This window comes from Mesitornis unicolor, unplaced genomic scaffold (genome assembly GCF_000695765.1).
Source record: "Mesitornis unicolor isolate BGI_N332 unplaced genomic scaffold, ASM69576v1 scaffold8450, whole genome shotgun sequence".
NCBI lineage: Eukaryota > Metazoa > Chordata > Aves > Mesitornithiformes > Mesitornithidae > Mesitornis > Mesitornis unicolor.
Window position 1 is genome coordinate 133764 of NW_010156240.1, and position 61273 is coordinate 195036.

The 61273-nt window shown below is 47.2% G+C and overlaps 2 protein-coding genes across 2 annotated transcripts in view; both read right to left on the bottom strand.

Annotated features, from left to right (window-relative positions):
• Window positions 1-6667, bottom strand: part of LOC104541151 (sodium- and chloride-dependent GABA transporter 1-like) — a 23481-nt gene extending 16814 nt beyond the window's left edge. The window contains exons 1-3 of the mRNA XM_010185166.1: window positions 6427-6667; window positions 1179-1310; window positions 378-478 (exon numbers count right to left, since the gene is read on the bottom strand). Of these exons, the coding sequence (XP_010183468.1) occupies window positions 378-478; window positions 1179-1310; window positions 6427-6667 (474 nt within the window). The remainder of the gene's footprint in view (window positions 1-377; window positions 479-1178; window positions 1311-6426) is intronic.
• A 23179-nt stretch (window positions 6668-29846) lies between these two features.
• SLC6A12 (solute carrier family 6 (neurotransmitter transporter), member 12) lies at window positions 29847-59484 on the bottom strand. The gene is made up of 14 exons (XM_010184763.1): window positions 59292-59484; window positions 55502-55636; window positions 54007-54147; window positions 52338-52425; window positions 50826-50958; window positions 47985-48119; window positions 46033-46136; window positions 44377-44501; window positions 43975-44087; window positions 42761-42898; window positions 41649-41751; window positions 34530-34630; window positions 33280-33450; window positions 29847-29990 (listed from the first exon to the last, which is right to left on the bottom strand). Exons 1-14 carry the CDS (start codon window positions 59482-59484, stop codon window positions 29847-29849), a joined length of 1824 nt encoding a protein of 607 aa, XP_010183065.1.
• Window positions 59485-61273: the final 1789 nt, after the last annotated feature.

Below are 61273 nucleotides of genomic sequence, written 5' to 3' on the forward strand. Positions count from 1 at the left end.
CCAGCGGAAAAAAATCCCCGGGATTTTATTTTTCAAGAGAAGCATAAATGAGGACTAAATAAGGTCAGGAGTAAGTGTTTAAGAACATGTTGTGACAAAACCTGTTGTGGAAATGTGCAGCTCTTAGATTCACACAGCTCTAGAAATATGAACCACCCTCTCCATCATCAGTACTCATCAGCATTACATGACTGCCTGCCTCCAGGGCTGATGGACCATTTTGGGAAGGGTCCAGCAGGGTGCTGACAGAGGCTCTTTGCCCAAAACACAAGCAGCTAGTGCAAGTTTTGTGGCATAAACTACTCACCCACCATAAGGCAGGGAGTAAAGACCCATGGTCCAGCCAATGCCATGCTGTAGCCATGTCTGTGACTCACCGTGGTGAAAGAGTTGAAGAGATAGTAGAGAGACCAGGCGATGATGACGATGTAGTAGATATTCAGCCAGAAGGAAAGAACCACAGCTGCCAGTCCCACTCCTGCAAGCAAAGGCAGAGAGCAGCATCCATCCAGGTCTCTGTACCCAACTGAGCTCACAGGCACCACCAGAAGTTTTGTGGCAGAGCCAGAAAAAGTGAATCAGCTCATCAACACAGCAGTGTTGCAGTTGCACTGTGAGCTGGTCAGCAAGGAAGGCTCATTCCCTCACATCTCCAACCCACCCATCTCCACTGGGTGAGCAGTGCTACCTTTCTGCATGCTACAGGCACTTTAGGGACAATGCTCCATAAAAACAAACAGGATCAGGTCACTTCCCTGGCAGAATCGCTCTTCCCCTCATCCAAGGCATTTCTAAATCACCACTGGTTTACAGAATGCAGTTACTCCAGATATGGCAACAGGTTTACGTCCCCTATCAACAGCTTTCCCATGCAATTAAATTAAGCTTGCATATGAAGGCTTGGGGCAGGTCTTCTGCAACCAGAGCCCCTCCATCACAGTCCTTGCCGCTCATAAAGTGCCTTGTCACCATGCAAGAATGCTTGAACAGAGCACAGCGATGTTAGTCACTGCAGACATCAGGGTCAAGGACAACTTGATAAAGATAGGGGGAAAAATCTCCCCTCACCTGCCATCCCATCCCAGTCCCCAAGGCTTTTTTGATTTGCTGCCCAAATCATTAAAGGGTTTTTGCCTGTAGTTATTCGCCATCACCTTCACAAACTTACAGTACAGTACCTTTAAACATGGGTGCTAATTTCCAGACTCCCAGTCCACCGACAGAGGTATACTGGCCCAGAGCAGTTTCCAGCAGGAAGAGAGGAATCCCAGCAAACACCAGTGTCAGGAAGTAGGGGATGAGGAAGGCCCCTGAAAGAAGGAGCAACGTTATTAGACAGTGCCCCCTTTTACCAAGAAGCAAATGCCTCCAGCTGCGGTTTCTCGCTCCACAATGCCCACGTGATGAGGATCAGACTTGCTTGAAGCCAACAATTTGCAACTGGAGTTGGAGTCAGTGTCTCCCATTGAGATCACCACTGACTTCTTATTTATTCCCATCACTATGGATATATATGTATCGTATATACTGGCATCAGTAGCTATGGGATGCCAGTCTCACTTAGTTGTTAGATATTTAGACAATGCTAAACCCAACCTGACAATGAAGCCAAAAGCCCGGACACTAACATTGGTAACTTGTTCTTGCTGATGTTTCCTGCCTTAACCTGCAGCAGCTCCCAATTCTTCACCCTGAGGGAAAAGGGCACAGGAATATCTAGCATTGATCACTACTTTCTTTGTTCATAGCTATTTCAGACTTAAAGGAGTCTGTAGCTAAGTCTGTATTTGCTCTTGTAACAGTCCTCCTCATCCTTCCCTCAGGTTTTGCCCTTAAAATTACTGGTGAAAACATTATTCCTCTCTATGGACCCTATAGAAATCATCTCATCACTAGAAATGATGTGGTACAGCCATTCAGTACTGATATTACTTGCAGCCAGTTATTAGAAGAGCAAATACGATAGGACAGCCTCGCCATGTGATTTGAAGGCTGTACATATTCAGGTCATCCATGACTTCTAGGACTTGGGACAAAGCTCATTTCCCAGCTTCCTCATGCATGCCATCGTCCCCAAGGAGGACAAAATCTTGCAGAAGATGATGGCTGGAGAGAGAGAAGGGGACATTCAGTTTGCTTGGAAGCAGCTGGCTGTGTCTGGGATGGCACTGGTTTCTGCACTAGCTGGAGGGCTGAGCTGTCAGCCTGAGTCGTCTTCTCCGGAGATTAGCCGGAAAGCAAACACAGAGCCAGTGAGCAAAACCGCTCGGGAAAGCTGCAGCCCAGCTTGCACCTGGCAGAGCCAGGCTCCGGCAGCTGCTCTCCAAGGGCAGGGAAGCAGCAAGGAGCAGCCAGGGACGCTGGCTCTAGGGGCACCCAGCTGGGGACGCCTGCCTGCCAAGCGGGGAGCTAAGCCCAGCTGGGAGAGGCGGGCGCCAGCACCCGGCTTGGGAGTCGGCAGGAGGCAGCATGCAAGAGGAGCTGGCAGCGGGTGGCGGGGAGATAACACGCTCTGGGCCAGCAGCTCGATGACCATGAGCCTAAATCGCAAGCTGGCGTGGAAGCGCAGGCTCTCGGCTTCACCAGCAGCCTGGCATGGAGGAGCCAACAGCTTTGAGCATCACTGCAGGAGGAGCGATTCCCACTGGACAGGTCCAGCCTCTCAGGAGCCCTGCGGGAAACCAAGGCCCACTCCAAGGACACAGATGCTACCTTGCTACCTTCGTGCTTCATTGTAGAATTTGGAGACTCAGCTTAACTGCAGTTATAGTACCTGGCTCACTTCTGTGCAAGCAGCTGATTAAATTTGGCCATAGCCCTGTGTTTTTCATCTACTGCAGGCCAGAAAGGTTTGTAGGTGAAAGATTTTATTAGACTACTGAGAAAAAAACCAGACATTTATCCTGCCCTGACAAAAATCCTCTAGAATAGGGAAAAAGCTACAAACCAGACTGCAGCCTTGAAGTGAAGGCTGTTGGCAATGACACTGCCACTCTGGAGGGTCAGGTCCTCAAGCTGGCACAGATAACATCCCCGGGTGCTGTACAGCCAGAGATGAAATCAGTCTGGAAATTTGTACCTAAAATTTGCATTCCTGTGCCTAAATCCTTGACACAGAGAGAAAGGGGTACTCTTTAATCTCTGACCCTGGATGGACTGTTGAAAGGTCCTGTTCAGTTCCTGGGCCTGCTACAAATGACTGTATATGATCTTAGCAGATTTCAAATCCATCTCAAAGTGCATAGGTCAAAGGGGTGATGGCGCTGGTCCTGCCCTGCCTGCTCCCTGCCGTGGAGGTAGGGCAAGATCCGAGGTAGGAAAAGATCCCACAACACCGAGCACTCACTGTGCAGCCCCAAATCTGCCTGCAGTCCCCAGCTGCTAATGCCATAAAGCAAGGAAAAATAATTAATCCTTAAAAACCAGCGAACACTGCCCACATATCAAAAGTTGAGCATTACAAGCTGTTACATGCCATTGCTTGGAGTCTCAACATGTAAATGAGAAATGCATGGCGCTTATTTAAAGAAACATTCTTCTCTCAAGTTATTCAAGCTCAGGATCTCACAGACAATTTTTAGTTCCTACTGAGCCACATTTAGAGTCAATTTAGAGTCCAGTAAAATCCTGTTGACATCAGAAGGACTGCATGAGGTTAGAAAATCAGTGTAGAGGCTGGAGCATTAGTCATAGCTGGGCACATTCAGCTGCATGCAGAGCCAGCAGGGAGCCCAGGCATCACTTTGGGTAAAGCCTGCTCCTCGCAGTGGATGGGCCTTGCGCTGAGCTGCCATACCCTGGGTGAATATCCCCTAATTATGTGCCCGATTACAATGCCGAGCAAATCAGCCGTGAGGTGATCCAATGTGACAGTGGTAAGTGAGACGACAATATTTCCATTCAGTTCAATTTGCCTGTGCGTAATGGAAGCAGCCCACACGACCACGCTCTGAGCAGTGCACATGCAGGGACGCTAAAATTAGAGTCCCACCCACAGTCTGCTCCGCTCCCAAGGCGGCTCCGTCGGGGCAAAGTCAAGACGGTGCCCACCCGATTGCGAATCAGATGCTGCGTGCCCCTTCCTCGCTGCTCTGCATCGGCTCCCGGTGACGCTTTCGTGCGTCAGCTCTCCTGCCTGTCTCCGGCATCAGCAGCCTCCACTTGCTGCTCATTATTGCCAACTGCGGGAAGAGTCGTGCCAGCAAACAGCCAGAGCGGGTAGGGGTGCGAGGAACGAGCAACACAGACTTCCACAAACCACATGAACCAACAGGCCAGGAAGGACGTCTGAGAGGGGGCAGGCACCAATTCCCGCGTTTCATCCACCCAATGGTTTTGCTTGCACACAGCTAATCTCTCTGTGTGTCTGAAGCTGCAGGGGCAAAGATCATCATTGCTAACACTAATAATAGCACTCTGCACCTCCACAGCACCCTCTGGCCTAGGATCTTAGCTGACTTTATAAATAGAATTGATTTTACCTTCAAAACACCCCTCATCTAATTCTATTGCCATCCCCACCTTTACGTGCGAGGAGATGGAGCCACAGGCAGTGCGGATCCTGTGTGTTGAGACTGCACAGCAATCGCAGGGCAGAGATTGGGTTAAAAACCAGTGCTGTGACTTAGCTACAGGGCTAATGTCGTACGAGGAGGGGTAACACGGTCAGGTGTTGGAGCATGGCTAGGTAAAAATGTCAGACCCACGCTGTGGCTCCAGCAATGGTGACACAGGCTCCTGTAGGTGGACTTGGCTGTTTCCCATACACCTCATATGGCTCAGCCACACACTCACACCTCTGCATGAAATGACACACTGATACAGAAATCTTCTTGTCCACATGGATAACTGCCTAGTCTCCCACTGGGAGTTGCCCCACGTGCTTCAGAGTAAGGGCCAAGATCCCCCTAAATGCTGTGGAGCGACATGGACAGACTGCTGCAGGGAGCTCAACCCCTCCCCTCTTTCCCAGGGTAGGAGGAGCAGGGTATCCTACACCACCTACAGCACAGACAGCAGAAGTGGGCTGGCGATATGGGGAGGTCACAAGAGCCAGAGACAAAGCAGGTTTTGAAAAGGAAATTCAAGGCAAAAGGAAAAGAAAAAAGGTGTGGAGAAAAAGTGTGAGAAGAGACCCTCAGAGCAGCATGAAGGAACATGGCCGTGGGAACAGGGACTCTGGGCAGTGAAGAGATAAGAAGGGAGAAAAGAGCAACATGGGCAGACTAGCAGGGGATACTAAAATTATATATACAGCCTTAATGGTGAGGTGAAGGGGTTTGGATTGTGCAGAAAGTCCGAGAAATTATTCAAGGAGGTGAGTAGCACTCCAGTGGGAAGTGAGGGTTATTTTAGTAGCAGGCACAAACAACGGGAGAGCTGGGCATGGGGGGGAGAAGAAAGAGCCTCTGCTCTACTGACACCAAAGCAGCACATACTCCCCTCCACAAAAGCATGTCCCTGCCTAGCCTGAAGAAATAGTACGTTTCATCATTTTAGAGGAGAGCTGAGGCACAAGGGTGTATTTTCTGACTTGATCCAAGAAACGCAGAAAGTCTGTAACTGGGCAGGGAGCTGATCTCCCAGATCTCTTGATTTCTAGTCCTGCTCTGTTTCCTCATCTGCCATTCTCTAGCCTTGCAATGGTTTGGCAAAGTCTCAGCTGAGGACTGATAAGGAAATTATGTAGTGAGACAATGTTAAAAAGAGTAAAAAAAGCTGGTGTTAGCTATCCACAGAGGAGGACACTGCTACCAGCTGCATCACGGTTACTCTAAGTCCTTCACGGGCTGCTGCCTTCTCTCATGGTCTCTGTTTTCCAAACATCAGGACAGAGATGCTAACTGTGACCCTTCTCACAGTACAGCAGTAAGTCAAACCTCATTTGCTTTCATAGATGTGTGCCCATGTGCGTGAGCATGCTTGTATATGTATATATGTCTACAAGGTCCTGCTATGGCCCATGCAAAGCTTCTGAGCAAAACTTCTTAGACATGTGACCCAAAAACAGATACAAGACTGTTACCCCTTGAAAACACACTAGACTGAGGAGAAGCCCACCATTAGCAGTTATAAACTGATTTCCCTGGGAAGCTCCCAGCAACCCAGCTGGGTGCCTATGTGCATAGCTCTCCTTGTAAATAAATGAGGTCCCCAGACATTTGTTATAGCCCTGCAAATCTGGGCTGCAGAAGCTTGATGTGATTCTTCTTGTATTTCTTTGGGCTTGCTTCTTCCCAACCTGCACTTGCTAGGAAAGCCCATGGACTGTGGGAACTGGTCTACCCTATAGCTTGATAACTCACACTATAAGGGAGAGCTCTCAAGCAGGGGACCAGCTGCTTGCCCAGACCCACACCAAACCAAAGCCTGTTCAGAGGACAAGGCTGCTCAGGGATGAGTGCAGGTGCTGTGCATTTCTCTTACCTCCTCCATTCTTGCCGCAGAGATATGGGAAGCGCCAGACATTGCCCAGCCCAATGGCATAGCCCACGCAGGATAGCAAGAAATCAAATCTGCCCTTCCAGGAGCCTCTGTCTGGGATCTCCTTCTTCTTCTTCTTGGTGTTCACGGCCTCAGGGGAGATGGGCTCCGGTTCCTCCAGGGCTGCCTCCTTTACCTCAGAAGGAGAGCTCAGCTCCACAGAGGTGTTGTCCATCTTGCCCATCGTGACTCAGATGTACAGCCGCTCTGCTCAGGGGCTGTGAGAGCAGGAAGGGCAGCCTCCACCGTGACCGAGCACAGATACAATGGGAAGCACTGGACAAAGCTCCTGATGGAGAAGTAGAGAAAGAAGTTATCCTGTGTTAACATAGGGGGCTTAGGGGAAGAACTTACTACGGTGGACTGGTGCACATCAGGGCAGCCTCTCTATGCCTCCCTGCTTTCCTCATAGATATAAAGGAGGATAATTTTACCTTACTCCGCAGCTGTGGTCCTGAGTACCTATGGTCACACAGACCGCTAACAACAGACTCAGGCCTGGTTGTTACCAGCACAGAGCAAACCTCTCACCTTGCATCTTATCTCCTCCTCATCCCAACATCTGCTCTGCAAAAAAAGCTCCAGGACCAGTATGCTTGCAGGGAAGTCACAGCCTGTGGCTAACTCACCACAGAGCAGTCCAGGCTGAGAAATATATCTAGCATGTCCAAGCGATGGTGGAGAATGGCATAATGGAGGTGCCGCATCCCCCAGGTCCAGAGAGCATCAGCCATGAAGCCATCTGAGATCTGAGGTACCCATGCATGCCTGTGATAGTATAGTTTTTCAATGGTATTCCTGCTACAGGCATGCCCTCACATGGCAATCCTGTGCCCTAATGCCCTGTCATGGTAGCAACGTGGCCATGATCACAGCTATACACCTGTAGTGCCTGGTGAAGATATGGCTGATCTGTTCAGCACCTCCTCATACACCACACTGCATGAGATGTTGTAATCACCAGGTGATGTTCAGCAGATGCTCATTAGTGACTATAGGCAGCCTGTGAACCACTGAAATCCCACTAAGTCCTGACTCCAAAGTCCTGGGGATTAATTGGATAAGTCTGACTGAAAATTTAATGAATATTTCCACTGATTTTAGGCCCTAATATGTATATAATCAGCATACCAAAGCAATTCAGAAAGAAAGAGAGAAACTACGTCATTATAGCGGTGTCTAAACCAATATTGCACTCATGTCTTGAAAACTGCACTGTCATGTGCAGTTCTCCCTTACTCTTACAAAAGCTACTGCAAAGTCAGAAAAAGGCATGGAGGGGAGCCAAAAGGATGCTCAAAAGTGTGTAACATCTTCCATGTGAGGAAAGGCTAAATGAACTAGGATGCATTGTCCTGTGGAAGAGGTAACTGATAGGGGCCTATAAGCATATCAGTGAATACAAGTATTCATCATTTCTGACACAAGAACCATGGAAGATTTAAATCAAGACAGCAGACAGTAGGTACAAAAAGAACAAAATCTGATACTCAACAAAAGGCACAGCTATGCAGCTAGAATCCCCTCTCCAGAACATGCTGAACATGCTAAGAGTTTACATGACCTCAAAAAGCAAATTAAGAGGAAAAATAATGGAAGGAAAATCCACCAGGTGCTACCACTGCTGTTCAGGAAATCCCTGAACTGAAAGTTGTTGGAGGTTGAGGGCCTCTTCCAGGGAAGTATCACTCCCTACTTTTCCTGATTTTATCCTCTGCCCACAACATCTGCCATCAGCCAGTGCAGAAGACAGGGTTCCAGGCTGGTATGGCCTTGGTTCTCCACACCAGTTCTCAGCCCATTTTATACAGAGCTTCTGCCAGGGGCAGAAGGGGTGACCAGTGCTACAACCTTGCAGATAAGTCTGTTGACAAAAACATTCCCACATGCACATATTTGGAAAAAAAATAAAATGTAAACATCAGGTGGATATACCAGGATATACTTCAAAGCAATGCTCTGAAGAGGTGGCAGGCTCTAGCAGTTAAAGCTGGCCTTGCTTGAGATGCTTACACTTGGCACTCTTGTCTCCTAAGCAACCAGTACCCATTTACCCCATGGGATGCCTGGGGACTTGTTAACTAGTGTTTCTAAAGTGTCCTGAACAGAGATGGTCTCCCAAGACCAAGCTCAACAGCAGCATTGTCTCTTGCTTACTACAATTGTCAGCCTGTGATTACAGCAGATGGATTTCCTTTCCCCACAGAATTTGTCACTGGGGTTAGAAAAACTGTGTCAGCTGTGAAGGGAATGGATGAACCAGAAAATAACTGTGATTCATTCTGGTATGTCAGTGGAGAAGCCAGAGATGTCTTTGCTGCACAATGGAGCTGTAAATGGAGCCCTCTGAGCTATGGGGCCAGCTCCAAGCCTTGCAGCTCCTCTAGCCCAAGGATGGTTGCAGGTAAGCCCAGAAGTAAGTGGCAGCATGACAAAGCCTTCTAGGGAGAAGGGACTGTTTTGCATAGCCCATGAGGCAGACAGCAGAAGAAAGCGTTGCTGGATACCCAAAGCAAAGGCTTTGGTTAATAGATCTCTTTCTGTCGAACACCTTGTGATAGCACTGTCACACCAGCTCCTGGCTCCTCAGTAAGGCAGAGAGCAAAAAGATTATACAGAACATGTAGGAGGAAAGTAAAATAAAGACAATTTATAAATCAAAACAGAAGAAATAGCACCAAAACCCCTGGGAAGAATTCAAAGCTGGGCTAAGTCAGGATAATTAGCTATGCCTGGAGACATAACAAATTAGGCTCAGCAGAAGCCATTTCAACTCACTTCCTTTTTTCTGAGGCAAAAAACAGTAGGTAAGCTGGTATCTTTAAAAAAGTATGTATATATCCCTATACTTGCTGCCATAGTTCTGGAGTAATACTACAGCTAGATGATCACACCACATATTACATGTACTTGGGATAGGATGGTAGAGGAAGAGCAGACCATACTGGCAAGTTCCTCTTACCTGAGAAGTGAGGTCCTTCATCTCCAACTAAGAAGGAATAAAATAGATTTACAGAGGTTTCTCCACAGTCAAGAAATAGAAAAACAGTCAAGAGGACCCACTGAAAGTTCATCCCACCTACTGTCCAGTCTCTTACAGTGATGGATGATAAGGGCAGAAGGGCTCACGCATGTCCTGCAGCGCAGCCATGCCACGTCCTTCCCCAGACACACAGCTCTGACCAGGAAAAATACAGGCATTGGTTGCTCCAGGCAAAGTGCTTGACTCCTATATTTAGACATCAGCTCACACGCTGATGGGGCTGCTAGGACAAAATGCAGCAGCCCTTCCACTTATTCACATGAGTCTCCTCCAGCACGAGCGCAGGGGTCTGCCCTGTGCTGACAGCCTAGAGAGAGAAGAGTCAGCTCAGCAGCTCTCTGTCATGTCATATTATTTGTTCTGAAAAGCACACGGTGCTTTGGGCACAGCAAAACGCCTGAAGGATTCAAAATAATAATCAATAAGAGCAGAGCTACAAGCTGGAGGTGGGCTTTGCTTCGCAAAGACTTGAAAACAAGGTCAAAGAGTTTAAACATGACACTATAGCAGGTTTCTCATTTGGCTTCTTCTAAATGCATCATATTCTGAAGCCAAGACTTTCAAAACAATCACTAAAAGCTAGGCTCAAAATTCACTGACAGTCAAGTACTGATCCGAGTTTCACCAAGTTAAGCAGAAGTCCTGGTCTTCTGCTGCTCAAGTCAATAAGAACAATTGCATGGTCCCCAGCGGGTGCAGAGCCAGGCTGAAGCACATTCTGGAAAACAGTCCTTCCTCTCCTCCTTTTGAGGATTTTCTCTTCAAATGAGAAAGTACCCCTGACAAAGTATTACCTCCACTTGAAACGCTGCCACCTTAAACTGCTAACAATGTTGACCTTTTTGCTTTCCCTTGCTTCAGTGTGAAATATTAACAGCCTCCTCAAATTTGACAGAAACCAAAAATTTCAAGAGCACAAAATTGCCTGAAATGAAACAGCAAAATTACCTGTGGAAATGGACGTAAGAAATACTTTCACACCATCCCACCTCTTATTTGTCAATGCTGTAACAGCCACACAAATCACTTCTGACCCATGCAGGTAGAGCCACAATTAGTTTAATTACACGGCGCAGGCTGTTGTTCAGTCAATTAGACTTTTCCTTCCATCCACACCATTTTAATGACAGCCAAGTAGCCTCAAGGCTCTTGCATCTTGTTTAGAGCTGTGACCGGCTGATTGGGGCACAGCAGACTCTCGGCTGATTTTCTGCTTGCTGCAGCAGCAGCATATGCTTGAGCTGCATCGGTGAAAGCCGGAGGGGCTGGAAAAAAAAACCCACCCTGGGAGCCTGAGGATGCTGGTGGAACCCATGGGGCTGGAGCATCGCTGTCCTACCCAGATGGGTCAGGTGGACAGAGACATTTGTGTCTCACAGCCCTCTCCACATGCTGCCCAAGAGGCAGACACCACAGCCACTCAACCTTTCGTCTCCCTTCCCCTGAAGAGAGGCGATTGCTTGGTTACAGGAGGAATCATCACTTATAAAGGGACATGAGAAGAAAATAAATCCACTCCCCTGGGTGACAGAGCTGCCAGGTGGCCCTCCACCTCCACTCCCCTTTTCCACTCTGCTGCATGAGATTTGGGTTGTTGATATCTGTCTCTGGTCTGTGGTTGTCCAACCTGCCTCTGCCAGCAGCCCCAGGCAACCCACATTGCTCCCAGTGACATGGCAAGGGTCTGGCACCACACCACAACCCTACTCACATGAGCAGAGGGGGCAAGGGCAGCATGGGGCTTGTTTTGTAAACCATTAAACAGGACTTCAAGATGAGCAGCCTGATCTAGTGGGAGGTGTCCATGCTCACTGGGGGGAGGTTGGAACTAGATGATCTTTGGGAGGTCTCTTCCAACCCAAACTATTCTGTGATTTTGTGAGGCCATAGTACATCTTGCAGCTCTCAGCCACAGTCCTGGGAGGGTTGTGGGAGTCCATCATGGCCCTGAATAAAAAAACAGGTGAAGAACAGCTGAGGTGCTGGTGCAGACAGCAGCCTCCTGCCTGATCGCTTTGCTAAGTGGCACTTTGATTTTTGCATTATGATGCCCACTTGAATCTCCTCCAGCTTCTCATCCTGCAGGAAGTGGAGTCAGATCCTGCTCCTGGACACAGACAGTGCTTCGCTCATGACTGCTGCTCTTACCTTGGCTGTGGCTGCCTCACATTGCCCCTAAGAAAAGCAGCGGTTTTGTGCCTTTTTTGAATTATGCAAATGCTCTTGTTTAGAGCTCATCCTGGCAGCTGAGAAGCTTCCCCAGGGAGCAGAGCACCAGCAGGGCTCTTACTCAGCTCCCGCAGCCCACCCAGACCTAGCCCAAGCAACCACAGCAGTGTGAGGATTGAGACTGGGCCATATCCCACTCCCCTCATGGCAGCCTCCAAGCAAAACAGCAGGCAGCTCCCTGAGCCCCTGCCAGCCTCGAGATTGGAGAAGAAGACAGACAAGTGGCTTAAAGGCATCCCTGCCTCCATCCTCCTCGGTGAAACGACTGCATTAAAAAGATTAAAGGCCTATTTCTGCCCATTTTAAATGTGCTGATAAAATTAAGAAGCGTTTTCCTTTTCTTATATAGTGCAAGCTGGCATGCTGGGATTCACAATCCTGGTAGTTTATGCAGTTTTGCTACATTATTCTTTTGCCCTGCCTGAAGCAATGCAGACATTTTTAGCCCAGCTTTCTTGTACAAAGACCCATCTGTCTATTCTCAACCCCAGTTACTTTTTGATCTTGCAACCAATACTTGGAAAAAGGAGCACAGCCCTCAAGGACATCCAGTTCCTTGAGAAGTAGGAAATGGAGAGAGGGAATGAAGAGGCTGAAGTTAGTGCCTCTCACAAGGAAGGGCTGTGGGGTGACCCTGGGAGGTCCCTGTTGGGCATCAAGCCCCAGCAAGCCAGGAAGGAGAGAGGCAGCTCCTAGGAGAGCAGCTTGGAGAGGTGGGGACAGTCAGGAGCACTGAAAATGGAATGGTGTGAGGGACTAGAGAGGCAGTGAACACTGTCATAAGGGACCTGTCATGAGAGGTGGAGGGGCAAAGAACATTTTGAAGAGAAAAGCAGGTACCATTAGTTCTGCTGGGCAGAAAAACCCCCAACTCACTCTTTCTCTTCTAGCACAGAAGCTGATGTTTTGCAGATATTTACTCCACTTCTTTGTATGCCCAGGAGTAACATTCATTGCCCTCCTCTGCCTGTCATGCTTCTTGCTAAGGGGTAATCCCTTTCCAGGGAGGCTGATGGAAAAAAACCTTCTCGTGACTTCAGCAAAAACATTGCTGGGATAAAAGTGCCTAAAAAGACCACAGTGGGCATTTCCAGCTTAAATTTGTCACTTGCCTTATACCTCCCGTTTCCTTTGACTACAGCCCAGTGTGGTGCCCAGACACTACCACCATGGTGCAGGCAGGAATCTTTTCTGGTTCCCACTCCTCCCTTCACTCTTTTCCGCAGAAAGGCTGCAGTGTCACAGCTCAGCGGATGCAGTACTACCCTACCAAAACTGCACCTCTGAGCTAAGATTTTAGCTCAAACTCTCAGCTGCAGCAACATCCTCAGTGGGACCATGGCTTTCACAGGAGTACGTTTCCCCATCTTGCCAGGAGTCATAAGTACTGTGCAAAAGGCAAGGCTGTGCTAGGTGTGAAGTGGGGGAAATAATAGCTTCATATACGTAGAGCTGGATTTGATGCACCTCCAGAGACATTGCAAATAATGTCCGTGCTTATTTGCTGTATTGGGATTGATACATTTTGGGGTTCTTAGTTTGGGGTTTTTTAAATGAAGTTATTGAGCAAAGAAAATTGGATTAAATTGATCTTGCGATGAAATGTGATGACCTTCACCTGAGAAAGCCACCTTGGACTTTGTTGCCACAATTTAACAACAAAAGAAGTGAATAAAGAAAAAAAAAATGGACGAGGAAAGAGCAGAAACAAGTTTGAGAATTATCCAGAAACTGCCCTGAAGTGTCCTGCATGGTAGTGGAGTGATGTCTCCTCACCTTGCATGACAGAGGAGCAAAGGACTGGCCACTGCATGTCCCCTGTTGTTGGGAAGCTCACAGCTGGGGACATTACCCATCCACAGGGCACAGAGGAGTCCAGCCCACTCCACACTGGCCAGCACCAGATGCTCTTGGAGTAAGCTGAGCGGGTAAAAGCCCTGTACTGCCTCAAAAACCTCTGTTACTGCATTCAGCAGCACAAAGGAGAAGACAGGGAGATGGAGGAGACAAAACACACTGACCCCTGCTCCTTCTGGGCACAGTCACAGCATCTACCAAGCGCTGCAGCAAGTCACCAAGTGCTCATCCAAAATGTGGCACCTGTGTGACTGCCTGGCACCACTCTGGCACACGTATTCAGCTCTGAGAAAGGCCAGAGCCTCACCATGCAGAGGACAACATTGTTTTCATGCTGCAGCACAGCCAAGCCAGAGAGGAAATCTATGCCCCACTTTCAGATGCCAAACTCCTTGTTCTTCTCCGTTAAAATGGGAGAGATAATCATGCCCAGAGCCCTGAGGCTGCTGTGGGGCTCCACTTGTTCATATGCTTTTTTGGGGTGGAAAATAGAGAAAGGCAGATCCAGCTACCTCCACAGGAACCATGCACAATCATCATTAGCTGTCAGCCCCTTGGCTGAGGTTTTCCTTGAAATAGCCTAGAAAATGTCCTCATTACCCAGTAAGGGCATCATCCCCCGCCATCTAGGATCAGCCTTCAGCTAGCTGGGCATTATTAACTCTACTACTTGATCACTCAGAGCTTTCTTCTCCTCTCCCTACCTCTTGTGCTAAGCGCCATACAGCGGTGCAGGATGAGGAACTCTTCACCCTGGAGCTTGCGATATCAGGAGATACGGCAGGTGAAGGAAAGGCTGTTGTCCCCATGCCTTGGCTAGAGACCCAAGCCACAGCTCACACAGCCAACCCATACCAGGGTGCAGACCCTGACTCTCTGGGGCCAGGAATAGCCCTTACTGCACAAGCATCTCCACAGGGGCCAGACACAGCCCTCAGTTGTTGTACATCTGGCAAATAGGACTTAGCACCATGGGGAGGTCCACCCTTGGTGTAAGAACAGGAGTTGTTTGTTCTTTGTGCCCTTTAAGTTTTTCCAGAAGAAAACACATTTGCAGCTGCATGTCTTCAGCCTGAGTTTTGTTCTCTTCAGCACAGAACCCCAAACTGCTGCAAAGCTTCTCTTGGAGGAATGAGAATTGAAATTAAATGCACCAGAGGTTTCCACTAGACATTGGCAGAAGGTGACCAGCAAACTGAGACGCCTTTGGTAGCCAGGCTGCAGCTGTTTTTTTCTTCAAGCGGTACTCACAGGAAGTGAGCAGCAGGGAGAAGGTAGGAGGGGAGGAAGGGGGTGGATGAGTTTAGCTAGTTCTCCAGTGACACAGGAGGAATGGGGAGGCTTCGCCAAGGGAGTGAGGGACCTTCTTCAGAGTCAGAGTTTCTTGGAGATAGATAGGATGGAGGGCACATACATAAGCCGCTAAAGCACCCTGGCAGTTGTACAGGCAGGGAAGCCCAGCTCCACTGTCAGAGAACACCAGTTTGCAGGACTTCTGCAAAGGGGTGCCAAGAGCCTGAAATGCTGTGTTTCAGGCTGATCCTTGGGATTGCAGCACACAAGGTTGGAAAGGGCTGCCCCACCCCAGCCAGGGGCAGCTGTACCAGTCTCTCTCTTACAGATGTCACCTAGCCCATTCCCAGAGTTGCTCCCATGGGAGACCCTCTCCAGGGAAACTTGCCAAGGCTTTCACCCAAGTGCTGCTACAGTGTTTTTACTGAGACATCATTTAAGCTCACATCTCCCTCCAGCTCAAAGGCATTGTGATCATCTTTCCACTTTTCAGGCCCTCAGTAACATTTCTGGGTGCCAGGACCACCATCCTTCCCCTCACCCTGCCTGGCAGTGCTGGTTCCCCCGGATTGGAGCACCACTGCAGCAGAAACACCCTCACCAGCCCAGGCGTTTGCCGGGGTGAGGGGGTTTTGAAGTGGAGGGTGGTTGCTGCAGCTGCCCATTAACACAAAAGGGAATCTATTTGGCTCTATATGCTGGTGACAGGTGGGAAGGACACTGCCTTCCCAGAAACTGGCATCTTTCTTGACCAAGAGGACATTGCAATGGCAGTGGCAACGGCAACTGGCAGAAGAAATTTAAGCATAGTAGTGGTGCAGCTGACAGTAAAGCATAGACAACATCTGCTCCTGCTTTGGGCAGCATGACTGCTTCACACTGCCCCAGTTGAGTGCTAGACAGGCAGGTCTGTCCCCATTTCTCACCTCTCCAGTACCTTTTGGGAGGCAGAAACTGTCTTTGTCCTTGGGATGCTGAGCCCCTCAGCCCCACACCCAACACAGCATGGAGGAATAAGAGCTCAGCACCTGCAGTGGTCCTTCCCTTTCTCCAGCAATGCTCATGCAGGCAGGTGGCTTTTCCCCACCACCACTGCAACACTCCCTTCTCCAACCCCAATGCTCACATCCTCAGTACTAGACACCACTGTCCCAGTAGGTGTACCTACCTCACGGTGCTGTCTGGTTGGTTGCAGATCCTTGGGGTGCGCAGAGCTACTCACGGAGACACCAGCCCAGGGAGGCACATACTGGCCCGCTCCTGAACACAGAAGGGAGCTATGAGCCCCTCTTGCCGCAGGGCCCCTCTTGCCCTCCCTTACCCCACGCAGCTCCTCATTGCCTGTATTGATGAGTCCTTAATGAGCTTTGAGCTCATGTCCAGTCAAATCAACACCCTGCATGTCGCAGGCGTGGGGCGGGGGGAGGTACCCAGAGCCACTGGAAAAACACAAGTCACTGGGGGATAAAGGGCTCCAAGGGCATGGGCAGGAGGGGGGCAGGAGCACAGGCAAAGACCCTAGTGTCAAAAATGGGTGAGGCAGCAGGTGAGTGGGTTGCATGGTGTTGGTTGTTCCCATGTTGCTGCAGCAGTTCCTGCAGGGGTGGCTGCAGCAGCACATCAGAGGCCATGCTAAAGGCACTGTGCACACCCCCTGCCCTCTGTGTTTGCAGTCAGACGTCTCCTCCGCAAGTGGGGCTGGCTGCAGCCACATGGATGATGAAGAGGTATGGCACGCCGAGCGTGGTGAGGAGGTTGGGTCTCTCTCTGTGAGCATCTCCTGCTTCCACACTGCCCTGCACAAAACAGCCCTTGTGCAAGGCCAGGATTGCAACAGCACTACCATGTAAAGGGGGAACAGGGCAGGCAGGGGTCAGGAGAAATTGTCCCAAAGGACACCCTGGTGTCACCAGTCAGGTGTATGACTGGCTGTGAGTCAGGCTTTTGGGATGGATGGGAAGTCAGGGGAAGAGGGATACTTCTCATTTGAAGTGTCAGGTACTAGCCACCATCTAAGGCAAAGAGCCACATGAGAATGACCAGTTGCTTGGCAGGTAAATACTGTCATTTGCTTTTAAAGGGGTTGTGCGGAGCTTTTATTTCCCTTTTCTTTTTCTTTCTGGGGTCCAAGACAACTTGCATCCACTGGGAGCACAGAGAAGCCTCCCTCAAAGGCAGCGTGTGGGAGCTGCTGGCTCTGCAAGTGTCACCTCATGAGCAGCAGCATTTTCAGAGGCAAAGGGGAAGGAACCCAAGGGAATATAGATACTCTCCTAAGCAAGTACAATTCTGCTCAGAGATCAACGGCAAAAATGACACCTTCTCACTTATCAACTTCTCCGTGTGTGAGAGAGAGGAGCTGGGTGTGCTTAAACTAGTGACAAAAAGACACTTAATGGCTTTCAGCACTGTGGATTCAATGCCACCAGTGACTTGGATTCCCCCTGTACCCTCCAGCCCATACACAAGGAGTTGCTTCACCTCAGCCATGACTCCACACCAGCTCTCCAGGTGTTCAGATGGCCTGAGCAAACCCCAGAAATCCCATGGGTTTTGTTCCTTGTTAGCAAAACTTACCTTCTATAAAGGTTCCTCCATGTCTCCTTAGACCAGGTAATCACACCCATAGCCCATCACAGCTAAACCTAACACAGCTCATCTGCCAGAGCCCTTAATCTGTACAGATGTGAGAGAAAAAAGCTCTGCCTTACATCTATGCTGAGGTTGCTGTTCGTGGTCCCATCTATGGCTGTGCAAGTGGACTGATTAAAGGTCACATTTCAGGCTAAGTGGGCACTAGAGGAACATGAAGACCCCCACCGGGTTATTATGGCCATCAGGCAAAGGAGAAAGACAATGGTGCCAGGAAGGCTGGCAAGGCTGATGAGAGGGAGGATGGAGAGAGAAAATTATTTTTGCCGGGTAAACCCAGGACAGTTTGAGAGCTGAGTAGGAGGATCGTGCAAGACTGGAGGCATCCTGACAAAAAGGCTTCCTCTCTGAGCTGGAGCAAATGCCATGAGTGGGAATCCCTTCAGAAAATGAGCTGTGGGGTCTGAGAGAGCACCGTGATCCCTCTCTGCCAGGAAGCCTGGGTTGCCTGCACCACTCTGTGAGCTTGAGTACCTCTTATTTAGCAGACAGTAAAGTTAAGAGAGAGGTAAACTATACCTGTCTCAGAAATCTTTCCCTTAGGCACTTGTCTGGGATAAAAATCAGCCATTTAAAATGTTGTGCTGCCCTCACTCCCTAGCAAACCCACCCCATACCACCAAAGTGAGCTCAGCCTGCCCTGGCCAGACCTGCATGGGCAGGGAGGATGCAGTGCAGAACAGGGAAATCTTTATTGCCCATCATGACAATGGAGCTTTGCTGAAATTGCTGCTGGCTGAGCCCTGCAGGAGTGAGATCAAGTCCCTGCCTGGTGAGCCAAGGCTTGCAGTGTTTCGGAGAGCTTCTTCACAGCTCTTGGTGAAAGCGGGACTGGTGGAGTTGTGCTACCCCCATCTCCTGGAGAATGCATGGGCACAGCCCTGGATGTGCTAGACCATTCAGGAGGCTCAGCAATCCCTCATCTACTGGGTTACTTTGCGACTGCCATGGGACCCAAGCCAAGAAAGGACTTTTTGAATGTAATGCTGTGTTACCAGGTCAGATGTGCTTTGATCAAACAAACCAAATTAGAGCAGGTACCTGCAGATGGTAGTTTCAGAGGGGAGCCAGCACCAAAGCCCCTGCCCTCCTTTTGTCAAAAGGAATTAAAATCCAGCTACAGAGATCTCATAACTCACCGCTTCCTGAGCACACCATGCCTGGCATTAGCCTGTCCATCACTGTTCCTTTTTGGTCTTCAATCTCTTCTCAAGCCCCATTGCTGATGTGACACCTCTTAAAATAAAAAGACAGAGAGAGGTGGTGGAGGTTCACTTGCAGGGCAGGTGCAGATCTCAGGCCTGAGGGAACCTGTTTGCTATGTGTGTTTTTGCAGCTTCCCACACAGTCCTGGCTGAGGAACACCTGAAAACCACAATGAGACAACTGGAAACACCAGGTGCCATAGGCAAAGGCATTCATGCCTTTCACTGGAAGCACAGCAACCCATCTCCATGCCTCATGCACTGCTGGCCTGGGGAGAAAACAGGCCAGACAGCAGCCGCTTCCACTGAAAGGGTAAAAACTGAATTTGAAAGCAACAGGTGTTTTCTGTAAAACATTTGTTGTGTGAGTTAGAGGCAGAAGCAGGCAGTGAGTATCAAAGGCACTAGGGAGAAAGAATTTCAGCATCAATCTGAGCAATGCCAGAAGAAAGGAAAGTGGGACCAAAGAAAGAAGAGAGGACATGGATATTTCATACTTGGCTAGAACTAGAAGCAGACTCATAAGCCCAAATGAATTTGGGACCTTGCCTTAGAAGAGAAGCAGAATCTGTTTGGAAGGATGGGATTTGGAGCTGTTCTCTTGGTTGTTGTCCATAAACATTCATGAGACTAAATTTTGATTCACCAGCATGTTCCCAGAAAATGGGAGCTTGGCAGATACTCAAATACTCACTGGCTTGAGCATTTGCATTTTAAGCGTTTGGGCTGTCACCTCCAAAGCTTTTGGTTGCTTGGGAAGTATCCAGCCAAAGAGCCCAACCCCACCATATAATCTGGGTGAGTAAACACAAGTGCAAAGAGTGTTTTCTGAATAACAGCTATTAGATGTCATGATAGAAGTAAAAGCAGGCAAATAATCAGGCTAGCCATCTCTTGGTTTAAAATTCATTTGCAAAAATCATTAGCACAATCATTGTAAAATAAGCAGAAGTATAATCACTCAAAGATAATTTGCAAAGAGGAAGAGTGTTGCACTCACTGAGAAGGGCAGTTACTAGCTGTGAGGCTGCCTGGCTCTGACTAAGCTCTCCAAGTCCACCACCTCCAAAGGAAGCCAAAAAGGCCAGCATGGTGTATCTGGCAGGCTTTGCTTCTTTCAGCCCAGTCTAAGCCATAGCCTTCTCTGCAACCTCAGCAATACTGCCAACCTACACTGAGGGCTCCCCTCCTTCCTCCTTGAGCAGGCTCAGAGCTCAGGTCTGCTCTGATTCCTTCCACGTAAGCCATCGTGCCCAAAATGGGCATCAGTAAGGCACAGATTGGAAAATGTGTTAGACTAGGGTAGGTAAGGCAGGACAATTTCCGTTCTCAATCCTCCCAGTTTCCACCCATGAGTGGATACAGGAGTCCCAACCCAGGTGTCCTGTTGAAAACTCCCCTGGGTGGGGTCGGTTTGTCAGCGGTGGCTGGACTGTTAATACCTGGTAATGTAATCACCTCCCAGCCTCACCAACCTCTTCTCCCCAGGAAAGCTCCCCAAACCTGGGCACTTCCTAATCTTGGGCACCTTCTGCAATTGCTTCCAGCCAAGGTGGGATGAGCCAGCCCTACGACATAGAGAGAGGTCTTGTCCCATGCACTTATAGCTCTCCACAGGCTGCCAGTCATGCTCCCATGCCATGCAGCTTCTTTGAAATATCCTTCCCCAGGAAGCCTGTCCAATACTTTCCACAGCTAGCACTTTTATTTGCAATTGCCTTCATCCACTGGTCTTAAATCTACATTTGTGCCACTTGTCCCTGCAGCTGCTAGGAACCTTTGGGAGCAATTTCATCTGGAGATCACTTGTTTCAAAGACTGGGCATTTTTAAATCACTTCTACTGCCAACAGTGCAAACAAAGCAGAATATGGTGGAGGAACAAATAAATGTAAAAGAAATATAGTAAGAACAAAACTGAAAATAAGTAGGAGAAAAGAAAAGGAATTTCTACCCTGGAGGAGATTAAAGGCGACCTACAAAAGAAAAAGACTGAGTTAGAGCACTTTTGTTCAGGGCTCAACTATTCATTTATTTCCCCTGGAATACTCTGAAGACAGGGAGAACTAGTGAGATAATGTCACTGGAGATACTGGCAGTAAGACTTCATCAGCTGTGAAACAGCCAAGTTCTGTTAAGCTCAGTGTTTTTCTGTTGTTTGTCCTGTGCACTTCACCTTAACTCATGTGGTTGAGAAACACCTGGGAGAAAAGCTTCCTCTGCTAAAAATTTACCAGCACTGAGCTTTCAGTCATCAAGTGAAACCTGAAGGACCAAAGGTCCTTCAGCACAAAATGAAGAAGATCAAACTGACAAGTCCTAAGATGTGTTATGGGAGGAGGGGGGCTATTAGGTGGAAGAGAAAGAAAAGGCCACTAAAATAAAATCCATGCATTCAAAAGGTCACAATGGCATCTTCCCTACTCTTTCTTTCAGTGAAGTACCTTCACCTCCAGTTTGTTTGGGTGGAGTACTTCTAGGTGCATGACCAATTTTTCCATTTGATTGAAATAAATAGGGCTGTATACTTGGAAATTTCTAAGAGGAGAGAAACACGCTGCTTCACAGGGGGTCGCATGCCTGTGGCATTTGTGAACAGCTGAAGTACAGTGAGAGGTCAAGCTGCTGCACCATTGCAGTGTCTTCTTCCGTGGCTGCAGCAAAGCTGATGGCGTGCTTTGTGGATGGCTCGTACCTGTGGGTAGCCCAGCCCACCCGTCCAATCGTGCTGATAGCTACAGCATGTCACCATGACACAGGTTCAGTTTCCTGCCGGACAAAGCCAGACCTGAGTTGCCCTTCCAAAGTGTGAGGTTTAATTATCACTGCTTGCTTCCAGCAGCTGCCAGAAAGCTCTCGAGCCGATTGCTGGTTAGACTGTAAGCACTGGCAAGGGTACGGCACCTGCCTGTAAGCTTCCAGCTTTCTCCAGAGATGCTCTGAAGGCTGGAGACCCCACAACACAAGCATGCCTGGGATCTTGGTGACTCAGAGACCCTGGTGTTCCTGGGGGGCCCCAGAGGGCCCAGGAGGCCAGGCACCAGTGGTGCCCACGCTGGCTTTTGGGAGTGGACTCTGAACACAGCAGAGTCTCCCATTGCCCCCATCTTCCCAGCTATGTCCCCTTCAACAGAGGTATCTGATTGAAACTGGGGTCTCCAGTGACCTTGTGATGTGCACCTCCTGGCCAGCACACCAACAAGGGGCATGAGGCTCCAGGAACCAGAAGCAGGAGCTGTCAGGGACACTAGCTGTGGGATTTCTGCAGGAAGAAGGACTTCTGACAGGTCTTGTGTAACACCAGGGTTACTGCTGGATCTACCCACTGCAGGGAGACCTCTCAGGTCTTGTCTATGTATAAGCAGCCAGTGTTGCCCGTCTAAATCAAAACCAGTTAGGCTAAACAAAACCACTTTGCAAGCATGATTATTGCAGTTTAAAGACCATTTGGATGATAGAAGGACACAGACACACTGATGAAAGTGTGCCTGTGTCTGCAAGTTGTTTTGACAACTGCTGTTAAAAAAACCTGAGTATTCTTCTATCAGTGAAACTGCTCTCATGAGGCACTGGGATGATTTAGCTCTGTTGCTTCTAATCCATCCAAAGCAGTGTGAAAAGTAACACTGGGTTCAACTTAGCTCAAACTTGATCCTGATAGACTTTAATATAAATTAAAATTAGTATGAATGGGACATAAATAGAAGCACTCGCACATACTTTGGAAGATTTAACTGAAATCACATACTGCGTTAAACCATCCTAACTTTAAAGTAAATGTGCCCTTAGGTATAGTTACCTCATTGGTATGGCTCTGCCAGAAGAGTGGCTGATTTTTTCCCTTTTTATTAAGAGGCTTATGCTGATAAAAGCTCTGAGGTTATATCAGCATAAGTACAATTATACTGATAGAGCTTATGCCACTCCCCAGTACTACTATGTGGCAGTGCTCTCCTACAGGGAGAATAAGTCTTATTGCATGGCTGTGTTTGACCTCAAAAGCAGAGGCATGTGGGGAAAAACGTAAGTGCAGGGGAAAAAGAAGACAGATGTGGGTATGAGATGTAAGCCATGGCAAATTAACAAGAAAGGTAGTATAACCACTGCCCACCAGAGGTGCTCCATCATGTTAAGTACATGGGAGACAAGAGGAGAAGGAAGAGCAAAGGGCCAGCTTCTCTGTGAAGTGCCATGCAGGTGCAGTCTCATTTATCACCACGGAGGAAGGGACAGTGCCTGCACCATGAGGGAAAACGTCTCCAGCCTGCAGCCCTGCTGCTGCTTGCCCATGTGATGCACACAACCAAAACAAGACCTTGTTGGCAGCAGTTGCATTTCATCCCTGGGGAATTTGCTTCCATCAATAGAATTGGACGGTGGGAAATTGTTTTGCTGTCGTTCGATGGGTCCTACGTCAGCCCATTCCAGGGACTTTGGCCAGAACAACCCAAAGGTGCTGCTGACACCTCTGTCCAGGGTCAGTAAAACACCCTTCCCTTCCTTCCAGAAAGGGAAGAAATTTTGAAAAGTTCTGCCAAGATTACAAATCCCCCCTACTTATAGTCAAGGGCCAGAGGCTCACAAACTCAAAATGCCAGCAGCAATGTATTTACTCACCAGTCTCTGTCACAACATGGACATTGATGGTGTGATGAAGATACAAAAAATACCAAAACATAATTCTCCCTCAGCTGCTCTGACACACATTAACCCACGTGGAGACGTGCAACATCTCAGATCAGTATCTCTAACTTTCCGAAAGGGACCGACTCCTTTTCGACCTTCTCCTCTTCCCCACAGGAGTTTGAGGACCAAGCAGCAAAGAATTTGCTCCTCTGACCATAGGCTGTGACAGCTGCTTGTTGAGACCTCCCCCAGCAGTGACCACACAGGTCAGCACTCTCTGCCCTTAATAAAGCCCAACTGCAACTGCTTGGAGTACAGGGAAGCAGAAAAGCAAGACTGAGCTCGGCCACCCCAAAACACTGTGGAAATGCCAACCCTGTCTTGAATCATAAAAGAGGCTGGAGGTCTTGTTGAACATTGCATTATGTAAAATTTTAGGTACCAAGCAACTTTTAAAAGCTGGATCTCTTAGCTGCTGGCTAGGACAGGTAATACATTAAAAAAAAAATTCCTAGCCTTTTCCCATCTTGCCACTGTAAAATCAGTATGTTCTGAAAGCATTTAAATTCTCCACCCACAGGCTCTGAAAAAAAACTAAATGTGCCTGACCAGCACCACTTACTCATGTGGAGACACACAGTCCCATGCCTGGGCTTCCTGACAAGAAGGTTTATGAGACAGGACAACAGTAGCTTCCCCAGGCTTCAGTTTTACTCAGCCTGTACTTTATGCTTTAGCTAAGGTGCAGGTATAAAGCTGAGCCCTAGGAAAGCAGCTGAGGACAGAAGAGCCTGATGCTGGGAACAGGACAGATATCTCCCCACTTCAAAGCTAGAGAAATCTGTGCATGGGTGGGGGGGGGATCTCACGTAGCATGACACAGCAATGACTCCTTCTCCAAGATGCCGGAAAGTGACAGATTGCTTTTTATTTTGGGGATGAGGTTTTTCTTCCATGAGAAAAAGAAGCTCGTTACACCTCCTGATGAAATATAAGGTCAACCAGACTGCCTGTAATCACTCATCCTTCTTCAGAGACCCCTATCTAACGCCATGGCACAACAAAAGCATCTCAATAAAGCATATTTCAGAAAAGTCTAGTAGCCACCGGAAAATAACAAATGAGCATGAGCATATCTCTGGTCCAGAGCATACATTCTAGACAACTAACAGGGTAAAGCTCCCTGTCCTGGCTACAACCCAGGCTGGGCAGGGAACTGTTCTACGTCCCATAAAAAAAAACCAAAGGAGAAAAATATCAAGAGACCATTTCACAGCGTGGTCTTGACATGTCACCAAATGGAAGACAGGACATAGTTGCCCATGACTGGCTCTGCACAGCCTTTGAAAGAATTTGTCCATGGGAATCCCTCTCCTTTCCACATAGCTTTCCAAGCACAGGCTTGACAAACCAGAACAGACAGCTCCAAAAATACATGTCCTTCTTTGCAGAGACAGTCGTGGGTCAGGGATTCAAAACAAAGCCAGGATCGTGCTCCAAGAGCAGCCAAGTGGGCAGAGCTTATTCTGGGTTTGAAAAGAAAACGAAGCAAACTGAACTCCCCACCACTCCACCTCCCACTTCCCATGCACTGATAGACATGTTTCCTCTCTTCCCTTGGCCCCAGCAAGAGATTTGGAAATGAAGTCTTCAGGTTTAATGCCCCAGCCCTTCTCTGCAGCCCTGCAGAGGAAACTGGATAGCAGCATATACACATCTCAGCTTCTCAGGTCTTAAATTTTAATCCTTACTTTTTGAAAGCTTATGTTATATTACCTTATCCTTTGATGAACATTCCTATTCTCTTGCCCTAGAGTCAAACCTGACTTAGCTAATTAGTAAGAGATGACTGCATGGAAGAGCAAAGAACAGTAAGACAAAGTGATGCTCTCTATACTGTCATGACTGCAGACCGAGTCTTTCCTGACCCTGGTTTGCTATGCAGCCAAGTCACCTGGCTACTGTCTCTACCTGGGTAAGATCCACCTCCCTTCAAGACTGGGAAAGCACCACACCAAATCCCACCAGGGAAACAAAAGCTCAGCAAAGTCCCCAAATGCAAGCACAAACCACACAGTCACTGCGGAGCACCCCTAACTCACACAATGCAAATGTGACCCAAGATCTGAGAAACCAGTCTCCCCTGCTTTTCTAATGGTTTTCACAAACACAAATGCCCCGTTTTCTCCAGCTCAGTCCCTACTGCCTTTCATCCTCTCTTGGCCCTTGGCAAGTGCAATACATGGACAGAATCAAGGGATAATCAAGAGCTTTGCTCAGGACAGAGCTGTGGCTCCAATCCTTGGTAGCTAAGCCCTTCTCTAGGGGTAGAGCTGCCCATGATAGCATGGGCATAGATTCTCTCCACCAAAAACAGCTGAGGGCTGGAGGGAGAGCACAGCTGCATCTCCTGCTCATTAGGAGCTACAGCAGATCACTGTCCTTTGCTTGAGGGCTACCTGGGGCAGGAGAAGGTTTGAGAGCCAAGCTCCAACCAAGATGAAATGCCACTGCAATTCCCCTTCCCCCCCAAAAAAAAAAACTATGTTGAGGGTTGGAGTAATGAAAATTGAAGATATCCTGATAATGAGAAGAAAGACATATTACTTCATGCTGTACAAAGGTAGAAGTGCAAGAATTGCTATAAAGAGTCCTCCAGAGCCTGGTGCACCCACAAGGGTGATGGAAAAGGGTCCCTAGCTGGCTGCAGCCCCAGGGCCATGTGAGCAGCACCACAGTATCTCCCTACCTGACCAAGTGCAGGGGGTAGCAGTCCAGCCAGACCAGGAATCAGCTTCATCCAGATGAGAATCTAAGGGCAGAGGCTGAAGGACGACATCTTTCTCTTTGGGGAAAAGGAACTTGCCAGAAGGGCATGGGAAGGGGCTTGTATGATGCACAAAGGGATGGACACAGCCTCACTGGCTGGGAGAGTGGATGAGCTTTGTGGGGAGCGTGGCAAGCAAGTAACTCTTAGCAACTTGTTTGGTTTGTATGACATTTGTTTTTTCTTTCTTTCTTCAAATTTTGTCCAGTACAATTTTTCAACCACCATTTCCTTCTCCTTTTTTTTTTTTTCCATTTGCCACTGTCAAAGTAAGAAGGGAGAGAAGGCTGAAGGGGAAGGAATAGAAAAAATGGGAAGGAAAATAGAAAGGAAATAGAGAATGAAGGAAGAAGAAAAATACATGACCTTTTGGGTTGATTTATTTTTTAACAAACTATTTTCATGGCTTTTCTTTCCAGAAAGAAGGGTGAAAATGGCCTTTTTAATGAAAAAAAAACCAAACCAAACCAAAACAAAACAAAAACAACAAAACAAAACAAAACAAAACAAAAAACAACTGAAAACCCAGAAGTGGTAGTTAGGTGCTTGATGGATGTCTGTCCTTTCTTCTATATGTGGTGTTTTTCCTCTAACCAGGAGGAGCAGCACAGTACAGCCACCTCATAACTTCCTTTGGACTTCAGCTTCAGATGCATTATGTATTTACATGATGGTGGTGCACAGAAAGGGAGCAGCTTCCCATCAGAATCAGAAGTCTCCAGAAGTACCCTCTTCCAGGGGCTGATGGAGACCTGTCAGATCTGTCATATGCAGGCAGCAATGCCCAAAACATTTATATATGTTTAGCAAACCCTTCCTTGGTCTCTCACCATACTTGCATACCGGGGGTCTCACAGCAAAAGCCAGCTATTGGTGCCATTTTCCCCTGTTCCTGGTGTACTTGTGCCACTGAGCTTTCCCTTAAACTTTCTGAGACTCTGTCAATCTCATCCAAAGTGTCTGGATGAAGTTCCTGATCCTGGGAATTTTGTAATTGTTTTCAATGGGGACATCAATACTTCCTCTAATTTTATATTGAATAAAATACGCTGCTTCCCAGCAGAGATGGGATCTGCTCTTGGATGATACGTAAGCAACAGAGGAACTATTTCATGCAGTATTTATTTTCAATAACACAGCCCCATATTTATGCTCAAAATTGAAAAGTTATTTATTTCTATCTAGGATTTTTGCAGCATTATCAGACTACCTCAAAAGAAGGAGTAAACGCACCTCTACAACTTCTCTGACAGCACGACACTGCCTTACATCTTAAAGGCATGGCAACAGGAGTAAAGAGGTTAAATGTCCTACCAAGAGTCGTGCTAATGCCTAAGACTGAACCTGGTTGGCAAGTTCCTGTCCTTTAACTTTCTGTTGCTCAAAGAAGAGAAATTAGGTTTCCTTGTCATAGCAAATACCACCATTTTGATCACAGGTACTGTCAAGGCAGCTGAAGCCCACGCCTGAAACCAAACTTTTTGTACATGGCCCTGCAGCAGCTCCAAGCATGGGGAGGCAGCCACAGAGTGAGCAGGACACTTGTCACCAGTGATTCCTCCAGCTGATCGGGCTGTGCCACCTTGGCACTGCTGCTCCTTGGTGGCAGCCACTGGCTTTTGCTCTGGCTGCATGTGGAGAGGGGCTGCAGGGAGCTGCTCCCCCCCACCAAATCGTGAGCAGCATTGCTGGGAGGGAGAGGAAAAAACACCGAAGTATACTTACTCACCTCTGGATGTTAAGCTCTTCGCACGACTATTGCTGCAATGTGACATTTAGCTTTTCAAAAAATAGAAAATAAAATCAATGGTATCTTATGTGGTGCTGCAGTCCTTTGCAGGAAGCAAGAATGAGGTTTGCCAGGTATCTCTACTTTTTACAGCAAATCGTCTCCAATCAAACAATAATGCCTCAGAGAGGTACAAATGTTGATACTTGACTTTCAGAGTTCATTTCACCAACAGGTTTTAGGTTTTAGTTTTTAAAGGAAAGGAAATTAAATGGGGAAAAGATTGCCCTATGCTAATTCACCAGTTAAACTCACAGGAAACTGCAAAAGATAAGGTTCCCATAGCAATTGGAATAGGTACCGCATTGCACAGATGAGGCCCGATTTTCCCGCTTACTTTCAGCACTGGTGGTTTATCTCCACACAGCACAGGGAAAAGCAATTACTTGGAACGAGGAACAAGGGAAAGGAGCCTGTGGCATCTCTGATTCTTTTTAATGGCCATTTTCTGGCATGGTTTGACGCACCAGCATTGCCACACAGCCACACACTGGCACATGTACCCTCGACCATGTGTGGGGATCCTGCCACTGGCATTTCCTGTGGTCTTAAATGTGAAATTCTGGTCAGCATTCAAGCAGGTTTTGGCAGGGAGTTTTACAGCCCCAGCCTCCATAGGACAGAGCTGTGTGGCATCACACCAAACACTGCATCCGAGCACAACCCCTCCTAGCCATGGCCTCACATTCATGACTACCCTGGCAACAAGAGACCTTTAATTTGACACAATCTGCTTCCAATAAACCCATCTTACCTATTAATTATTGTTTTATTTTGCCTGAGCTTATGATTATTGTGCCTGATTATGTATTTCTTATCCCCTGAGCAGTCATCTGCAGCAAAGCTGAGGGAGCGCAGTCCTTCTCCTGCCCTCACCCCAAAGCTACTCTGCAGCATAGGATCAGGCCCATCAACTCCTTCATTAATTCCTCTACAAAATGCCCCAGCAGTGCAGTTAAATTTGTGAGCATGTGGTCCCCAGGGTCTCATTTCTCCCTGCAGTGCTGCAGCTCATTTTTTTTATCAACTCTTCTGCGACTTTTCCTGCACTCCATGAGTTTTCTGAAAGAATTGTCAAATATTCAGCCATTTCACTCTTGGATGCACTTTCACTGGGCTGTGTAGTTTTGACCAGGAACGAGTCCCCTAGATAATTATTCCTCACCCCCTTTCCTTGAGAGTGCCTTGAGATCCATCATCAATAACTCTGATTACATCAAGCACCCCATCACTCTCCTCCCTTTCAGTGACAACTGAAGACATAGCTACTAACACCGTCGCCTTCTTTTACCGTTGCCTATGAAATGTTCCTGGCTCCCTCTCCCTCATACGTAGGTGACCTAGCAATGCACTCCCCTTTGTCATCCTCCAGCTTCTTATGTACTTCTGAACCAACTTACTTATTCTCTGAGCTAATGCCCCATCGGTTTGTGCCTTTGCATCCCGAACATTGCTCCTGCACACTGTTATTCTCTGCTTTCTCACCACTGTGGTTTTCTTTCCTCCTCCCAACAAGATGACTTTATTTTTTTTTCCTTTTCTTTTTTTTTTTTTTGTTAATACACTGTTTGTCTCTTCCCCACCAATGTCAGTACTGGAGCACACTTCTAACAGAAGCATCTTACTCTCTCCCCAGCTGCTGACAGTGAAAGTTGTCCCCAGGTTGTCAAAAGAAATGCTGTCCCCGGTGGGCACAACCAGCTGGCTGGAAAGGGAAGAATGTACCAGATGCTTCTGTCTCAGACGTGAAGGAGATAAGAGAAGAGCCCAGGAGATAAAAGAAGCCACTTCGGGAAGGAGAGAGCAAATCAGTCCAGGATATGGAGGAGAAGTCCTTGGTGCCTTAGAAGTGGGTTTCTCTCTCTATGATGCTGAGCACCTCCTGGACTTGGAGGGAACATCCGTTGTACTTCAGTTCAGACAAACTCGCCACGTGCTTCTTCGGCTGCGGCAGGTCCTCCGCTGGGGAAATCAGCTGTGCTAGCCGCTGCGGAGAGGAGGTCTCTGTTAATTAAGCTGATAAACAAAGTGACACCCAATAGTGATCCACAACTATTGCTGGGGGCAAAGGCATCTAGAGAGCTAGTGCTCCCAGCTCTCTGCTCCTCTCCCTCCAAATGGCTGTGAAAGGGAGAGGAAGGAGAGCAGGCTCGCTTTAACTGCTCTGTGATGATTACTCCATCTCTGGGCTCAAATCTGGGCTCTGGACAGCATACAGGGCTCCTCACAGGCATGTTTCTAGAAGGAAAAATGCTAGTGATTAGCCCCACAGATATTTTCTGTGGCCAAGGAAAAAACACTCTAGAACCCTTTCTTTTCTCCTATACTAAGTGGCTGTGCTTCCCATTGACTTTGGTGGGAGCTGTGGAGCCTTCCAAATGGTCAGACCATCAGCAAAAGTGCTGAGCATCTCCTGCTATGGTCCAAAACAGGGTGGCAGGTGATAACTACCTCAGGGGCACTTCTCTGGTAAAGCAGTCCCTCCGCAGAGTGTTTTTTGCCCCAAATCCATCCCAGCTCCCCTCTCACAGCCAGGCAGACTGCCACAGCCAGACAGACCCTTAGCTCTCCCTGACCCCTGCAACGCAGGGTTGCTGCAGGTTGCTTCACACATACATAAGCTACTGTTGTCTCAGCTTTGGGGCAATTTATCCTTAAAAAAAGTGCAAAGATCTTGGAGCTTTTTTTGGCAAAATGTGCTGGCCCACAGAGACAGCTACTGTGAATTTCTGGTCTTTCTCATCCACTGTTTGGAGCTCTTCTGGTATCACAACCTTTTATGAGCACCTAGACTCCTTCCAAAGCCAAGTAACATGCAGTGTCCTGTAGCTACCTGCTCAGCTCCATGGTCCAGTGTATGACTTCCCTGCTAAATACCAGCTTTCACAGTTACCAACTTATTCCATCACAAGCTGTTCAGGCCAGTGTTACCTGCTCTTCCCTTGCAGAGACCATCACAAGCAGAGAAAGCAATTCATCCATGACTTGTTGGATTCATTTCAGTGCTTCCACTCCTTGTGAAGTGCCTGCCAGAATCCCAGATTTTGCTCATTTATTCAAAACTATTTGCCCCATGATTTCTGAAATCGGCCTTGGCCTACAGCTGCTCTGTGAGCAGTTCATCATGGGTTTTCAGTCTTTGGAGCTTGAGCTGTCTTAATCAGACACATTAGGAAACAACATTTGTGTTTCTTGGTCAGTCAAGTGTAACAAGAGGAATCATTTTGTTGCAGTGACTGATCACAATTACCAATTACAAACTTGCTTTCAGTGAAAGGTTTGCAATATTCAGTTGAAAGGCACTGTTCCTGGAAGCTTCTGTCTCAGGAAATTAATTCACTACATTTCTGGGTGTGACTGGAAAAAAGGAACAGGTATATTTTGGGAAAACCTGTTTTCAAAACAGGTGCAACTATTCCAGAAGGTATCTTGTGGTTGGCTTTGATTCTCCTCTGAACCAATCCAAATTCAGCAGCCAATACCTTCCTGCATGCCTAAACCACATCCTTTGGAGTTTCTTCATACTAATATAACTGAGAAGTCCCTGGAAATTACAACTAATGTCATTTAAACCAGGGCAAATAGAAAAACCTTCCGTCTGAAATTGGCCTAATCAATTCCTTGGATGTGCTGTAAAATAAGCATTAACACTACTCTCAGCAGCATTTCAGTCCAAGGGCTCAAAGCACTTTGCAACAGGTGAGAAATGTTACCTTTTTAGCAGGCTGGACATGTGGGTAATTACTTCACTAACAGCTCCAAGTCCTCATTTAGAGATATGAAAACTCTGAGCTGCAGGAAGTCTGATATGTTGTCAGTCACCCAGTCAAACTCTGCAAACTGGCCATGGGAAAAGATAGATTCATTACCACTAAATGACCCAGAGCACAGGAGAGGGCTTTAAGAAGTAGGACTCGAGGTCTGAACTTGGAGTAGACCATATCACAGCCACCTTGGCACAGGATACACCTGCTGTTCCTCATATTGTGAGTTGCACAGCTCCCAGCTCCCTCCCAACCTTGTCAACTCTTTATGGCCACCAACAACAACCAGGAGGCCCAAGGGCCAAAGGCAGCCAAACAGGAACTATTTCATAGCATCATAGTTCTCCTTCACCTTCCTGCCTGCGTGGGTTATGACTCTCTCACTGTTTCACTGAAGACTTTCATCACTATCATTCCTATCTAAGCATTGCACTGTGTCTTCTCCTGCATCTGAAATGGGCATTAGTCAGCTCTGCCACAACTCTTGTCACTCCTCCTTAAATCATATTTCCCAATGAGTAAATAAGAGCCCCTGTGGGCACAGATTCATGTTCCCTGAGGCAATGGAGCCAACAAGAACGCCCTGCACCCAGCCCGTCCCTAGCTGTGTTGGCAGGGCAGGTTCCTCCTCCCCAAGACTCCACAATGGGACTGTCACACCTAAACTACAGCCACAGGGAATGTCCCATCCTCTGTTCACCTGCTCACTCCCCCAGCCAGCTGCAGATGAGCCTACAGTCAGTGAGGATGATGAGGGATCAGAAGAGAAATTGTGCAGAAATTTCTATGCACTGTACATCACTCAGGTCTTTCTTCACGGGTCAAGTGGGGTGACATCTCCTAGACATAGTTTGTCCTAGGACAAGGACAAAGTGTCTACAGTGAAAGAGAAAAGGCTTGGGCATGGCACAGGGTAGACTTTACAGCTCTGTAAGCATCTCCTCTTTAATAACCATGGGTAATTTCTTTAAAGAAAATAACATGGTCCTGACCCAGGACTAAAAGGGGAGCAGGAGCAAGGGACAAGAAGTAAAGGCAAAAAAGGTCCTGGTTTTGCACCCGGTTTGCACTGGCATCAGTTGGGAAGAGAAGAGGAGACAAAGGTGATGGCATGCTGTCTTTACTTACATGACCAGCAGGACCTTTTAAAACCATAAACCAAACCAGTTAATCTGTGGCCTCAGGTAGCTCACACTGAGGGGTTCCTCTACCATCCAGCAGAGCCAACATTAGAGATGCTGTGCATATGTCTACATATTGCACTGAGCTTGGTAATGCAACATCTCATGGAAGACTCTGGGCATTTGATGATCACCTTGGGAACTGTACTGAGAACCTCCAAGGCCTCCAAATTGCCAAAAAAAGCTACAGGGTATTCTGGGGAAGGGCCACCCTCACCCCCCCTTGTCTTCTCAGAGGAGAAATGTGCCATGTGCATCTTCTCTGGGGCCCTTCCCATGAGCTGTCTGGGGGAAGAAGCAGCAACTCAATCAGTGACCACAGTCCCAGTACCTGCTTCAGCGTTCCTTTGGTTTTCAGGAGGATGAAGATGGCGTAGAGAGGAATGCAGACCATGGAGGAGAGTGCCATCATCCAGCCCAGCACGTATCCCCAGGGAGGGTACACGTAGGAATTGTTGTATTTCAAGGGTGTGTACTTGATCAGGGAAAACAGGAAGACGGCCTGAGGAGCACAAAACCCAGACATAGCCAGAGCAAAGGGAGCAGCCAAGCCTGGCAGCCTGGCCACACTGCAAGCACTGGCTGGGTGACAGTGGGTGTACTGTCTTGCATGAGCTAGCATGGACCTTGCTAGCTGCAGCGAGCCAGAGCTTGGTGTATGTTGACTGCACAACAGAGTTATCTCAGAGCCAGGTGCAGGTTTCTTCACTGTGTAAAGCCTTCGGGCTTCCTAAAAGTTCAATCTAAGCAAAGTTGGCAGCATCTTTGAGGGTCCAGCATCATTGAAAGAGCAATTTATTCATATCAAAGTCAGAAATTGTTGTTGTCCCTGGAAGAAGCCTTTCAGAAGTACCAAATGGACACAGATTTACCCCTCTTGGAGCTCTCTAGCCACAGAGCTCTCAGATTATTTGGGCTGGATCAGGCTTGTTTTGAAAATTTCTGATATTCAAGTCCTGCTGGAACCCAAGGACAAAGGACTATAAATCTTTTGTAAGCTGTTGCTATAGATCCCATCTGTGTTCTCACTGAGGTCAAAGAAAACAACTGTCAACACCAGATGTAGGAGTAGGGTTTGGCTCAGAAATCGTGTGAAAGTCAGTGCAGCAAGACTGGACATAAACCCAAAATGGGCAAGAACTTGCCTGACATAGGATGCATTTTCTTTAAACATGCTTGTTACAGAAGTTTTAAAAGAGACTTAATAGCATAGAAAGCAAATGGTTGTGAAAAGGTATTTCTAAGCCATAGGAGGTCACAGGAACACAGGCTGAAGCAAGTATTTCAAAACAGGATAATTCTCACTGGTCATCTATTCAGAAGTAATTTGACCAAGATTCTTCAGATTTTGAGGATACATTTCCCTTTGCCTTCACAGTAAACAAGTGGCTTTTCAGGCTCAATTAATTTTCCAGGCAAAAGATAAGCTTTCACAAAGGAAATAAATTGCCGCCACAGCAATTCAAACTGTTTTCAAACAGTTTGAAAAAATTACAGCAGCACCTTGAAGATGAATCAACCTTTTCAACTGAGAACCCAGGGACCCAGAATAATATGCCATGTTGTCGTAATTGCACTTACCAAGCACAGACCTGGGGTGAACACCAGCCAGCATATCTTGATCAAGGGCCATGGCCGGAAACCAATCATGTCCTCAATGTTGTCGTAGAATCGGTTGGCACCTTGGCCACCAGCCAGCACAGAGGCAAAGACAGAGGTCAGATTACTGTTGTTTCCTTGAACCACTATTCACATCAGAGCCCAACTTTCTTTATCCTCAGTGTTTACTCCTGGCAAAAACACAGCTATCCTAATAGTATAACAGCTGGAAATGGGCTTTTGTGACATTGAAAAGGCTCATCTGTGACTAAATACAGATGGAAGTTTTTAACTTCATGCCTTAGGTTATCAGAAAGCCTAACACAGAAACAATGCCCAGTCCCTCAGACTGCAATTCAAATTCTGGTGGAAACCACATTTTCCATCTGTAAGTGCTGCTGCACTGTCCAATGGGAGCTGTCTTGTGGGTGCCTGACCTCCTTCTTGCCCTCTCACTACTTTAACTTACTAGGTTTTGTTGTTCACAGTATGTGGGACCCACACAGTACACCAGAGTGGAATATACCTCTGAAAAGCATCTGAAAGTCCTGCCACTGGCCAGACCCTAACCATTGACTCTTCCCAGCCCGTAGCACAAAGAGGAAATGTATGCAATGGTATATAGAAGAGATGACATAATGCAGATGGATTTCAGCAGACCTTGTAATAAGCTCTAGGATGTCTTCAAGGATCAAGCAGCTAATATTGGCCAGAAAGAGATGTAAAATGAAGAAGAATAAAAAAGTCATTCGTAAGAAGTCCTAACATCATCTTTATTAGAGCTAACCAGAGGTACCATACCAGACTGCCTCAAGTAATACATGGCAACAATATTAGAAAAAAAAAATTGAGCTAGCCTGTCCAGAAAAAGGGTTACCAGTTAAGCACCACTAGGATGAAACAATACCATATTTGTCTTACTGAAATTTTATCATAGTGCTTAGTTGATAAAGGGCTCTGGCTTTCAGGGTACTCATCCAGCTGTGAACTCAGGGTCATGCCACAGTTCCCACCTGTAAGTGTGATGAGAACTTGCTTCTTTGTGTCTTAACACCAGAATGCTGGGCTGGGCTAAATATATGCCTAGATGACTGGCCACCCTTGGGAGTGTTTGGAGTTTGGTGGGGTTTATTTTGGTTTTGATTTTCTATGTCTTAGAATTAAGTTCTGTTATGTTTCTTTTAAATATATGAATTATACAAAAGCACATTATGTGTGCTTTTCCATTTTGTAATTCTTTGCATTATTTTCTATATCCCATGCCTAATATTTACAAGAAAGCTCTTTTATACACAGCTTTTTGAAGTGTTTAGGCTGGGGGGGCCAGATTCTTTGAACACCTCATGGTTCCCGTCTTGAGTTGGCAAGTTAACAAGTAGCCTCAGGCAAAGACAACAAGCAGTGACATATCAAGGAACATGCAGATTTGTGTGAGAGCTCAGCCTACACCAAAGAACAGAACCCTAAAAACTCCGCACTGTAAATATCATGAGGCTTCAGATAGCATTTCTGAAAATATACTGGGAATGAAAGGGAGATGGTAGAATTTTTTTTTTCCAAAAAGCCAAAATCTTCCACATAGTGGAAAAAAAAGGAGAGAGAGATAAATTATGTGAGTTGCAGTTTAGAATATGAGCATAGCGCAGTCTCTCATACCACACAGTGTTTCCACAGAAACACCATGATGTCAAACACATGACAGATAAATTCATTCGTAATACAACTTTGTGAAAGACAGAGTTTCACTGCAAATTTGGATCTAGAATCTAGTGGAAGAGACACAGCAATTAAAGAAATATAAAGATGTCAAACAAAAGGAAGGACACAGCAGATATCCATCCTCCACCAAGAAAACAGACCAAAACTTACTTTGGTAGTTATGGTGTGCCTCCACCTGTCCTTATCCCTATTCCCTGTAGTACAATCAGCAGGTCCTGCATTTCCAGAGCCATTGTGGCAGTCAGTAGGTGATGTGGTGGAACACAATGGGACCTGACATGAACATCCTCAGAGAGTATATGAACAGGAGGCTTTACTTGCTCTACATTTCTCAGGCAGATGAAAAACTAATAAAGCTTAAGAAGCCATCAGTTCAATCACTCAACATTGGCTTTTTGAGCAAATTAGAAGCTGGAGGATGTGTGCAGTCCCCCTTCCTTCCTAGCACATTAGAAAGATTAGATAAAGCTTCTGCAGAGAAAGCCATAAAGTTCTCCTCAAAGAAATTTTTGTTGGAATTAATAAAGATGTTTGCTGTTATCCCCAGTATCCCAAGACAAGGAAGATGATACGCAGGCACAGACAGTTATATGTGCACGCTAGTACACGGTTGGGTGAAGAATGGATTAAGAGCAGTGCTGAGGAGAAGGACATAGGGGTGTTGGTTGATGAAAAGCTCAACATGAGCGGGCAGTGTGCGCTTGCAGCCCAGAACGCAAATCATATCCTGGGCTGCATCAAAAGAAGTGTGGCCAGCAGGGCAAGGGAGGTGATTCTCCTTTTTTAATCTACTTTGCTCTCATGAGACTCTACCTGGAGTACTTCATTGAGCTCTGGGGACTCCAGCATAAGAAGGACATAAACCGGTTGGAGTGAGTCCAGAGAAGGACCACAAAGATGAACAGAGGGCTGGAGGACCTCTCTTACCAGCCTGGAGAAGAGAAGGCTCCAGGGAGACCTTATAGCAGCTTTCCAGTACCTGAAAGGGGCCTAAAAATAGCTGGAGAAGGACTTTTTACAAAGGCAAGTAGTGATAGGATGAGAGGGAATGGCCTCAAACTGAAAGAAGATAGATTTAAATTATACATTAGGAAGAAATTCTTTGAGAGTAGTGAGAGACTGGCACAGGTTGCCCAAGGAAGCTGTGGATGCCCCCTCCCTGGAAGTGTTCAAGGCCAGCTTGGACAGGGGTTTGGACAACCTGGTCTGGTGGGAGGTGTCCCTGCCCCTGGCAGAGGGGTTGGACCAGATGATATTTAAGGTCCCTTCCAATCCAAACCATGTTACGGTTCTTCGATAGTACCACTTTTCTTGTGCTGACCAGTCCTGTATACTTTCAAAGATGTTGCATACTCTTCTGACAAATCACTTAATTTTGTTACATAAATTAATGGGAATAATTTGAACCCAACTACAGATTTGCTTACATCCTTATGTCTTGTCCTTATGGACCCCTTCTCATTTTATGTAGTGTGTAACAACTGCAAACTGAAAGAGACAAAGATTATTTTTCCCCCACAATATCCACAGTGAGTTTCTCAGATCTGCTAGTTTGGCATCTATTAAAAAGCCTATCCTTTCAAATAATTTCTTCCAAGCTGCATTTATTTGCATTCACCTATACTGAATTTAATCCATGAGATTTCAATAGGTGACGACCCTGGCTTTATGCCATAGTGCTGAGTTTGTATCTGCTCCCTTCCTGTCCCAAACCTGCAGCGTCAACACCTGCACCAAATCTGTGCAAAATGCCAGTTGTGGCACTGCAACAACTGCACACCCTTTGGGTACCAGGTGCACAGAGCAGGCCCCTTACAGTCCATAAATAAGTAAGATTGCCTGTAGCTGGTGCTTGAGAAAGGATAAAGCCCAGGCAGCCAGGATCCAGGCAGAAGGAAGCTTCCTCTTCTGGTAGCCACACCACATGTGAGCAAGAGAGCGAGAGAAAGATTTATACCAGCACAACACAGATTCACCCTCAGGCCACTCACAGGTGTCAGCTGGCATTAGTTTGCTTTAGCTTTGTAAACAGTCCTAATGGTTTCAGCCCCAGCTTTCCTGCAGTGATGGAGGCACTCGTTTTCTCCTGGAACAGCTAATCCTGCTGTGACTGCCTGGAAAATATCCTCCCTGCAGCACGTTTTGGTAGCATCATATTGCGAATTCCAACACTCAAAACCCATGCCTGCTTATATGAGGGCTGCCTATCTCAAAGTGAAGGTGGAGAGAGGAGAAGGGGAAAAACAAACAAACAAAAAACCCCCCAAAAAACCCCAACTCTGCAGCACTCCCGTCTAGGGAATATGATCAGCAGGTCCAATGCTGGTCAATCTCTTCACAGGCAGAGAGCAGTACACGAGGAAATCCTCAGATCTTTGTGAGAGCAGCTGCCTGGCAGCAGAGAGAAGCTGCCAAGTGGTGGGTGGTTGGCGTACGTGCTGGGAGAGGGGAAACTCAGAACGCATATTTGTGTTAGCAAAAATGCTGTAATTCTTCACAGTGGAAGCAAGAGGTTCAGCCCTGCCAATTCTGAAGCTGAGGGGAAAAAAAGTTACTTGGTATCAGGCACCTTTTTTTCCACTAAGATGCCTCACCTTGGTCCTCTGACTACATTTCAGACCAGAATCAGCACAATAGATGCAAAGCAGACCATCAAGAGGGTAAAATCCCACTGTGTGAAGTGGGGCAAATGAACCCATGGTGGTGAGGGAAAGGGCCATTTCTCAGTCCCCGGTTGCTCCATCCCCCTTCCATGCTGCTGGGGCAGCATCACTTCTGTTGCTGCTCATTGTTTGCCACTCTTCTACTTCATGGATCATCAGAAAAGGCATGTGGCCTGTGTGACCATAAAAATGGCAAGGGTATGCTATACGTTAAAGCATAATTCAGTTTAATGTAATGGAGGAGCATGGTGAGGACGAAGTCCTGATACAGATGGATGGGAATCGCCATTTCCTTGTAAATCCCACAGGGACTGGGTAAAAGGTGACTCTAAAATAAAATCTGGCCAGGGTCTGGTATTGCAAGATTTCAGGTGAGCTTCTTTTGCAGGACATCTCTCTAGAATAAATCTCTCTTATGGATCTGAAAAGAGAAGGTTCCAGGGGGACCTTATAGTGACCTTTGAATACCTGAAAGGTGCCTATAAGAAACCTGGAGAAGGGCTGTTCACTAGGACATGTAGCAATAGAAGGAGGGATAGTGGTTTTAAACTAGGTAAGGGTAAATTTAGGTTGGATGTTAGGAAGAAGTTCTTCAGTATGAGAGTGATAGCTCACTGGAACAGGTTGCCCAGAAAGGTGGTGGAGGCCCCATCCCTGGAGATATTCAAGTTCAGGCTTGATGGGGCTCTGAGCAATCTGATCTAGTAACATTGTCCCTGCTCACTGCAGAGAGGTTGTAGTAGATGATTTTTAAAGGTCCTTTCCAAACCAATACATTCTATGATTCTATGATCTGCTCCTCTTACATTCCCCAGAGGTCAAGCCCAAGGAGCTGAACCTGTTACCATTTCAGTAAGAAAGGGGTCCATCCAGACTAGCAACTGACTCCTGCTGTACATAAAACATTTGGAGAAACTGAAAACCCCTTCGTCAGCAGCAGTGCTACAGCAAATGCAACCTCTATAGCACTGTGAGCACCAGAGGGAGCACACAGGGACTGACTGTTCACTATCTGTTCTAAAATAAGAAAAAGGTGACACTAAATGATATTAGCAGGTGGCAGATTCAAAACAAGGAAAGACAGTGGCCCTTCACACAACACCTGACAAAGCCATGGAGCACTTTGCTGCAGCATTTTTTGGACAATAAATGTTAACTTGAGTCAACAGAAGTTAACAGAAGATAAATAAATAGATTCTACTTCTGGCTCTGGAAATGCCTGGGCAACAAGCTAAGTATTGCATCTGGCTCCAGGACCCCCAGCACAAGAAAGACGTGGACCTGTTACAGTGGGTCCAGAGAAGGGCCATCAAAATGATCAAAGGTCTGGAACACCTCCCCTATGAGGACTGGCTGAGAGAGTTGGGGTTGTTCAGTCTAGAGAAGAGAAGGCTCCAGGGAGACCTTGTTGCAACATTTCAATATATAAAGGGGGTTTGTAAGACACAGAGAGGCTTTTTACTAGGGCTTGCAGTGACAGGACAAGGGGTAACAGTTTTAAACTGAAAGAGAGTAGAGTAGATTTAGTTGGATATAAGGAAGAGTTTTTTTACTATGAGGGTGCTGAGACACTGGAACAGGCTGCCTAGAGAACTTGTGGATGTACTATAGTTGCAAGTGTTCAAGATCAGGTTGGATGGGACTTTGAGCAACCCGATCTACTGAAAGATGTCCCTGCCCATGGCAGGGGGGTGTGGACTACATGACGTTTAAAGGTCCCTTCCAACCAAAACAATTCTATGCTTCTGTAATAAGTTGTTAGAAGCTGGGAGAACATTCACAGAAAGTATAATTGCTAACTTTTCTTCTGTTATACTCCTTCCTGAATATCCACTTCTGGCCATTGCAAGAGACAACATGATGGTCATGCCTGCAATCTTTTCCTTAGGTTAGGATGGCCATGCTACTTGGTGTAGCTAGAAGATAGAAGATGCGTGATTGTGGGATGTTGAGGGTCTGGTCTAAGGTGGCATCTGCTAGAGCTTCGCACAATCCTTACAAGTACTGAGCTCCTGTAGCTCCATGAAGCTAGGAGAAGAGAGCAGCTGCTCTGCATCACACACAACTAGATCCTTTGCCCAAAAACCACCAGCCTTTTGTGAGCATCAGGGAGATTAACTGCATCCTGTGTGCTCAGGCACCATTCAGCATGGAAGAGATCTCCCATAAGATAACACATGATGCTCTTACTGCACAGACTGACAAACAGTTGGTTTCCTTCTGATAGTTTTTGGAGCTGTTTCACCCAGCTCCTAAGTAGTTGCGTTACAAACTTCACCGAGAGCCAAAGCAGTCTCCCTTGTTTCGATTACGAAATGGCCATGCAAACAGGAAGCATAAATCATCACAGAAGTAAGACACAAGTCTGCAGCCCAGCACTTTGTGTTAAATTCACTGAGAGGACCAAACTAAAGACACAATGTAAGCAGAAAGGAACAGAAGCCAAAGAACAGCAGTCACTCTTCCATAGCTGATTTTCTAATTCAAAGGGCAGATGGGAAGAGCAGCAAAGTAGTTCAACATAAGGAAGGTTCAGAGAGAGAAAAACCATTCATACTCTAAATGTGGAGGAATTAAACATTTCAAGGATACACAATGGAAACCAGACAAGAAAGAGGCATTTCTTTGCCCCCTAAGGATCTATTCTGTCCACTCCCACCTCTCAACCCCCCATCCTTGCCTTGAGAAAGAGCAACACAGGTTTTTGTTCTCCACTTACCATACACCCATCCTACAGAGATTACTTCAAAAATGGCCAGGAAGAGCAAGCATGTTCCACTGGCAGCATAGTAGTCAAAGAGCTGGAAGATGTACATGCCACCCTGTTGAAGAGGTAGAGAAGAGAGGGTCATGGCAGGACTGCTCCATATGAGGGGAAAAAGGACTGAGGCAAGCAGAATAGCAGCATAAACACTGCACCTAGAGCAAATAAGAGATGGAGAAGAGCCTTCTCCTGGGGCTGTCTCCACTCTGTCCCAAAAAGCCAATGCCCATTTTATGATACTGCTGGACTAGACTGGTTTCTGTGTCCATAGGAACAGGAGGTGTGTGGCTCCTCTGATGCCTCTGCCTTCAAGCTGAGCCCTGCATAGTTGCTATCAGCTAATTCTACAGGTCAGTGGATGACTCATCTCTCATAATCTCATATGTTTTCTCAAAGAGAAAGCTCCTCCAATACAAGTCAACCAGGTGCTTTCCAACAGTGCTGAAGGGCTGTAGACACTGCACACAGAGGCAACACAGAGGAGTGCTAAGACCCTTGCTCAAGTGTGTGGTATGCACGCACAGCAAGGCACACCACTGTGCAGGAAGAGGTGCTTGGCTATTAGCTGCAGAGCAGACAAACACCACAGCCCTGCATAGTATAGCAGCTACATAGCATCGCACCAACACAGCTCTGCTTCTTCTGGTCCTGAGGATCACAGGCTCACCACTGCCTCAGGCAGGGTTACGGCACAGCCATTACCCCCAGTCTCCCCTCCTGCTGTTCTGTTTCTTGTGGAAAGCAGTCAGCAAATGATTGCTGCCCTTAGAAGAGCTCCTGCTTGTGCAGCTCAGCTTGTTTTAGCCACCAGACCTGGAATTTGCACAAAGCTGTGTGTCAGGCTGGGCTGCAGGACCGTCTCTCTGGAAAGCTCAGTTATGCAGTGAGTACACTGGCATCACACAGGGTAAAATCAGCACCGGCTGTGAGAGGCATCAGCTAATGCGTTAGAAATGAAGGATAATTAACAGCATCAAAGACGAGCTTGTTGTCTCTACCCACTCCTACAGAGCAGTCTAGCAGGGTTTCTGGTGCTTGACTGTATACCCCAGCTACTTCTTCCTTACCTCAGTGACCAGCAATAAACCAAGCAGGTAGCATACAACTGCAAGGGCCAGGATCAACAGTTCCCGACGTCCCTTCTTCCGAAACACTCCTGGGAACATGTCAATGAGAGCTGTCACCATGCTTTCCACACAGACGAACTGCAGAAGAAGACAGGTCAGAAAAATCAGTGTCTCCCCTTCCCTAAGCACACACTCCCTCTCACTGTCCTTTTTTCCTTTTCCTTATTTTTTGTTTTCTTGTTTTGTCTGTCTTGCTTCCACCAAGGGCCAGATGTGACTGCTAGGGACCTAAACACAGCTTAGTGTATTGGTGAGGTCTCATCTGGAGCTGCAAACCAAAGGGGATAAAAGTACAGCAACATGTTAGGGGGATGAACTTTGAGATGTGCAAGAAATTGCCTAAAACCCAATAGAACATGCTGCTGCACAGCAGGAGCAACCAAGGGATGGGGAGACAAGGGGCAGATTGCACCTCAGGCCAGGCAAGAAAGCACCTGAGATGGCATAAGGAATCCTTGTGACAGAGGGGAGCTCCCCCTGCTACCATGAATCTAAAGGGAGCCAAGTCACTTTAGATTTAGGTTTGATATTTGGAAGAAATTCTTTACTGTGAGAGTAAATGAGACACTGGCACAGGTTGCCCAGGGAAGCTGTGGATGCCCCCTCCCTGGAAGTGTTCAAGGCCAGGTTGGACAGGGCTTTGAGCAGCCTGATTTGGTCAGAGGTGTCCCTGCCCATGGCAGGGAGGTTGGACCAGATGATCTTTAAGGTTCCTTCCAACCCAAACTATTCTATGATTCTATGATGACTGTGAGGGCACAGCTCAGCTCTAACATCAGGCACACCTCTCATATAGTCCGACTGACTGCAAAATATGCTATGACTGCATGGGACATCCCAGTAGAGTGGGCAGCCAGGGGTCCCACAGTTGAATTGCTGACTTTTGGAGCTGACCATGGGGCAGGATGCCTGCTTATCATCGTGGCTTTTGGTCCTGCAGTGTACTTCACCTATGGGGTACGTAAGAGAACATCAGCCACTGCTGGGACAGGCCAGTCAACATGAAGCAAAGCTGTAAGCGAGTTGAGGCAGGAAAGGACCTTTGAGGTATCACCAAAACACATAACTACCTTATCCTTTTCCATGGCCTTGTGGCATGCTGAGGGTGGGGACAGGCATCTGGACATTAGATGAGGAGGGGGTGTTTGCTGTACCTGGCTGTCCAGTCCCAAGAAGATCAGCATGAGGAAGAAGAGGCAGGACCAGAGCTGAGACACAGGCATCATTGTTACTGCTGTCGGGTATGCTATGAATGCCAGGCCAGGACCTGCCAACAGACCACAGGGTGACCACACGTGCTCCCCATGCCACCGCCTGCCACCACCGCACTGCAGCACAGAGTGAGCTCACATACTGCTCCAAAGCTCATCTCGCCACGGCTCTCTGCCCACACAGAGCTGAAAGCTGTGTCAGGAGCACTGGTTCTGCAGACCTCACTGCAGAAACCCATAGTGATAGAGGATGTAGGTAACATCATGGACTGCACTTCAGAAAAGTACCCACCCCTTCAGGCTTTCTGTTTTGCCTTAGCTCTGAAATCTCCCAGAAAAACCTACCTGATTCGGCCACTTCTGAAATGGGCACACCCTGCTCCCGAGCCATGAAGCCCAGCACAGAGAAAATGGCAAAGCCAGCAACTAAACTGGTGGCACTGTTCAGGAAGCAGAGCATGATGCAGTCCCTGCAGGGGGGAGAGCAGAGAGAGATGGGTGATTCCTGCAGGAATCATGCTTGTACCAAACTGCCCCAGTCAGACAACATGGACCAAGGAACACCAGTGATGGTCTTGAACTCCCTCAGCAATGAAAAGCTCATAACACAGCCAAAAATCAGCCTACCTATCTTGTACCCCACTGGTTAATAGCTATAGGACTATAAGTGGCACAAAGAGACATAGGACACCACCAGCGACTTGTGAATAGGATGCCACAATGGTATACATAGGGACATGGCAACAAAAAAACTGACAGGCTTCAAGAGAATAAGAAAAATAACAGAGAAAATTAGGAAAATAGCAAATTAGAGAAGGAAAGAGGTTACAAAAGTAAACATAGTCAAGAAAGAAGAGCATCTGAAAGCACAAACATGTACAGGCTCAGCAGGTCTGGTAAAACAAGGACTAATGCGTTATCAAAAATCCTCACCTGACAAGAGCTGTGTCTACACTGTCTTTATTACCTATGCTCAGGTGAAGACTGGAATATGCTATGCCACTTGTCCTGAAATATTTGTGCACTTGCTTCCTGCAAAAATGGGGCACCGGTCTGAGCTGGTTGGGCTGGAAACCCCACACCCCTGAGATCCCATCTGGGCGGCTGTCAGAGCTGACCCACAGCATCAGCTGCTATGGGGCAGTGAGAATACTCAGCACATTCGGGCCACCCAGAGCTAAGCTGCCAGTCCAAGACACTTCAGGCGTTAGAGGAAGGTGTCAGTGCACCGCTCTATTGTTGACTGATACATTTCTGGAGAGCCAGGAACAAGTACTAATTGCCTGACCAACAGTCATGGCCACACCTATTGGAGAACAGAAGAAGACAAGAGATGATCGATGTCTCCTGAGTACCTTTACATTTTCCCATCCATGCTGGAGCAATACATGAAGGAGTAACAAAGTCCCTGGTCCTCAGGGCTGAGTGAAAGGTGTCAGAAATTGTTCTGATGGCTTCACTGAGCTCCCTGTCAGGCCATTGATAAAAGAGATCTGTAATCCAAGAGCAAGGAGGAGGCCAGACAGACTTGATTAATTTCCTTGATAGGATCAAAATGCCACTGGCAGTACATTACCCTGATGGCAGTAAAACATTGGAGGGGACCCAGCTATCATCTTTATACCATCTCCCCTGCCTAGCAAGTGACACCAAAGCCACCCCTGCTCATTCACCCAGTCAAAATAGCCCATTGTTGTCTCCACAGTGGCTGGAGATACTCTCCATCTTAATTCCTCCCCCTCCTCCAGTCTCTCCCATTTTCAAGCTGACTCATGCAGGAGAGCACTACTAAAGCCACTTTCCGGAGCTCCTGTGTTCCCTCAGCCACTCTCCATCCATACACTGAGTCCTTTGCAGCTTCCACACTCTGAGCAGCTTGTTAGTCAAAGCAGCATGACCCAAGGTCTCCCCTGGGAACAGAGCCTGCCTCAGATGCAGCTCTGCGCTGTCTGCCTCTGAGCAAATTTCCAGAAGGGTATGAGGAGTATAGGCTCCTCTTACCTGTAACAGTTGTTGTTGTATTTGTTGTAGCTGCCCAGAGCTGTCAGGCATCCCTGGCAGATGGCATAAGAGAAGAGGATCTGAGTGCCTGCATCCATCCAGACCTGGAACAGAGAAAGTTAGAGGTCTTCAGATCTGGCAACAAAATAAACAAATGACTGCACCTTGTTTAGCAACAACCCCTCCATCCATGCAGAACAAACCCCATGAGATAGAGAGGAGCTCAGTACAGGTAGAAACCAGGATACCTCTCTGCTAAAACTGAGGTATAAGACTGAAAAGGAAAAGTCTCCTGTGGCAACCGTCATGGTGACACCACTTCTCCATCCCACATCTTTGCATTCTGGGCATCCGGTGTGTTGTGGACTGATCTGCAGCCCCGCTCTCACACCCTCTGAGGGAAAGCCCTGAGCTGCAAGTTAGCAGGCAGGCAGGAAAACAGCCCACTTGTCTGTCTGTATGTGTTCCCTCTCACTCTCTTTTTCCACCAAGTAGCCCCTAGCTGCAAACATCCCAGCAGCTGCAATTTGGCAGCCTTCAAAAAATCCCAGCCCAGGCTTTGCTGCCTAAATTCCCACAGAGGTCTCACAGATAGGTGCAGACATGGGAGCCCTATGGGCATGGGTATAGGTGTATATATATATATATAACCTGCTTTACACCAAAACCCCACATTCTGCCTAAACTCAGTAGCAGGAGCTCTCACTCCTGCTATGCTGGGTTGCAGCAGTGTGGAAAGACCACGTCAGCTTTAGTTAGGCTGTGAAAGATCAGGAGGTTTTCAGTGAATAAGCTCTGGCCATTAATAAAACACACACAGCCCCAGCCATCCCCCTGTTATTTATTTTGATATTAAAATGCCATTTACGTTCAGCTGGCTCTTTGCATGCAGCGCACCACAGATTTTGTATTGACAACACATAATTGCATCTGAAAGCCTTTTGGGGGAAGACAGTGTGTTTGGCAGCTGGTTTGGGAGCAGTTGGGGCTTTGGCCATCTGGGAAGATGCGGGAGGTAAACTGAGACTGTGGGTTAAGCATATTGCTTGGCTGCCTCCACAAAGAGATTCAGCAGTGGAATAATTAATAGCTGTGGCATTTAAATACTCTTCTGGGGGGGAGTGGGTCATGCATTAACATCTCCCTGGGATGGCAGAGGCAGCCTGCACAGTGCTGCTGAGCCCACGTGGAAGAGGAAGAAACCTGCTGCTACAGAAAGGTGCTGGAGCAGACATCCCGGGGGATCCTCCAAAGCGGGGTCATGCCACCTGCCCTGCACAAACCCCCAAGGAGGCTGCCCACCTCCCACCAACTTGGGCTACCTTGCAGGTCCTGTGTTTGGCTGCAGCCCTGCCCTAATCCAGACTTGTCCTCCGTGGGTACAGCATCCCTCATGCGGGGAGCAGTTTCCATGAGCTTCATTGGGTGGTGGCAGGGACTGATGTGATCTCTCTGGCCAGGCCCTGACCTGGGCAAGTGGGACTAGTGCTCGGGACAAGTGAAGCGAACCTGCTGCACAGCCCATGCTACATGCATGCATTTGGTCTCTGCAAGCACAGGGGCCCTGCACTCCCTGGGAGGGCCTTGTTGGAGCCAAAGTGCTAGCCAGGCCAGAAAAAAATTAAAAGCAGTAGGTTATTTTCTCCTCCTCAAATATTTTCATTTAAGATCCAGCAAAAACATCTGTTACATGCTGAATATTTTATATACTCTTCTGGTTTTTCCGAGCCCATGAGTGGAAATGACCTAATATGTCCATATGCTGTAGATGCACGACCAAAAAGGCTCTGCTGTGCAGGGGGACTAGACCCCTCTCAGCTCTTTTAAGGAGGTCTCACAGGTTCTCTGGTCTCCCTTCAGAGAAGTCAGCTAGATCCTCAGCTAGTAGCAGATCCAAGGGAGAGGGTGCTGGAAACCTTCCTACGGCCAGCATCTGCTTGACCCCCACCCACCTGCGGGTCCGCCAGCCTGGAGATGTCTGGCTTCAGGTAGAAGATGATCCCCTCGGCAGCACCCGGCAGCGTGACTCCTCGCACCAGTAGAATGATAAGCATCGCATATGGGAAGGTGGCGGTGAAGTAAACAACCTGTGGGCCCAGGGAAAGAAGAGGGGAGAGGGTCAGCAGGGAGGGGGTGCAGGCATCATCTCATCTCATCTGCAGGTCCCCACCCCTGCAAACATCCCTGGACTCTGCTGTTGGCTATAGTGGCTACTGCTAGTGTAGAGGAGGGGTGGGAAAGAAATTAATCAGGGTTACATCTCACCAGTGACTTAGTCAATCTACATTTTGTTCCTCACCCGAGACTCTGCCACTGCCTGGTCTGCTTTTTATTCCTCGCACCAGTCAATGTAATTTACCTGCTCTCAAGCTGTTCTCTTCATCTTTCTAGAGCTGCAGAAGAAATGCAGGTCTCATCCTGTCACCGAATTTTAATGAGTTATTAAAATAATCTTATTTCCAGCAGAAGTTTTCCAAATTAAACAGCAACTTTTGCTGCCAAATTTGAGACATCTCTGAGGGGTCTTGTTTCCAGGGGTGCTCATGCAGCTCACTCTTCCCTTCAATGCCTCTGATCTCACAGGTAAAAAATGGGGGCAACTCAAAGCCCTTAAAGAAAATATAGACCATTATTTTTGTAAAATATTATTTTCATTTCTTCCTGTGTGTGATGTAAATAAATATTACAGTAGAATTAATAATCTCTAATCCATTGCCTAATGTAACTTCTTTTTTTCTATCTGCAAAATATCCATGAGCAACTTGTAACTTCCTAGCATTTATTCATTATTGAAATTCATCCAAGTATTGCGAAGGCTTGTTTACCCTATGGATTCATAGTGAGGGGCCTAAGATTATGGTTTTTTTCAGTTTAGTGATAATTGGTCGAATAAGTCACAGTATGTGGCACTTTTGCTATTCCCTGATTGAATGAGAATGCAAGCGCTTTTGGCACAAGTGCTGAAATCTACCTTCAGAAATCACTTCTGGGGAACATTTATACACATCAGCTGAATGTATAAGGAAAGGAAACATGGAAAAAGCACAAGAGTGGGCAAAATTAATAAAAGAAAAAAGCTTTTAAAGAAAATGAGTCTTTACAGAGTTATTTGAAATTCTTTTCCCAAGGTTGCTATTGTTTCTTTAAGTTTGGACTCCTTAATTCACAGAAGCATAAGCACAAGGGCCTGGCAGGGTTATCCGATTAGAGCAGCCTCTCAGTCAAGCACAACATCTCTGTTTACTCTGCAGCTGTTAAACAAAATTATGCACCTACTCAGAATTCCTGGGACCTCGCTACTGCTTATCCTAATATATAGCCTGTGAGGAAAAAGAAGGAAGGAGCTGATTTTTCTGGCATTGTCCCCGTAAAACTCAAAATGACTACCTGCAGAGAAGACAACTGACCTGTCTGACCTGTGGTATGTCTTGGGACAGAAAAACCCACCGGTGTTGCTGCAACATGTCCATAATACATGGCTGATAAAGAAGTAAGCCCTGTATTCTAAAACTTGTGATGGAAAATTCCTCTGTGGTCCCAGGAAAACCATTCTAGATACTACTGGAAGGGAACCTGGGATGACTTAATTACACTTCCATGCAGATCAAACCCAATCTCAGACCCAGTCTCCCAAGATCAGAATGATACCCCTTGTGAAGATGGCACTGTGGTATCAAATCCAGGGAGCATCAGAGTTTCAAGATTTAAAATGCAGAGCATCCCCTCTCCCTGTAGATGTGGATTCTGGCTTTCCCTCCTTGAGAAAAGGTGGACAGCAGGTCAGTACCAGCAAGCGGCAGAGGCATCAGCACAGACTGGGAGAAACCTAGCAAGCAGAGTGATCTATTGTCTTGCTCTGTTAAAATGGGTGCCCAATGCCATTTTGAGGTGGGAGATGGGATATGACACTGAAACACAAGTGCCTGGTACTGCAGGGAACATCTGCCAATAATAGGGATAGTAATTTGAAGGAATAAGTCTGTTCAGAAATTGGTTCTTCTCCCTTTGCTATTGGGGCATCACATGGATGCCCACAAGACCCAACCCTCATTAATGACCCACCCATCTTATTGCAGCTCCGGGAAGGAAGGAGGTCCCAAACAAGTCAAGGCCATAGCAGTGTCCCTAACACCCAGCACAAGGCATCACATACTCATTCACTCCAGACGGGCAACCAGTCTTCCTGATCTATGGGATCAACATCAGCAGGGAGCATTGGCTCCAGCCTCACTAGCAACATGTGGAAGGTGACTCACTGAGCCAAAAAAATGCAGAGCCAGGAAGAGTACAAAGGAGAGCATAAAGAGACCTCTCCCACCCCAAGTATTTTGCAGGATAAAGAAGCAGGAGAGATTCAGTATCTATTCACTGAGCTGGTTATAGGCAGCAGCTTGCCTATTTTGCTCAAGTGTTAAATTATCGCCGGGGATCGGAAATTTGCCACTGCAGAGCATCTTGTTAAAAACACCAGCAAGCAACACCAGGACAACACAGTGGTGAGTGGACTGTTCCCATCAGACACTGTATCTGCAAGGGAGAAGTTGATCCAAGACTCCCCTCAGTTCCTAGGTCTTTCTCTGCTCTCCCCTCCCTGATTGACCTACTTTTTTATTCTTCCTCTTATGGATCAAACACAACCGGTGTCAATCTGTATAGCACCACCAGGTTTTAGGTTTGACTTTCGTGCTGTGTGTCTCCTGCCTCTACTTGATTAAGAGGGAAAAGAGATTGGAAAGAAATGTTAGATGGGTACAAAGAGGCTTATGGACCAGGAGGACAATCTGCATTCCTACTTTGCCTGTGGACTTGACCCCTTTCCAGATGCAGAAGTAGCAGACGATCCACGCCAGCAGGAGACACAGAGCCAGCTCCCAGCGCACAGTGCCCAGTTTGTGAATACCATCCGTGAGCCCCAGGACTCTCTTCCTGCCAGTGTTGAGGGACAGGGAAAGAAGCATTAACATCACAGACTCCACTCATCTGTATGGACCTTTGCCATATTACCCCATCCAAAGTCATAACAGACTAACTGCAAAACATCTAGCCAGGGCTTCCAGCCATGCAAGTCCTGCCAGCTTTGCCCAGGGCTCCCCTCTCTGTTGTTTCTGCTGATGCTGCTCCACTGCGCTCTGTAGCTGGCCCAAGCCCTCCCACTCTCCAAGCCCATGGCGCTGTGCCCATCAGACTGATGTATCACAAAAGGCCCCACCTGTCCCACATAGCTCCCCCACCCTGGCAGCTGCCCAGCAGACACTACTCAAGCCAAAACAGATCAACAATGCCATCATCACCCTACGGTCACTGCTCTTCCTCTGGCCTCCCTATATACTACAGACACTCTATATACATAGGAGCATAAATGGCCTTTATGATTCCCATGCCCTTCCTTCAGCCTCATTCCTTGAAGACTCACCATATCATGAAGGTGGGCCACAAGAGAGTTCAGCATTGCAGCTCATACAGTTCCCCAGAAGCCCAATCCCACACTTATGATTCCTCTGCAACCCTTTTCTAAACCAGCCCCCACTTCAGGATCCTCTTGCCCTTGTGACCTCTGCAGAAAAAACAACCTGAACAATCATTTCAGAGGGGTCACAGCTCTTATTAAACAGTATGTGCAAAGAATAGGACGGGAGAGGGGTCCAGCAGTGTGCAGACTCTTTTGGCACCCATGGGCACATATAATTATCTATGTGCCCTGCGGTGGCTGCAAGGGACAAAGGACGCTCAGCTCTCTCAGAGGCACTTCAGGAGGCATAATTGGGGAAAAAAAAGTAGTCCTGAAGCTGAGCCCCTGACAGCCTTCTTTTTTATGAGTCTTTCCTCAGTTGAGTGTGAAGGAGAAGTGTGACCCTATCAACCATTTCAGTCTCTCCAGGCTGCAGTGATGACCCTTTCTGGGACACTGCCTGGCCTGCTGCAGCACCCCTCCCTCAGAGGTGTTTTGTTGCCTTCAGCCCTTCGACCCAACCTCCCGAAGCCCCTCTCTGGCATCTCAAGCACATGCCTCAGATCCCTGTTCTCTCGGGATAACCCTGAGCAGCCTGATGGACCACTTCACTTGCACACCAAGCAAGACATGGTGAGAAGAAAGGAAAAGGCAGTTTTGTCCCTTTTTGTTTCACTGTAGAGGACTGTTCAGTCTGCCCTGACCTCTCATGCTTGCTTGCCAACAGTAGCCTGCAGCACCCAACCTGAGTACCCCCTTGATCCTACAGAGACATGCAGCCCTCCACCCCATTACTCCTACAGCTACAGCCTTTGGATGAAAGAGGAGCCTGAACAGAAGGAAAGCGATCACATACTCCCAAAACTCAATCATTGGGGAGGTGGTGTTCGCAGGCAAGGTCTTGTTGTCCAAGCTGGAGTTATTCAGAAAGTCCACACAGAGATCTACGAAAAGAAAAGGAAGCCGATGAGCCAGAGAAATTCTCCAAGGATCCTCTGTGAGGGATGGCCCTTCCCCTCTGTATCCTAACCCTTACTCTGGCAGCACACGGACCTTACACTCTGTGCTATAGAGCACCTCATTAAACTCTTGCATCTCATTAAGCATCTCATTAAACTCTGGCTCTCCCCAGCTACGAATCCCAGTCCAGCAGTAGCCAGAGGGCTTCAGGAACGGGAGAGGGGAAGGAGAGAGCAATTCCCTGCCAAATGGAAACCAGATGGCTGCAAAATATAGATTATTGAGGGAATGGCACTATGAGTAGCCAGGATAGAAAGTCCCATTCTCCTCCCACACCATGCACCATTCCCTCTCCACACACGCCACAGATGCCTTCATATTCCACTCTGCCATCTCCAGCCCTGTCATATAGCACAAAATTACTAAAAACAGAGGAGATGCCATGCATCCAAGAAATGCATCTTTCATTTGGCAAGCAAAACACAATCCACTGGCAAAAATAAGGAGGCCATCTCTGGCTGGGAAGCTTCTGCCTCGCAGGAGAGTATCTGTGGCTTTCATTGCAAACCAACCCATTCTGGGGCAGCTGAAGGAATTATATATACTCCTTAAAAAGCCTGGTTGCCTCTGCTGCAGTGAAGGGGCAGAGTAAGCTATGAGTGAATGGCCCATGGGGTGGAGAAATTTAACACATCATAGAAATGAATCCTCTGACCCAAGAGAAAAAAGGAAGGAACCAAGCTGCCACCAAAGCCCTTTCCAGCCTGGCTTCCCACTGAAAGAAAAACAACCTCTTCAACATGGTAAAAAAGGCCTGTCAAGAACATCAAATGCATGAGTGTTACCTCACATCTACCCCATCTTCCTGGGCACAGCTCAGGTGCCTTGAGTAAAACCAAAGCCAGGTCTTCTCTGCTGGGCACAGTTATGTGAACTGTGGACATCAGGAGATGAGACCTCTGGCCAATGTAATGGTATAGAGGTTTGTATGGATGTGATTAGACCAGGAAAATGGTGCCTTTAGATTTTTGTGTTACTGATTCCTGCACTGGGAGACCTGCACTGGCAAAATCCTCCAGTGCAGGCCCGGTCTGATTGACCTGAAAGCTGAATGAGCAAATGAAACTGTTCAGTACATGGCAGCTGCTGTCCCAGTAATTCTAAAGCAGTGGGCAAAGTAAGGGAATTGTGCAATAAATTCTTGTACCAGAGCTAATGAAAAACTCCTGTCAGATGAGGAGGACTCTATACTGGCTTGAAAACTCTACCAATCCACCTACCTCTCCCATTTGCCAGAAAATGCAGATTTTTCAGTGAAATCTGAACACCCAAAACACCTCCATGTGGAAATAGTTTTACTGTCCCCTGCTGCTAGGCATAGCATCATACCACTTGCTCTTCCTGACACTTGCCCACGGTGAATGAAGACAGGCACCTTTGCAAGAATCCCTAGCCACATTGCAGCTCATGAGAGACTTTTGTCTGAATAAAAAAGGTTTTCTACAAAACCCTCAAAATTTCTGGGACTTGGGAAGGAGCTAGAAGCCAACTAAGGGAAGGTGTACCTGAGTTCCAGGGGTTATTGCAGCTGGCCCATGGCAGCACTGCAGTGAAGGAGCTGAACAAGTAGAAGAGTGCCCAGGACAGGATGACGATGTAGTAGATATTCAGATAGCACTCAATGACTTGTGAGGCATATCCAACTCCTGTGAAGGAAAGCAAAGGAGGTGGGGATGGGACTGTCAACCAACTCCCAACAAGTCAGACTTAACCCAAAATAAAGATGCAGACCACACCACGGTAGAAAAGGTGCAACACCAACCACATGGCTCACTAGAGAATAGGGCAAAATCTACCTCAGCGAAAGAGAAAGCATTTTGTGACTGTGCATTCACACAGGAAACACTGTTGGTATCTCTAGACAGATCTATAGTGGAATAGAAAGAAAACATTTTGCTGATGGGGAAACTTTTTTCTGACCACTACTGCGGCCTCCTGCAGGAAAGCCAGCTCTAGCCTTGAAAGAAAAGAAATGCAAGTGAGTTTCTTTCTTCTGGAAAGAAGCAAAAATTGTTCTTATTGCTGATACACACCACTCAAAAGTATGGTGTCGAGGTAGAAGCGCAGACCCAGGAGCTGAGCTTGGGTCTTGGGTCCTGCTTGTGCCCATCACTTACTGAGATATCAGAAAGGATGTAATTGTATTAGAAGAGTTCAGTTAATTTGTTTAAAACTGATTGACAGTGCCCTTTGAGATAACAGTGCTGTCCACCTCCAGGCCTCGAGCCAGAGTGCTGAAGTCTCCAGTGCAGAAGGTTCTGTACTCCCCAGGGAGTTTCAAATAGCACTGCATGCCAGTGCTTGAGCAAACTAAGCAGGCATTTTATCTCCCTGAAGCGATACAGGTTTCTCTGTCTGCAAAATATGGGTAGTCAGCTCTTTTCTGGATAGGAGAATTGTGAACATATTAATGCCAATAAACATCCTTTCCCAGGGCCCCAGGAGTCCTAGGTCTCATACCTGTGCCTTAAACACAACCCCAGAACATCTCTGGGCTGTCAGACTGGTGGGTGCAGTGTGATGCCCCTGAGTCTGCAAGATGCCAGCCTGCAAATGCTGCCACAGCAGCCCTGGGCACAGCAAAAAGCAAGGAAAGTGCCACGGGCCAGTCAGCCTTCCTCTTGTCTCTTCTCTCTTCAGTATTTGTCGTGGACTCCATGCAGACATTGGTGTATCAACACTTCCCTCCTCTTCCTCCTGCTTGCTGGCCATTCTGCTCTCCTCTCTACCAGGCTCTGAGCATCTCAAAGCAGAGACCATGGCTCAGCTGGACCAGCACAGACCCCAGCCAAAACCACACAACCTCAGCCACCTACAAGGGGTCAGGTCACTGCCCCTGCACACACAGCAGTCACCAGGGGAGATAACAGGGCTGGAAGAGAAAGGGAGGGAGAATAAAAGAGAAAAAAAAAAAGCCCAAACAGAATAACATTACCAAAAAATGCTCTGAGTCACTGACTGTTAGAAAGTGCCGCCAGCAGTTACTGTAATTTGACTCACCTTCAAAGATGGGACAGATCTTCCTCCAGGCTGTCACCCCTCCCTGGCTGGTGTACTGCCCCAGCGCTGTCTCCAGGAAGAACAGGGGGATCCCACAGGTGAAGAGGAAGATGAGGTAAGGGATGAGGAAGGCTCCTGCATAAACAGGTGAGATGTTGCCTCAGAAACCTCTGTAAAACCTTATCCCCACCACCCCTTGCCAGGTACCTGGGGCCACAGCTGGAATCAGCTAGATAAACACAAATTAGTTCTCTGAATTAACTGCGCAATCTCCACTAAAAAACCCAAGGTCTCCAACACCATCATTTCTCAGAAAAAAAATTCAAGCACGGTCTGTCTTGTGCTACTGCAATACTTTTGTGTTTGGTCTTGGCCAAAACCTAGAGGCAAGGATAAAAGAGGAAAGGGGAAATTAAAAAGGGGATTAAAAGAAGAAAGTGCTGGAGAAGTTCTCCCTGCTTCACTCTCCTGACCTCATTCTAGTTTTCAACAGGAGGCAGGCGAAGCAAAAGGAGTCCTTGTTTCACATAACCACATTTGTTCTGCCTTTCCCAGGAGTCACAGCAAAACTCCCACTTGCTCAGAAGACACGAACCTGGAGGCTGGAGACACTCCTTTGTAAGTAATAAATTTACTGAGATATAAATTTGCTTGAGACACATTTCACATCAAATTTGAAAAGCAGTTTGCACCAGAAAAATGGAAACAGGGGAGGGACAACAGAGTATCTTTCCAGCATTTTCAAAATGAAAAAGTTTAACTTCTCTCTTTAAATTTATTTTTTAATTAAAACATAAATAAATATTTTAAGAGAAATAAGCCTGAAATAGCCCTCAGATTAACCCTTGATGAAACAGAAAAGGAATGGGGATGAAAGCAGAGGGTTTTTTCCAGAAACAATTATCAACAAAAACAATGCATCAGAAAAGACAAACAAATCAGAAAAAGGGTATTTAATGCCCTGTTCAGCTGTCTGAATATTTTTTCCTTCTTGTCGGTTCTGCTGCTAAACTGAAACACCTGATATTTTTGCTGTTCTGCTCAAAACTGCTCCTGAGACCTCAGTTTCACCGCTGACCTTCCTTCTATCACCTCACAGTCTTTCTTCCTATCACTAGTGTAGGTTTTCACACTTTCACTCCTCTCCAAAAGGGGCCAAGGCGACTGCCTTCCTCACTGGAACAAGTGTCAAGGTCTTGCCATCTCACATAGAAAACTTTGGGTGATGAGTCACCCCCACCACCCGTGCCTGGAGAGCATGTTGGCTGCTTGCAACTGAGATGAAGGCCTCTTTCTATGCTGAGCCAGGCGCTATCCCCTAAGCCCTCTCCTCCCTTGCCAGCACAGGCGTTTGCACTGAAATTTCTTCCTATGACAATTAGCAACTAGGAACACATCCCCTTGTTTTTAAGTCAACAACAGTTACAATAACAAGCAACATCCAAATTTCCCCTCCACGCAGCTGTGCCGTGGCTGCAGGGGACCTGGGGCCAGAGGCGGGGAGGCTGCTTCTCAGCATCCACCCAGGTTTGCAGAGCAGGGGATGGGAACTGCACACCCTGAACTAGAGGCAGCTGCTGTTTTCAGTGCTGCAAGACATCTTTCTGTACGCCAAATCTGCAAGACAGCTTTATTATCCTGCACACAGATGAGCCTTTCAGCAGGTCCCAGACCCTCACCTCTGACGCTATTTGTCCCAGAGGTCGATTTGTTTTGGTCTCTGAGTAATGAGGGTTTTCTCACACCTCTAAGGTCTTGTCTTTCTTAACCTTCCCAGAGCAGTTACTACCTGAAACTCCAGTTGTAATCTCGTCCCCAGTTTGCTGCTCTGCTGGAGAAGACTCAGTCCTGAGAGGGGCCCCCCAAAACAGGCCCTCTTTCCTTATGAGTCAATAACAAGTTCAGGATACTTAGCAATTAGATCAAATTTGAAAGTGCAATCGTAGAAAAGTTTACACTTGTTTTAGAAAAAGTTAGCACAATTGTTTTTATGACATCTGTCTTTACAGCTTTATAACTTCTCAGTACATACAAAGGTGACAGGATTGCAGCCTCCAGTTTGGAGAGGGGGAGGGGAGAAGGGTGTTGTAGGGGTGTGGCATTTAAAGGTAGAAAATGTCTTTTGCAATTTCAAGGACTTTTCCAGTGGTGAGAATATCTTTTAGCGTCATGGGAAAGACATTGCCTTGTCCCATACTCACTTGTCAGCCACCTGGTTCCCTAGAGCACTAGAGAGGGAAATACACCTTCTACAGATATATCATATATAGTAGCATACTTTCTGCAAAGGCAGTGTGTGAACTGTGAGGGAAGGACTCTCCCATTCTAATCTTTCCCAAGCCTAGACTTGTTGACCTCTGAATCACAGCCTTAGATATTCCAGAGTAGGGTTTTTTTTAATAAAAAAAAGCCCAGAAACTAAGTTATACAATAGATAATGAAAATGAAGAAAAGTAGCCTTTTCACTTCCACTAATTAGCATACAAATTACAAGGACTACTGAACCGGATACCATAGGCATAAACTATGCGAAGATATCATCTGAGCTCAGGAAGGAATTTTCCATGCAAAAACCATGTCTTCTCTCTGTGTCACTGCAGAATGGGCTGTTCAATCAGATGCACCCCTAGCGTTTACTAACCCATGCTGGTCTGACTTGCTTTTCATGCCTCCAATGCCTACAATCAAAACCTCAGGGAAGGAGGCTGGAGGACCTGCTAAATAAAACATCCCAGGTTCAAGAAAAAGTCAATTCCATTTTCTTTAACCATCCTCTTATCCAACTCCCATTTGGCTCAGAGGAGACATTGTATTGACTCCTGCTTGATTTAGATGAACTCCACTAACAGCATAGGGGACGCAAATTTGGTAGTCCTGGGATGTACTACAGCTGAATCACTCATCCATTGGTGAAAACTTACAGCACCTTGGGAAAGAAAGGCCTTTGTGACACAGTCTGGAGAGAAAGGAATTTTAAAGCGGGGGGAACATGCAAGTCCCAAAGCATTATTTCAAGCTGTCTCTAAGAGAACAAGAACAGAAGAGAAGTTATTACTGTATTTGACATGTAATTTATTATTCCTCCTTTTCTTTTATAAAGCTGGATTTTGATTCACCAAGAAAAGTTAGTGACAGTCAATTATTCCCTTTCTCTTTCCCAGTTTCACTTTATTGTTTTGAGAAAGTTTAATTTTTAACCTTGCAATGATCTTATTGCAGTGTCATTGGAAAAGGAGAGTCACACAAGAAACAAAGGGTAAGAGGAATGAACTCATCCTGGGGATAGATTTCCCTAGAAGCAGGTTGACCATTGGGAGAACTGTTCCAGGGGTGGAGGTAGCAATGACCTTCTAAGGGGGGGATATTAGACCCCCTATCAAAACCTTTCCCCCTCTGTAACAAGGGTCTGAGAAAGGTGGGAGTGACACCGAGAGTGGCAAAAATGAATTATGTAGAAGGAGGTTGTGATGGCTTTCTGACCACTCACAGCATTGGATGGTTTAGGAAGACCACCTATCTCTCAAGATGCCCAAGAGCCTTAAAGAGTTACTAAACTTCAATTCAACATTCGAACATGGAAGAGCTGCTTTGAGAAACAGTACTCCTGGCAACCTGGGTTCACCCCTCAGTTTCTATTCCTCCTGGTTTTGGTAGGAACCAGCTTGCTGGAGGAGAGAATGAGGGAGTGCACGTAGGGGCACATGAGGCATAGGAAAAACGGGTCCAGGCATGCATGCTTCTCTTGTCATGCCTACAGACCTAGGACAACTCATGCAAACTGTGAACTTACCACCGCCATTCTTGTAGCAGAGGTATGGGAACCTCCACACATTACCCAGACCGATGATCTCCCCGGCCACAGACAGAACAAACTCCATTTTGCTACTCCATTGGCCTCTCTCTTCCATTTCTTCCTTTTTTATGTCTTTGGGAGCTGTGATGGCCCCATTGGGCTCTCCTTCCTTAGCTGCAGCTCTTGTCATGGCTCTGTGGGACAGAGGAAAAAGAGCATGGGACACAGGGAGCTGCTGTGGGACACACAAGTGAGAAGAAGAGGGAGTGCACCAGTCACCACAAGGGTTCCCAGTATCACTGTGAGGCTCCTCATTCTGTGGAAAATGGCTTATTTAGCATCAACCCCAGGTTATGACTATCATACAGAAAGCTTGTTCTGAAGGGACAGAGGAAAGGTCACTGGTCAGGTGAGATGGGCCCACCTGCACCACCCTTTCACTAGACTCACCCCGAATTCACCCTTCTTCCCTTCACAGCCCCCTTCCTCATCCTTCTCAGACCTTAGAGTACCTCCACCTGCCCCTTTGCACCCTGACTAAATCCTCTGCATCTCCATCGTTGCTGGAAACTTGGCCAGGACTTTGGAGACAGCATTTCAGAGGAAGAAAAAAAGAGCTGGAGCTGAAACAGAGCACAGGGGCAGAAGTAGTTCCCTTCACTGCGTGCTTTACACAGCAACTGCCTTTTTCTGGAATGGCTTCAGAGGGCAGGGTAGAAATGTTATGTGTGAATAGTCTAAACAAGAATGGATGAGCTACCATCTTACTTCAAGGAGTTGCCAGAAGTGCTGTCTTAAGCTCTCTGGACACCATGTCACACTACAATACAGCCTGCCACTTCAGCAAAACACACACACGCTTATTTGACCTAGGCTCCCTGCAACATGCACAAGCACCAAACCTCCACCATGACCTTCTGCATCATCCTAATTAGGCAAAGTTTGCAGCTGCCTGTTACAAGATACAATTTTCTATCATACACAAAGTCCTTTAATTGGCTAGTTAATTTAAATCCAGCCAAAACTCACACAGAGCAGACTGAATCTTCTTGCTGACATTTTCATATTGTTTGCAGGCATTTGATTATGAGAAGAAACTAAAGTGTGAAGAGAGAAAGCTCCCTTTGACTTAAGTAAAAAATACTTCTCAAAAGCTTGCTCTAATGAGTTACCCAAGGTAGAGATGCACGTGAGAGTCCAGCCAGAAAGTGCCGAGCTAATATGAGCAGGGTGGCTGATGAACTATGCCAGGGAAATCCTAACTGTAGCTACATCTTGCTGGTAGCATTACTGAGCAAAAGTTGGCCTTTGAAGGGGTGATTGGCATCAGCAAGGGATACACATTTCCATATTTGGATTAGGAAGCTACACTGGAAACAAGCCTCTCTAAAGCAGCAGCATCTCTGCTAAAGGCATCCATTCCCACCAGCTGCAAGTGCTAAGAAATCGGGGCTTTGCCTCTTCACATTAACTTACAGATTAGGTTTGCTGGTGGTTTGATAGGTTTTTTTAATAGCACATCTCTCACTCCCTCCATGCCTCCTAATGGAACATCTCCATCTCCAGGGAGCAGCAGGGACAGCATCTGCATTAACAGTACTTAACTCTTCTTAACTGTGCCCCCAGATCTGTTCTGGACCACATCAGCTTGCTCTGCCCCAGGCAAAGTCCAACCACGGCTCTGGAGGTGGCTCAGTCCAGGGACCTCTCCCAGTCAGCGCAATGAGCAAGACCTCACCATGCTTGATGCCCTCTACCTGATAGGACCACCAGATGTATCCATCAGCCTTTTGCACCAAGATGGTGCACCAAGACCAAGATGGCAAACCCATCCCTTCCTCCTTGTGCCTAGTCTCTCTCCAGTAATCTCCCTCTGGGTATGAATATCTCATGGGGATTAGGGTCCATCAGGGAGTCTGAGCTATCTAGGAGCAAGTATAGTCTTAACATCAAACTGTCCCAGTACTCTAGAAAGAGTG

Coding starts and splice junctions, on each gene's coding strand:
- SLC6A12 (XM_010184763.1), bottom strand. CDS start 59,484: ATGACAAGAGCTGCAGCTAAGGAAGGAGAGCCCAATGGGGCCATCACA. Junction 50,959..52,337: donor CCAATGATTGAGTTTTGGGA/GTATGTGATCGC, acceptor CAACACTGGCAG/GAAGAGAGTCCTGGGGCTCA. Junction 34,631..41,648: donor CTCTGTAGGATGGGTGTATG/GTAAGTGGAGAA, acceptor CTGGTGGCCAAG/GTGCCAACCGATTCTACGAC.